Source organism: Coregonus clupeaformis, unplaced genomic scaffold (genome assembly GCF_020615455.1).
Source record: "Coregonus clupeaformis isolate EN_2021a unplaced genomic scaffold, ASM2061545v1 scaf0402, whole genome shotgun sequence".
Classification (NCBI taxonomy): Eukaryota; Metazoa; Chordata; class Actinopteri; order Salmoniformes; family Salmonidae; genus Coregonus; species Coregonus clupeaformis.
The window spans coordinates 299,055-357,870 of record NW_025533857.1 but is presented as its reverse complement, the minus strand read 5'-3'; the positions used below and the strand labels follow the sequence as shown (position 1 = coordinate 357,870).

The window sequence follows — 58,816 nt, the reverse complement described above, 5'->3', positions numbered from 1 at the left end:
TGGAACACCTCTTAAAACCCCCTGTAGATCTTCTGCGCTAAAATCTCTTGCACCCAAAAATGTCTCTGCATCTATTTTCTGGGATTCATGCTTCTTCAGTGCAGTACAATGAATAACCATAGCAATAAACGCAATACATCCTACCTTACTAAAACTCATCCTCTCTGGATCTCTCTTATTCACAGAGGGGCTCCCAGGCTAATCACTCACCTTGGGCTATCCTATACTCTCTTCACTGCCTCAGAATAGGACACTTTCTGCCCACTCGAACTCTGGCAATCTCAACCTGTCTCTCTCTCACAGGGCACTTCGGATCCCCAGCTGCATGGTGCCCCCCACAGTTGACACACAGTGCTTTCTCTATCCCAACTTTACACTACCTCTGACTATGCCCTCCAGTACATTTCCCACATCGTGGGATGTCCTTTCTACACACTGCTGCAACATGTCCGAATCCTTGGCACCTAGAGCACCGTAGCGGGTTCAGAACATAGGCCCTCACAGTTTAGCAAATATAACCTAACCTGACCTTATCAGGTAGAAACTCTGTGTCAAAGCTCAACAAGACAGACCGTATTCTCAGTCTCGCCATTGCCATCGGGTCTACGTCCCACCAAACGGTGGGCGTCACAAACACCAGGAATATAATTTTTCATTTGATCCACCTCTACACTCAAACCTACCCCACTGATCACTCCTCTGAGTGGCACCCTGCTCCGGAGAGCAAAGCACCACACGTCGATCCCAGAGGCACGTGACGCGGTTTTCCCGCTGCCTCTGGGCGGAGGATGCACAAAAAACCTAAACAATTACACTTCTCAAAACTTTGACAGATGTACAGTTCCCAGTTTGTCCTTTACTCAGCTTGAAACAACGTATGGGTCGGCCAAAAAGACAGAATCCACTTTTTTCAAAAATGTCTCTCCTCTCAGGGCAAACGTTGGAAGTCTGTCCACACCTGTCACCGCAGGTACTTCATCCTGGTCAGGCTCACTTCCAAACTCCATGTCACTCCCTCGATGGTCACTTGTTGTAACAGGAGACAGGATCTCACATTCAGTAGTTGATCTGTATTCGTTAACACCATTATTAGGTATATATTCAGAAGATGGAGGTTTGAGCCTGGCGCCTTTCTTCCCATTCTTCTGGGTCTGCGTCATGACTCAGAGAGAACTAGACAAATCATAGAGATAGATAGAGGACTCATCTTTGTATCTGTGCCATTATAGCTTCTGTGATAGCATGGGCAGCGCCATTGAGGCAATCTCCATTTTGAAGTAGTACATTTTCTTATTCACGATTGGCTGATCCCCCTGATGACCCGGTTGGACATGACTCAACAGGGTTGCCAGGAAATATCAGCTAATGAAGTTGGAAGTCCCAACCACATTCGTGGAAGCCCTCAATGGCGCTGCCTTGCTAATTTGGCCTTTAGGCCACTAGATGCCTCTATCATTCTCTATGCTATGAGCCAAATCAAGACACCCCACTTCCATATACACTGAAGAGAAAGGATCTTATTGGTTGGGGTCATAGCTCAAAGGGTGTGGTTAAATGAAAAAGGGATGCACGCTGTTCTTTGAAATACAGTACTGCTTATTACATTACACATCAAATCTCACTATCTTTCACCTCAGTAAGGTAAATATTAAACTGTCCTTGTTCTAGCCTAGATTTACTATCTCTCTAAAAGTAGCATATCATTCTAAAGCAGTCAAACGTAATATATCATACTAAACGTATCAAAGCAAGCTGGTGCGATCAAGATGTAAGATACTATATGTCCTACAATACGTATTATATTGTATGACCGCTATCACATTGGTAGGCCAATGTAATGTATCCTAACGTAAAGTAACATATAAAACTAAATGGAGTGGACGGATGTGAGTAAAATATAATACGTTTTGCTCTGAGACCAGGTTGACATAGCGGGGATGGGTGAACACTCCATGTTGATAGTGTGTTTATTATCTGTGTGTGCGTGTGTATGTCTGTGTAATATGTATCACTTGTCTCTTCCAGGAATAGGAGGTGATGCTGCTCGTGAAGGAGGAGGGGGTGTGAGGAGGGTCTGGGGAACCCTGAGGGGACCATGGTAATGGAGGACAACCAGACTACACCTCCTCCTGAACCCACAGAGGAACCAGCTGAGCAGCACAGGACCACACACAGTCTCACTGATCCTTGATCAGCACTTCTACTCTGAGACTCTTTGTGGATATGGCTCAGGTCTTGATTAATTGTGTCTTAAGTGTGGGACCATGCCTTTGAATTATCAAACCATAAAAAAAGTGTCAAGTAATCAAATCAACTAACACGTTTGCATAGCATCAAATCAACTTACATGTTTGCATAGTACTCAGCAATCCCTCATTGCCGAATCAGAAGGTGCTGAGAGGATGAAAGATGGGGGAGCAAGGTAAGGGGAGAAATACATATAACTTATGTTCACATACAAAAACACATTATAATGTATGAACTTGACCAGGTAATTGACAACAACAAAAAATCCATATGTATCCATATGTTTGTAAAGCCTATTTTCTAAACTCTTCCTGCAGGTGGTTGGCTGGAGGCTAACAGAGGAGACTGGGCGGCCATCTTGGATTCCCAGACCCAGACCGGTGCAGCCAAGGGCCCAGGGGACAATGTCACTGAGCAGGACAGGACCAGAGGCCACATAGTGGAGGTCAGTGGATGGGACAGCGTCCTCAACTCTGGGCTGGGGAACAACTCTGTTAGTCACAGCCAGAAACAGCCAGTGTGGCACAAAACAACATCCAAATTTGGGCGAGGTGTAGATTCGATCCGCGGGGACGGGGAGGCCAGTTTCGTATGCGGCGGGAGAGAACAGACACAGACGCGGCTAGCGAAGCTCTTTCCTAGTCCGCAAGTTGTGATTCAGAGAGACTGATGGTGCCTCAGGTTAACCCCCTAACAGGTGCTGCCTTCAGCCTGCCTTCTATAGGATCTATCAACTAGAACATGGACCCTGTGACAACACAGACACTCCTTGGCCTTCGTCCTCCCCACACTCTCCTAATGTTAAACCAGACCTCAGACAATGCCAGTGCCTCAACACTAAATAGCTACAGAAGCCCATTGACAAATGACAGTAGTAGTAACGCTATCAGCAGATCCGGTGTCAGTTGGCTTTTCATAGCTTAGCATTCAGAAGTTGAGAGAGGGGGGGAGAGAGAACGAACAGCACGTCTGGTGAACAGGCCAGGGTTCCATAGACAGAGGCAAAACAGCAGAAACTGGATCAGCAGCACGACCAGGTGGACTGGGGACAGCCAGGAGTCATCAGGCCAAGTAGTCCTGAGGCATGGTCCATCTCCGAGAGAGATGGGAGAATTACAGGGAGCATACTTAAGTTCACCAGAAAAGACAGGAGAATTTCACCAGATAAGACAGACTGCCCCTAGCCCCCCGGCACATAGACTATTGCAGCATACAGTGCATTCGGAAAGTATTCAGACCCCTTGACTTTTTCCACATTTTGTTACGTTACAGCCTTATTCTAAAATTGATTGAATTGTTTTTTTCCCCTCATCCATCTACACACAATACCCCATAAGGACAAAAAAAAACAGTTTTTTTTAAATTGTAGCAAATATATGAAAAATAAAAAAATGAAATATGACATTTTACAGACCCTTTTTACAGAAGTATTCAGACCCTTTACTCAGCACTTTGTTGAAGCACCTTTGGCAGCGATTACAGCCTTGAGTCTACAAGCTTGGCACAACTGTATTTGGGGAGTTTCTCCCATTTTTCTCTGCAGATCCTCTCAAGCTCTGTCAGGTTGGATGGGGAGTGTCGCTGCACAGCTATTTTCAGGTCTCTCCAGAGATGTTCGATCGGGTTCAATCCAGGCTCTGGCTAGGCCACTCAAGGACATTCAGAGACTCCGAAGTCACTCCTGCATTGTCTTGGCTGTGTGTTTAGGGTCGTTGTCCTGTTGGAAGATGAACCTTCGCCCCAGTCTGAGGTCCTGAGCGCTCTGGAGCAGGTTTTCACCAAGGATCTTGCTGTACCTTGCTCCGTTCATCTTTCCCTCGATCCTGACTAGTCTCCCAGTCCCTGCTGCTGAAAAACATCCCCACAGCATGATGTTGCCACCACCATGCTTCACTGTAGGGATGGTGCCAGGTTTCATCCAGACATGACGTTTGGCATTCAGGCCAAAGAGTTCAATCTTGGTTTCATCAGACCAGAGAATCTTGTTTCTCATGGTCTGAGAGTCCTTTAGGTGCCTTTTGAGAAACTCCAAGCGGGTTGTCATGTGCCTTTTACTGAGGAGTGGCTTCCGTTTGGCCACTCTACCATAAAGGCCTGATTGGTGGAGTGCTGAAGAGATGGTTGTCCTTCTGGAAGGTTCTCCCATCGCCACAGAGGAACTCTGGAGTACTGTCAGAGTGACCATTGGGTTCTTGGTCACCTCCCTGACCAAGGCCCTTCTCCCCAGATTGCTCAGTTTGGCGGGCGGCCAGCTCTAGGAAGTGTCTTGGTGGTTCCAAACTTCTTCCATTTAAGAATGATGGAGGCCACTGTGTTCTTGGGGACCTTCACTGCTGCAGACATTTTTTGGTACCCTTCCCCAGATCTGTGCCTCGACACAATCCTGTCTCGGAGCTCTACGGACAATTCCTTCGACCTCATGGCTTGGTTTTTGCTCTGACATGCACTGTCAACTGTGGGATCTTATATAGACAGGTATGTGCCTTTCCAAATCATGTCCAATCAATTGAATTTATCACAGGTGGACTCCAATCAAGTTGTAGATACATCTCAAGGATGATCAATGGAAACATAATGCATCTGAGCTCAATTTCGAATCCCATAGCAAAGGGTCTGAATACTTATGTAAATAAGGTATCTGTTTTCTATTTGTAATACATTTGCAAAAATGTCTAAACCTGTTTTCGCATTGTCATTATGGGGTATTGTGTGTAGATTGATGAGGGAAAAAAGTAATTCCATACATTTTTGAATATGGCTGTAACGTAACAAAATGTGGAAAAAAGGAAGGGGTCTGAATACTTTCCCGAATGGACTGTAGATACTGGAGCCTGGGGGGACAGGGTCAACCATGCAGGATATAACTCCACCCATGTTGCCAAAGAACAGCCCCCAAACCACTTGAGGGATATCAACAGACCACCAACTTACTACCCTGAGAGAAGGCTGAGTATAGTCCACGAAGATCTCCTCCACCTCACAAGCCCGAGGGGGGCGCAAGACCGGACAGGAAGATCACATCAGTGACTCAACCAGTACTATTATGGGGTCTAAAATCAGACGGGAGCATTTCGTATACATTATTTGTCTTCAGGAAGGCAGTGAGTTGACGTGCAAGAGCTATTTCTTTTTTGAGGAAGGGGAGATTCTATATAAGCAGATAGTTTTTTACATTTTCTGGGTAAGGGTTTGGCTTTTTCAGTTGAGGCTTTATTACTGCCACTTGTAGTGAGTTTGGTACACATCCGGAAGATAGGGAGCTGTTTATTATGATCAACATAGGAGGGCCAAGCACAGGAAGTAGCTCTTTCAGTAGTTTAGTTGGAATAGGGTCCAGTAGACAGCTGGAAGGTTTAGAAGCCATGACTATTTTCGTGAATGTGTCGAGAGATACAGGATTTAAAAAACTGGAGTGTCTACATTGATTATAGGGCCTGGCAGTTCTGTGCAGACTCAGGACAACAGAGTTTTGGAGAAATACGCAGATTCAAAGAGGAGTCATTTGCCTTTTAATGATCGTTGAAGAAGTTCATGAATTCATCACTGCTGAAGTGAAGGGCAAATTACATTTGGATTGTTTTTATTCTCAATTAGGTTGGAAAAGTAGGCTGATCGAGCAGCAGTGAGGGCTCTTCGATATTGCATGGTACTGTCTTAACAAGCTAGTCGGAAGACTTCCTGTTTGGTGGAGTGCCATTTCCGTTTCAATTTTCTGGAAGCTTGCTTCAGGGCTCAGGTATTTTCTGTATACCAGGGAGCTAATTTCTTTTGACAAATGTTTTTTGTTTGGTTGGGGTCTGAGCAGATTACTTGTTGCGATTGCAAACGTAATAAGATCGTGGTCCGATAGTCCAGGATTATGAGGAAAAACATTTAGATCCACCAGTGGACAGGTGGACTGAACAACCTCTGTACCTTTTTTAGGTTAGGTTTAGGGGAAGGGGTTAGCTAACATGCTAAGTAGTTGCAAAAGTAGCTAAAAAGTAATAAGCAGTTGCAAAGTTACTAATTAGCTAAAATGCTCAATTTGTCCATGAGATTCAAACATGCAACCATTGGGTTGCTAGACGTTTGCGTTACGCGCCCACCCATCCACCCTGACCAACCACCCTCCTTTCGTTTTTTGCCTTAAGTAACCTACTGTCATACCAAAAGTAGCATATACTAATTTGAGTGTCGCGGATTTACTTAGGCCAATGTAATGTAACCTAACGTAAAGTAACATATCATGCTAAATGGAGTGGCATGGATTTTAGTAAAACATAATACGTTTTGACCTGAGACCAGGCTGACTACATTTGAATCCTATACTGTAGTTACTGAATGACTTCATTGTTGTTAAATAATGAGGGTAAAAAGTCATCAGACAAACCTGAGTAAACTATTATGACGTGTTCAATAGGTGTTTGTTAGTTTGTTTAGGTATATTTAGTAAGTTTATATTAGTAATAAAGCTCTGTTGGGTGTGTATTCAGAATAGGGTGAGATCATATGTGATGTGTACTAAGGAGAGTCTCAATGAAAGTCTTAGAATGAAAAGTCCCATTTTGTGTTTATAAAACATAAACAAGTTTTTAATACACCATATGAAAACCACACATACGTCTCAACAAAATATCTGCATTAACTTGATAAACTTTCATTCTTACAGAGTGTCTTGGGAAAATAATTAAGTAGTGGAATGGAGGTAATGAAATAGGCATTTGTGAACATCATATAGCCTACACAGTACAAACACAATATGTAACAGACTTTTTAGACATATATGCATTATACTGTATATGTCACACAATGTCTGGATGCAATATTCTATTCAGGAATATTCAACACTGAAATCTGTCACTATCGTTATTCCAAATGCATCTGTGGATCTTTTCTGTTGACAACAATTAAAATGTATCTTTAATGTAGGGTTTGATCTAATCGTCAGAAGCTACTGAGTGGAATAGTTACGTTTTATGTTATGAAGTGTAATGGTTTTTCTGCTGGTGTATCCTGAGATAGTTCCTCTCTGAGAACCTCAGAGAAGGCGAAGGGCCTTTCTCACGTGTGGACATTCAGGTGTCTCTTCAGATGGTGCTGGTGTGAGAACCTCTTCTCACACTTGGGGCAGCTGTAGGGTTTCTCCCCTGTATGGACCCTCTGGTGCCTCTTCAGGGTGCCAGCCTCTGCGAAGCGCATGTGACATTTGGTACAGCTGAAGGGTTTCTCCCCTGTGTGGACCCTCTGGTGGATCTTCACATAATTCGCCTCAGCAAAGCACTTCCCACATGTGGGGCAGGCATACGGCTTGTCAGCGTCGGTCCTAATGTTTGGCCTGACACCAGAGTAGGAAGAAGCAGGAGCCACCACCCCCAGGTGGTTAGTCTTTGAGCTCCCTCCTTGACCTCTAGCCATTGTTTGTTTGTTGTTGGGATTGTGTGCGGTGTTATAGGCTAGGTACCTCTTGTGGTGAACGCCCATCCGGACCCTGTCTGTATTGGTGGGGCAACCATGAGGCAGCTGAGGAAGGCTAGACCCAGGCCCAGGCTTTCTATGAACCCAATCATCAGGCATTAGACGAGATCCTGAAGGAGAAAACCGACCTTCTGTTAGACTCCCACCAGGTGTGTCTCCCACCACTCTCTGTGAAGGCTGAAGCCCAGGATGACCTGCTCTGTTCATCATGGATACTGTGGTGTTTGTATCATAGGAACAGGAGGGTCTATCTCTATCAGCCCCAGGCCCTGCTTCATCCCTGCACTGAGACTGTGAAGAGAAGTGTCTGGGCTGCAGACTGGATCCCTGACTGGAGCCTCTGTCTCTCTGATGACAACCAGGACTGAGGTCATTCAGTCCACCTGTCCACTGGTTGTGTTCTGTGTGGTGGTTGTGGTGGAGTCTCTGTCCCTCGTGGTTCGGTCCCTGTTCTGAATCGGGAAGTAGAGCGAAGGCTCCTGATCCAGGGTTCTGATCCGGAGCCAGGGTTTGTGACCAGCCGCTTCAGAGGTCCAGTCTCTCCCACCAGCAACACCGGATATCAGCAGGTCCTCATGGACTGCAGACTGTAAACCCAAATTGAACAGAAAAGCATAAAGGTTTATATAATAAATTAGTTGCTGTACACACAGAAACATGAATATTTATAACCACAGTCAAGCTCATCTCTAACACTGTGATTCAAGTAACTAACAATATGGAGCCATTAGAGTTTATTATAAAAATGTCCATATGTGTTGATTCAAGAATTAAGTATATGGTTTTGGTTCGCCTGAGATAAGGAAACCTCAGTCCCTGCAATGATACAAAAATAACCAAGTAAGTCAGCACAGAGTCAATTTTGTATTTAATTTCAACAAAATGGTCACACCCCCTGTCTCAGCCTCCAGTATCTATGCTGCAATAGTCTGTGCCGTGGGGCTAGGGTCAGTCTGTCTGGTGAAATTCTCCTGTCTTATCTGGTGTCCTGTGTGAACTTAAGTATGCTCCCTCTAATTCTCCCATCTCTCCCGCTTTCCTCCCCTCGGACCTGAGCCCTAGGACCATGCCTCAGGACTACCTGGCCTGATGACCCTGGCTGTCCCCTTCTCCAGTCCACCTGGTCGTGCTGCTGATCCAGTTTCTGCTGTTTTGCCTGTGGCCATGGAACCCTGACCTGTTCACCCAATGTGCTACCTTGTCCCGGAACTGCTGTTTTCGACCCTCTCTCTCCCTCCCCCGCACCTGCTGTCTCAACCTCTGAATGCTCGGCTATGAAAAGCCAACTGACATTTAATCCTGAGGTGCTGACCTGTTGCACCCTCTACAACCACTGTGATTATTATTGACCCTGCTGGTCATCTATGAACGTTTGAACAACGGTCTGGCCTTAATGGCCATGTACTCTTATAAAATCCACCTGGCACAGCCAGAAGAGGACTGGCCACTCCTCAGACCCTGGTTCCTCTAGGTTTCTTCCTAGCTTCCTGCCTTTCTAGGTAGTTTTTCCTAGCCACCGTGCTTCTACATCTGCATTGCTTGCTGTTTGGGGGTTTAGGCTGAGTTTCTGTATAGCACTTTGTGACATCTGCTGATGTAAAAAGGGCTTTATAAATACATTTGATTTGATTCTCACACAGGTGGCAGCCGAACGGATTCTCCCCCGTGTGCATCCTCTGGTTGATATCCACTTGTTTGGGGAAACTGAAGGCTATCCCACAGAACAAACACGGGAAGCGCTTCTCTTTGGTGCCGCCACCTTTACTGATTCCATCTCAACTTCTCTCATTTGTCAATGGGCTTGTGTTGCCATTTAGTGTTGAGGCACTGGCATTGTTTGAGGTCTGGTTTAACATAAGGAGAGTGTGAGGAGGACAAAAGCCAGGGAGTGTGTGTTGTCACAGGATCCATGTTCCAGTTGATAGATCCTAAAGAAGGCAGGCTGAAGGCAGCACCTGTTATGGGGTTAACCTGAGGCACCATCAGTGTCTTTGAATAACAACTATAGGAGCAGGATAGAGCATCGCTAGCCAAGTCTGTGTCTGTTCTCTCCCGCCGCATACGGACACCTCCCGTACCTGCAAACCAAATCTACACCACGCCCTGGTCTCAGGCAGTCTGTTGTCATGGAGACTAAGTTTGGATGTTGTTTTGTGTTCCACTGTCTGTTTGTGGTTAACAGTGTTGTTCACTAGCCCAGAGGTGAAGATGCTGTCCCAGCCACTGACCTCCACCAAGTCGCCTCTGGTCCTGGCCTGCTCAGTGATGTTGTCCCCTGGGTCCTTGGCTGCGCCGGTCTGGGAATCCAAGATGGCCGCCCAGTCTCCTCTGTTAGCCTCCAGCCAACCACCTGCAGGAAGAGGTTAGAAAATAGAATTTACAAACATGGCAGAGAAAAGTTTACATATGGAGTTTATTTTGTCAATTACCTGGTCAATTTCATACATTATAATGTGTGTTTTTGTATGTAAACATGAGTTGCATTGATTTAATTTTATGAATGAAGAAAAATAAGAAGTATGTCTTATGTTCTGTATATGTATTTCTCCCTTACCTTGCTCCCCCATCTTTAGTCCACTCAGCAGGTCAATGCTCTCTGGTCCGTCTTCTATTGTCTCCTCTTTGACCAGCAGCAGATCAGGCTTCCCATCCTCCATGTCTACTGACTGTAAGAGATACAGAGTGAGAGGATGTTGGATCAAGACATCTGATCTGAGCACCCTGCTATGGAGCATCTTCTGAATGGGCAATGAGGGATTAATATGAGTACTATGTAAACATGTTAGTTAATTTGATTACTTGACACTCTTTAATAGTTGTATAATTCAAAGGCATGGTCAAAACCTTTGTGGATACGGGCCCTGACCTAATACCATTCAGACAGTAGTTCACAGTGGGCTTACCTCAGTGAGACTGTGTGTGGTCCTGTGCTGCTCAGCTGGTTCCTCTGATGGTTCAGGAGGAGGTGTAGTCTGGTTGTCCTCCATGACCATGGTCCCCTCAGGGTTCCCCAAACCCTCCTCACACCCCTCCTCCTTCACCAGCAGCACCTCTGGACCCTCCTCCTCCTGGAAGAGACAGGTGATACAGATTATACAGACATACACTCCCTCAGGTATGTACACACAGATAATAAACACACTTTAAACATGGAGTGTTTACCCATCCCCACTACATTTGAGTCCTATACTGTAGCTACAGAATGACTTAATTGTTGTTAAACCCATCATGGTGGACATAAATATGATGTTATGGGTAAAAACAAGTCAGCTATGACAAGTCAAGTAATCATCAGACAAACCTGACTAAACTATGACGCGTACAGTAAGTGTTTGTTAGTGTGTGGGTATTTGTAGGTATATTTGGTGAGTGTTCATTAGGAACACTTTCCTAATACAATTCATTGGGGCATGGACACTACAAGGTGTCGAAAGTGTTCCACAGGGATGCTGGCCCATGTTGACTCCAATGATTCCCACAGTTGTGTCAAGTTGGCTGGATGTCCTTTGGGTGGTGGACCATTCTTGATACACGTGGAAAACTATTGAGCGTGAAAAACCCAGCAGCGTTGCAGTTCTTGACACACTCAAACCAGGTGCACCTGGCATCTACTACCATACCCCGTTCAAAGTCACTTAAATATTTTGTCTTGCCCATTCACACATACACAATCCATGTCTCAATTGTCTCAATGCTTAAATATCCTTGTTTAACCTGTCTCCTCCCCTTTATTTACACTGATTGAAGTGGATTTAATAGGTGACATCAATAAGGGATCAAAGCTTTCAACCTGGATTCACCTGGTCAGTCTGTCATGGAAAGAGCAGGTGTTCTTAATGTTTTGTACACTGTGTATATTGGTTGTAAAGCGCTGTTGGGTGTATGCAGAGTAGGGTGAGATCAGACGTGATGAATATTAAAGAGATTCTCAATTAAAGTCTTAGAATGAAAAGTCCCACTTTGTGTTTATTAAACATAAACAAGTTTTAAATACACCATTTGAAAACCTCACATACATGTCATGTCTCAATCAAAAATCTGCATGAACTTAATAAACTGCATTCATTTTCTCATTAAAAGTGTCTTTAGAACATGTGTGAACATCAGATACATAGTACAAACACAATATGAAACAGACTTTTAGGCTTTACGGGCCTTTTACACTGAGTGTATACCAAACATTATGAACACCTGCTCTTTCCATGACATAAACTGACCAGGTGAATGCAGGTGAACGCCATGATCCCTTACTGATGTCACTTGTTAAATCCACTTCAATCAGTGTAGATGATGGGGAGGAGACAGGTTAAAGAAGGATCTTTGGTAACACTTTACTTGACACCCAGCGTCATAACACTTTATGACACGTCATAACCATGTCATAATATTTTATAACAGCTGATATAACTTGTCATTACCTGTAATAATATGGTCATAACACTGTCATGACATATATTGCGTAATCTTATGGCTGGTTATGACACCTACATAAGAGTGCCCTGCTAGAGCTGCACAGTCAACTATTAAGTGCTGTTATTGTGAAGTAGAAACCTCTAGAAGCAACAACGGCTCAGCCGCGAGTTGCAACACTCACTACTGAGTTCCAAACTGCCTCTAGAAGCAACATCAACACAAGAACTGTTCGTCTGGAGCTTCATGAAATGGGTTTCCATGGCCGAGCAGCCGCACACAAGCCTAAGATCCCCATGCGCAATGCCAAGTGTCGGCTGGAGTGGTGTAAAGCTCGCCGACATTGGACTCTGGAGCAGTGGGAACGCATTCTCTGGTGTGATGAATCGCGCTTCACCATCTAGAAGTCCGACGGACGAATCTGGGTTTGGCGGATGCCAGGAAAATGTTACCTGCCCGAATGCATAGTGCCACCTGTAAAGTTTGGTGGAGGAGGAATAATGGTCTGGGGCTGTTGTTCATGGTTCGGGCTATGTCCCCTAGTTCCAGTGAAGGGAAATTATAACGCTACAGCATACAATGACATTCTAGATGATTCTGTGCTTCCAACTCTGTGGCAATAGTTTGCGGAAGGCCCTTTCCTGTTTCAGCGTGACAATGCCCCCGTGCACAAAGCAGAAATGTACTGGTTCCAGTCCCCTCTAGACATATCAGTCTGTGTCTCTAAAGCCAATGATATGTTTCCATTGTAAGAACAAAACAGATCATCACCGCCAGTGTCTTACGCATCACCATCTCCACAGGAATTAACCATCCTCTGGCACTGGTGAAATACCGGTAAGAACTCCGAGCCAGGAGCAGGAGGACAGCCCAGTGGCCCTAGTCTCTCTGGGTCTGATCTGTGTTCAGATCATGAGTAAGAGCCTGTGTGTTACAGTTAAAAGTCTGTGTCTGACTTGAGGAGGAGGTTCGACTGACCTCCAAGATGCTGCGTCGGTTCCTGACCTGGAGCGCAGCGGTGGTGGATAGGTCCTCCGTGGCTACAGGAGGCGCCGTTCCAGACGCTGCACCAGTCTGGATGTTTCTGCTGTGCCGTGGGTCCTCCTCTCCTTCAGACCTCTCCTGCTTGACCCCAGGACCTGCAGCCTCTGCATCTGCAGACTGACACAAAGAAGAGAGGAGGTTATTACCGGTATATGAGTAGAATTGGATAACAATGTCGTAGGGAAAACTCACAATCTCCCCTATGGCAGATAAATGAGGATGTACATGTAAGCAAGTGAATAGCTGAGGGAAGCCTTTCTGAAATAAACAGGCCACATTTGATTTACAAAGTAACTGTAATTTTTAATTCAACACTATTACACTAACTTCTATCACGATAACGTGCTGGGTTGAGGTTCCACTCCATGTATTGTGTCCCGCTGGCTTCACAAAACTCCTGTGGCCTCCAGTGAGATGTCCTTCACCTGAGAGTGTGATTGGGGGAAAAGGGGTGGTTAGGTTAGGTACTGTAAATGCTCAACGCTATATTCTACACTATTGACAGTTTTGACACTGTCTAGAATTGGCAAGGATGTAAGGTAACACTTCTCATAACTTCCTGATATACTACTTATAGATTGATTATGTTCCATGCATTTTTCATTGAGTAAATAATAGGAAATGCATTAAATCAAGAGTCTGGTCAGAATATGATATTGTGTCGGTGCAAGATAGCTAAGTAATCAGGGGAATTATTGCATACAATCCCAAAACTGACCAAGACCCATTTGTGGTTAACGCATCTAAAGACACACATGCGCAGAGGGGAAGGGGGCGACAGGCACCTCCTGCAACATTTACCTCTTGCCATTCCTCTGTATCGGTCGAGGATCTTGACACTTCTGGGATGACTTGCGAGGATGCGCTCTTGCATTGTCCTCTCTGCGCGCTCCCGTGCCACCTTCAGTTCCAGTAGCTGTAGTTTCCTCCTCAATGCCCCGTTTTCTTTCTGGCTTTGAGTTATTTCCAAACGAAACACTGCATAGTCGTCGTCTAAGAGTTTACAGATATCTGCCACGGCTGCATTCGCTAGCACCTCCATGATGGAGGCTATTTGAGTGTGAAAAACCATACAGTTATCCATTGTTGCCTAACGTTAGCAGCTAACGTTAGCTAGCTAGCGTTACCGAGATAACATCTATCGACCAAGTCCTGTTTCCAACGCGAATTAAAGATTACCTGGGATATGCGATGCTGTGCAGTTAAATTAATCATATTTTGAGTTCCAGGGTGTTAGCTAATAAACGTAAAAATAAGAACAAAAGGCTGTTCAGTTCTGTCATAGCTAGAACAATGAGATTTACGTTTAGTTATAAAAATCTTTGGATCCGTTTTCTTTTTCTTCTTTAGGTTTTTTGGCAAATCGCAACCAACTGACAGGTGATACACTGCCACCTACTGTACTGGAGTGTGAGGCCAGTCACGACCCATCTATACCACTATATTCTCTTAACTAATCCTGAATTTCTAATAAAATAAAATAATTCCCTACAAACCTCACCACTTCCATCACCCCCACCCAAAATACCACCCACTCCCCATTCCCGTCCAACCTCTCTGACCCTGTCAAACAACCTCGCCCTTTCTACATCATACACAAAATAATGATACGTTCAACCGTTTCCTCTACCATACAGCCATTACACATTCCAGTACCATGTTTCCCTATCAATTTCAAAGATTAATTCAATCCTGTATGCCCTAACCTCATCCTAAACAACATAACCTCCTCCCTTCTGTTCCCATTATATATATATACAGTGAGGGAAAAAAGTATTTGATCCCCTGCTGATTTTGTACGTTTGCCCACTGACGAAGACATGATCAGTCTATGATTTTAATAGTAGGTTTATTTGAACAGTGAGAGACAGAATAACAACAACAAAAATCCAGAGAAACGCATGTCAAAAATGTTATAAATTGATTTGCATTTTAATTAGGGAAATAAGTATTTGACCCCTCTGCAAAACATGACTTAGTACTTGGTGGCAAAACCCTTGTTGGCAATCACAGAGGTCAGACGTTTCTTGTAGTTGGCCACCAGGTTTGCACACATCTCAGGAGGGATTTTGTCCCACTCCTCTTTGCAGATCTTCTCCAAGTCATTAAGGTTTCGAGGCTGACGTTTGGCAACTCGAACCTTCAGCTCCCTCCACAGATTTTCTATGGGATTAAGGTCTGGAGACTGGCTAGGCCACTCCAGGACCTTAATGTACTTCTTCTTGAGCCACTCCTTTGTTGCCTTGGGCGTGTCTTTTGGGTCATTGTCATGCTGGAATATCCACCACAACCCATTTTCAATGCCCTGGCTGAGGGAAGGAGGTTCTCACCCAAGATTTTACGGTACATGGCCCCGTCCATCGTCCCTTTGATGCAGTGAAGTTGTCCTGTCCCCTTAGCAGAAAAACACCCCCAAAGCATAATGTTTCCACCTCCATGTTTGACGGTGGGGATGGTGTTCTTGGGGTCATAGGCAGCATTCCTCCTCCTCCAAACACGGCGAGTTGAGTTGATGCCAAAGAGCTCAATTTTGGTCTCATCTGACCACAACACTTTCACCCAGTTCTCCTCTGAATCATTCAGATGTTCATTGGCAAACTTCAGACGGGCATGTATATGTGCTTTCTTGAGCAGGGGGACCTTGCGGGTGCTGCAGGATTTCAGTCCTTCACGGCGTAGTGTGTTACCAATTGTTTTCTTGGTGACTATGGTCCCAGCTGCCTTGAAATCATTGACAAGATCCTCCCGTGTAGTTCTGTGCTGATTCCTCACTGTTCTCATGATCATTGCAACTCCACGAGGTGAGATCTTGCATGGAGCCCCAGGCAGAGGGAGATTGACAGGTCTTTTGTGTTTCTTCCATTTGCGAATAATCGCACAAACTGTTGTCACCTTCTCACCAAGCTGCTTGGTGATGGTCTTGTAGCCCATTCCAGCCTTGTTTAGGTCTACAATCTTGTCCCTGACATCCTTGGAGAGCTCTTTGGTCTTGGCCATGGTGGAGAGTTTGGAATCTGATTGATTGATTGCTTCTGTGGACAGGTGTCTTTTATACAGGTAACAAACTGAGATTAGGAGCACTCCCTTTAAGAGTGTGCTCCTAATCTCAGCTCGTTACCTGTATAAAAGACACCTGGGAGCCAGAAATCTTTCTGATTGAGAGGGAGTCAAATACTTATTTCCCTCATTAAAATGCAAATCAATTTATAACATTTTTGACATGCGTTTTTCTGGATTTTTGTTGTTGTTATTCTGTCTCTCACTGTTCAAATAAACCTACCATTAAAATTATAGACTGATCATGTCTTTGTCAGTGGGCAAACGTACAAAATCAGCAGGGGATCAAATACTTTTTTCCCTCAGCATGGCTCTTGCAACGCCAGGGTTGTGGGTTCCATTCCCATGGGGGGCCAGTATGAAAATAAAATAATGTATGCACTCACTAACTGTAAGTCGCTCTGGATAAGAGCATCTGCTAAATGACTAAACTGTAAATGTAAATATAATATGACACTTCTTCTTCAGTGGGGTTTATCGGCGGTTGGCATCCAACGTTATGGTGCATTACCGCCACCTACTGTACTAGAATGTGGGCCAGAGATAGGGAGAAACTAAATCCTACCTGCCAACCCCGTTTCTCTTAAAAAAGATAACAAAATATTTGAGACTATATCTAATGACGTCTACTCAATATACTCTTTAAACTAATTTCCTGTATCCCCTTCTCCCTCATACTAGATCTCATCCTCTCTCTTTCCCTCTGATACTGCCCACACTGTAGCAATACATGCTCCACGGTCTCTTTTCCTGACAATAATCACACTTTCCTGATGGATGCGTTCCTATCACATTTAATGTAATGTATTCAACTGGCTGTGTCCCACCCTTAATTTTGTAAAAATAGCCTCCTCTCTTCTGTCCCTTCCTGCCGTCCTCCCCTCCTCGACTTTCCTCTGTCCTTGAAATAAATGCCTTCCCTTATTATCTCTATTCCACTGCTCCTGCCATCTCTGCACCATCACTGTATATATCAGTCTTTTTGCCTCTGCCTTGCTCATTGAAACTTCAATGTCAACATCCCCACTACTAAGTGCTTGTTTAGCCTGTTCATCTAACGCCTCGTTCCCCTCCACCCCCACATGGGCTGGAACCCAAGTAAATCTTATCTGAATACCCATCTGTTTAATCCTGCCATGGGTTTGTAGCACCTCATAAAGCAGGTCTTGTCTGCTACGTGAGCTAAAGGACTGGAGACTCATTAACACTGCACATGAATCAGAGCAAATAACTACTCTGTCTTGTTTGACTTCCTCCACCCACTGCAAGGCCAACAGTATGGCCATCAGCTCCGCCGTATATACAGCCAGGTGATCTGTAATACGTTTAAATATATGACACTATCTCCCATACAGATTTTCACTTCAGTTTACTTCTTCAAGGTTTTATCGGCGGACTACACTAAAAAGGTATATTGCTGCCACCTACTGTGTGGGGTGAAAACTGGGAGACTTTAAATGGATAACTGCACTGCAAGCCACAACTTTCTCAAAAAGACTTCAAACTAAGTTTGGTGGTGTATAAATTGACTTTATATTCAGCGAGATGATGTTGCCACAAGCAGCACCACAGATATAAGTTGACGAAAGTCGAGGAGTGAAGTCAGGGGAGGTGCCCCTGCGAACTAATGTGGTTTTCTAACAGCAAGGCTGAGATCAACATGACAGTGTTGCCATTGTTTATAAAAGGTTTTCTTTATAATGTCGAAATAAACATATCTAACCCCCATTTCACATACTCACAAGCTGAAATCATAATATGATGTGCGTACATCAGGGTTGAGCTCAATTTGAATTGAAGTCAGTCAATTCAGGTAGGGATTTGAATTTAAAATCTTTTTTTTGTTTTACTTTTGACATAAATAGCTTATCCTATTCAGTTTACTGAGAAGTCATGGAAAATAGATGCCGTTTTTTCAATCATTTAATAGAAATTTCAGTTTACTTCCTGAAATGACTGCATTCAACTCAAATTGAGCCCAACCCAGGTGTACATTGTACAATCACTTAGTGAGAGAGAGCCTCAAATATCACATTTATTTGTAAATATCCACTGCAAATTAATTTCTGTTTCAGTCATGGCTTTGGTCATGTTCGCGTGGGTCAAACAAAAACACCCTAATGATTGGTTGAACCAAAACAGCTGAGAAGTTTAGCCTCGCGCTTCAACGCTCCTGGTTGTTCTGGAAATTGACCAAATACTACTGTTTTCTGCATGGACTGCAGACCGCAAAGAAAGATTGTACAGAAAAGCATAAAGGTTTATATAAGAAACTCTTTGCTGTACACACAGAAACATGACATGATATTATAAAATGTTAACCACATTCAAGCCCATCTCTAACACGGTGATTCAAGAACCTAACAATATGGAGCCATTGGAATTTATTATAATTTTTTTAATTCATATGTGTTGATTCAAGAATTAAGTATAATGTTTTGGTTCAACTGAGATAAGGGAAACTCAGTCCCTGCAATGATACAAAATTAACCAAGTCCGTCAGCACAGAGTCAATTATGTATTTAATTTCAACAAAATGGCCATACACACATAATGTGAAGTACAGTACAGTGGGGAAAAAAAGTATTTAGTCAGCCACCAATTGTGCAAGTTCTCCCACTTAAAAAAATGAGAGAGGCCTTTAATTTTCATCATAGGTACATGTCAACTGACAGACAAAATGAGAAAAGAAATTCCAGAAAATCACATTGTAGGATTTTTAATGAATTTATTTGCAAATTATGGTGGAAAATAAGTATTTGGTCAATAACAAAAGTTTCTCAATACTTTGTTATATACCCTTTGTTGGCAATGACACAGATCAAACGTTTTCTGTAAGTCTTCACAAGGTTTTCACACACTGTTGCAGGTATTTTGGCCCATTCCTCCATGCAGATCTCCTCTAGAGCGGTGATGTTTTGGGGCTGTCGCTGGGCAACACGTACTTTCAACTCCCTCCAAAGATTTTCTATGGGGTTGAGATCTGGAGACTGGCTAGGCCACTCCAGGACCTTGAAATGCTTCTTACGAAGCCACTCCTTCGTTGCCCGGGGCGGTGTGTTTGGGATCATTGTCATGCTGAAAGACCCAGCCACGTTTCATCTTCAATGCCCTTGCTGATGGAAGGAGGTTTTCACTCAAAATCTCACGATACATGGCCCCATTCATTCTTTCCTTTACACGGATCAGTCGTCCTGGTCCCTTTGCAGAAAAACAGCCCCAAAGCATGATGTTTCCACCACCATGCTTCACAGTAGGTATGGTGTTCTTTGGATGCAACTCAGCATTCTTTGTCCTCCAAACACGACGAGTTGAGTTTATACCAAAAAGTTATATTTTGGTTTCATCTGACCATATGACATTCTCCCAATCCAAATGCACTCTAGCAACCTTCAGACGGGCCTGGACATGTACTGGCTTAAGCAGGGGGACACGTCTGGCACTGCAGGATTTGAGTCCCTGGCGGCGTAGTGTGTTACTGATGGTAGGCTTTCTTACTTTGGTCCCAGCTCTCTGCAGGTCATTCACTATGTCCCCCGTGTGGTTCTGGGATTTTTGCTCACCGTTCTTGTGATCATTTTGACCCCACGGGGTGAGATCTTGCGTGGAGCCCCAGATCGAGGGAGATTATCAGTGGTCTTGTATGTCTTCCATTTCCTAATAATTGCTCCCACAGTTGATTTCTTCAAACCAAGCTGCTTACCTATTGCAGATTCAGTCTTCCCAGCCTGGTGCAGGTCTACAATTTTGTTTCTGGTGTCCTTTGACAGCTCTTTGGTCTTGGCCATAGTGGAGTTTGGAGTGTGACTGTTTGAGGTTGTGGACAGGTGTCTTTTATACTGATAACAAGTTCAAACAGGTGCCATTAATACAGGTAACGAGTGGAGGACAGAGGAGCCTCTTAAAGAAGAAGTTACAGGTCTGTGAGAGCCAGAAATCTTGCTTGTTTGAAGGTGACCAAATACTTATTTTCCACCATCATTTGCAAATACATTCATTAAAAATCCTACAATGTGATTTTCTGGAAAAAAAAATCTCAATTTGTCTGTCATAGTTGACGTGTACCTATGATGAAAATTACAGGCCTCTCTCATCTTTTTAAGTGGGAGAACTTGCACAATTGGTGGCTGACTAAATAAATGTTTTCCCCATGTACTTTTATTGTGCAAAACAATACATGACATGTAGAATAACTTTTCTCACTATGGTAACACTTTTTTCTGTAAATATAAATACATTTTCTGTAAATCTAGTACCCTCAACTTGATCAAATTAATTTTAGAATACTTGGAAACGGTTAAACATTACACACAGCTTCACTACTTCATGTCAAGTAAACATGAATTAAGGTACTATCCTTACCTCACTATAAAAGCTAAAGGGACATAGTTATCACTTTTCATCAGTGAAGCATTTTTACAGACACCATCACACCAACCATCACCATATCATCAACTCTGCCTCATCATACTCATTCTTTCCTCAGTTCACCTCATCCAGTTCCATATACATCTAAAACCAACAGAATTCACTACAAATAACCTCACTAGTACTACGTATCACTATACACTGAGTGTCCAAAATATTAAGAACACCTGCTCTTTCCATGACAGACTGACCAGGTGAATCCCGGTGAAAGCTATGATCCCTTGTTGATGTCACTTGTTAAATCGATTTCAGTGTAGATTAAGGGGAGGAGAGGTAAAAATAATATTTTTAAGCCTTGAGACGATTGAGACATGGATTGTGTATGTGTGCCATTCAGAGGGTGAATGGGCAAGACAAAATATTTAAGTGCCTTTAAATGGGGTATGGTAGTAGGTGCCAGGCGCACAGGTTTGAGTGTGTCAAGAACTGCAACACTGCTGGGTTTTTCACACTCAATAGTTTCCTGTGTGTATCAAGAATGGTCCACCACTAAAAAAGGACATCCAGCCAACTTGACACAACTGTGAGCAGCATTGGAGTCACCTCCAATACATTCAAGATCTTGTAGAGTCAATGCCCCGACGAATTGAGGCTTTTCTGAGGGCAAAAGGGGGTGCCACTCAACATTAGGAAGGTGTTCCTAATGTTTTGTACACTCAGTGTACATGGGTAGTGTGCATTTTCTGCTGGAGTATCCTGAGGTAGCTTCTCTATGAGAACCTCTTCCGGCGTACAGGCGAACAACCTCTCTCCCGTGTGCATCTTCAGGTGCATTCTTCAATTGGTGCTGGTGGGAGAACCTCTTCTCACACTGGCGCCTCTTCAGCTTGGACGAGTGGGAGAAATTGGCCCGGCACACGTGACAGCCGAATTCTTTCTCCCCCGTGTGCATCCTCTGGTGGATCTCCACCTGTTCGGGGAAACTGAAGGCTTTCCCACAGAACGAACACAGGAAGCGCTTCTCTTTGCCACCGGATCTACTGATAGAATTACTACTACTGTCATTTGTCAATGGGCTTGTGTTGCCATTTAGTGTTGAGGCACTGGCATTGTCTGAGGTCTGGTTTAACATTAGGAGAGTGTGAGGAGGACGAAGGCCAGGGAGTGTCTGTGATGTTGCAGGCTCCATGTTCCAGTTGATAGATCCTATAGAAGGCATGCTGAAGGCAGCACCTGTTAGGGGGTTAACCTGAGGCGCCATCAGTCTCTCTGAATCACAACTATAGGAGCAGGACGGACTACCGCTAGCTGCGTCTGTTCTCTCCCACCGCATTCGAAACAGGCCTCTACGCCTCGCCCTGGTCTCAGCCAGCCTGTTGTCATGGAGACTAAGTTCGGTTCTTGTTATGTAGAACACTGTCTGTTTCTGGTTGTGGGTAACAGTGTTGTTCCCCAGCCCAGAGTTAAGGGCGCTGTCCCATCCACTGACCTCCACTATGTCATCTCTGGTCCTGGCCTGCTCAGTGATGTCGTCTCCTGAGCCCTTGGCTGCACCCGTCTGTGTCTGGGAATCCAAGATGGCCACCCAGTCTCCTCTGTTAGCCTCCAGCCAACCACCTGCAGGAAGAGGTTACAAAATAGACTTTACAAACATGGCAGAGGTAACTCTAGATATGGATATTTTTTGTCAATTACCTGGTCAAGTTCATACATTATAATGTGTGTTTTTGTATATTAACATACAGTAAATTGCTGTATGTTATATGTATGTCTCCCTTACCTTGCTCCCCCATATTTAGTCCACTCAGCAGATCAATGCTCTCTGGTCCGTCTTCTATCGTCTCCTCTTTGACCAGCAGCAGATCAGGCTTCCCATCCTCCATGTCTACTGACTGTAAGAGAGAGTGAGAGGATCAAGAAATCTGATCTGAGCACCCTGCTATGGAGCATCTTCTAATTGGGCAAAGAGGGATTGCTATGAGTACTATGCAAACATGTTAGTTGATTTGATTACTTGACACTCTTTAATTATTTGATCATTCAAAGGCATGGTCTCACACTTAAGACAAAATTAATCAAGACCTGGCCCCGTATCCACAAAGAGTCTCAGAGTAGAAGTGCTGATTGAGGATCAGGTCCCCACCTGTCTACATAGTCACTTGTCCCTACAAAACTGATCCTAGATCAGCACTCCTACTCTGAGAGGCTTTGTGGATCCGGGCCCTGACCTAATACCATTCAGACAGTAGTTCACAGTGGGCTCACCTCAGTGAGACTGTGTGTGGTCCTGTGCTGCTCAGCTGGTTCCTCTGTGGGTTCAGGAGGAGGTGTAGTCTGGTTGTCCTCCATGACCATGGTGGTCCCCTCAGGGTTCCCCAGACCCTCCTCACACCCCTCCACCTTCACCACACCAGCAGCACCTCTGGACCCTCCTCCTGGAAGAGACAGGTGATACAGACATACACTCCCTCAGGTACGTACACACACAGACAATAAACACACTTTCAACATGGAGTGTTTACCCATCCCCACTACATGAGTCCTATACTGTAGTTACAGAATGACTTCATTGTTGTTAAACCCATCATGGTGGACATACATATGATGTTGTGGGTAAAAATAAGTCAGCTATGATAAGTCAAAAGTCATCATCAGACGAACCTGACTAAACTATTTTTACATGTACAGTAGGTGTTTGCTAGTGTATGTATGTGTCAGTATATTTATTAAGTGTATATTGGTTATAACGCACTGTCATTTTTATGCAGAATAGGGTGAGATCAGATGTGATGTATACTAATAATAATAATAATAATAAATATAGCTGCGAGCAGCAATGAACAGGGTTCACAGGATGACAGATAGGACACCAGATCACTTGGATAAAAAAGCAAGCACTCTATCATGTAGGAACTATCTTCCTTTATGTGCAATCAGTGAAAGCATTACCATGTTTATCTCTCAATACCACAAGGATGACGCAAGTGAAGTTTAGTCTAGTGCTGTAAATTGGTTATCTTTGAATGCAGTGGTGGTTAATAGTTTCCTTGTTTTTTGAGATATCAATACCAAGTTCCGTGTGGTTCATCTTAGGGATGTCCATGATAGCAATGACAAGTCAAGTTGATAGGCCACTGTGGAGTGGATTTACAGTGGTTTAAATGGACACGTAAAATCTACCAATACCTTAGCTTTTCTCAAACTAAGTTAAGACATATACCATGGGCCTATATTCTGAATTTGGTGTCATTTGGACCTATGGTTCATGAGAAGAAGATAAAGCATTTTTTTGTGTGTTTATATTTTACCATGTTAGCATATGTGCCAATATGCATATACTGGTATAGTGTGGCCATCTTTGAATGTATCAATGTTATTTTCTCAAACTCTTTAGGGACCAAAGATCAAATTTGGAGTGAATCTGACTTTTAGTCCATGATAAGTACATTTTTTATGATTATTTTAAAGCTGCAATATGTAACTTTTTGGGCGACCCGTCCAAATTCACATAGAAATGTGAGTTATAGATCTGTCATTCTCATTGAAAGCAGGTCTAAGAAGCGGTAGATCTGTTCTATATGCGGTACTTCTATGCTTGCCGTTCATAAGTTTAGTTTTTGGGTAATTTACTTTTGGTTTTGTACAACAGCTTCAAACAGCTGAAATACAATATTTTTGGTTATTGAAAAGATGGTACAATGATTCTCTACATTGCTTGTTTTGTCACAAACTGAAATTAGGCAAACTATTAGAATTTTAGCAGCCAGGAAATGCCGGTGCGACCTCTGCATATTGCACCTTTACACATTTTTTATTTATCAATAACTCAGCCATCTCTTAACCAATCCCTTAGTTTTCCTTTAACTTAGTTTCATAAAAGCTATCTTATCGTATTTGTTTCATTAGTCCATGGTTGATATAGTTCCAAAATGTTTTGCATGTCAACAATCAAGTTTTCAAGATGTAACTTTCAAAATACAGAAAAACAGCTGGTATGACGCAGCTGGTATGACGCCTCCTTTAAGAGATGTACAATGGACCTACATAACGAATTCGGTGTAATTTGGATTTATGGTTCATTAGAACACTTTTTTCAAGGTTTTCGAACATTTCCAAGATGGAGGAAAATCTATCAAGGCAGACTTTATGGGTCCAAATTTGTTCAGCATGAGGATTTTTAAATAATCGTTTTTATTTAACTAGGCAAGTCAATTGGGAACAAATTATTATTTACAATGACGGCCTACCAAGAGGCAAAAGGCATCCTGTGGGGATGGGGTCTGGGATTAAAGACACCTACATACAAAGTTTCTAGGTCAAATGGGGTGATGGATATGAGGGTTTAAGTGAGACTGCTTATAACAGCTCCACCTATAAGCCAATCGGTGCCATTCTTTTTGACCAAGTTATTCATGGCCACTAGTTTCTGTGTGCCAAATTAGAAAAATTGGTAACTATCTATGCTTGAGTTATTTGACCATGTCAAGAAAATTAAAAAAAATTACTTTGCCGTGAACCCCCAATAATTTATTAAACATTTATAGCGCATTTCATTAGACAGAATATGTATACTAAAGAGAGAGACTCAATGAGAAAAAAAGTATTAGAATGAAAAGTACCATTTTGCATTTATTAAACAAACAAGTTTTAAATACACCATATGAAAACCACACATACACGTCTCAACTACAAATCTGCATGATCAGATGCATTCATATTCTCATTAAAAGCGTTTTGGGGAAAAAATTAGGGAGTTCTTGTAATGAAATAGGCATTTGAACATCATATAGCCTACAGTACAAACACAATATGTAACAGACTTTTTAGGCTTATATTTGCTTTATATACCACACAATAAATGGATGCAATATTCTACCCAGGAATATTCAACGCTGAAATCTGTTACTCTTGTTATTCCAAATGCATCTGGGGATGCTTTCTGCTGACAACAATAAAAATGTATCTTTGTCTTTAATGCAGGCTTTGATCTAAAAGTGAGAAGCTATCGAGTGGAATGGTTTTTCTGCTGGTGTATCCTGAGGTAGCTCCTCTCTGAGAACCTCTTCCCGCAGTGTATACAGGCAAACGGCCTCTCTCCCGTGTGGACCTTCAGGTGCATCTTAAGATGGTCCAGGCGGGAGAACCTCTTCTCACACTGGGGGCAGTTGTAGGGTTTCTCCCCTGTGTGGACCCTCTGGTGCCTCTTTAGGGTGCCAGCCTCAGTGAAGCGCATGTGACAATGGGTACAGCTGTAGGGTTTCTCCCCTGTGTGGACCCTCTGGTGGATCTCCACCTTCTGGGGGCAGCTGAAGCCTTTGTTACAGAACATGCAGAGGAACCGTTTCTCTTTACTACCGCCTGATGTGGCTCCCTCTCCCTGAGCCTGGGCTCTAGCCCTGTTGTTTGAGTTCAATACCTGATCGAAAAGGACGTGGCCGTGAGAATCGGAAGGCCCGATTGACGTGGGCACTGGGTCGTGATCCCTGAGTGCGTGTAAAGGGGAGTGGGTCGCGACATTTGGCTTTGTCTCCAAGCTTTCCCTGTAATCTAAGAAATCTCTGCCCTGTGAGTGTCTGTCTCCTAGGTGACTATCTGCATTCCATGTGGGAGGAGCGTCACCCTCCACTTTCACCTCATCTACAACCAGACCCTCCCCTTTCTTATCTAGGCACCCTTCAGAGTATACACTACTACTGTACCGGTTCCAGTCCCCTCTAGACAGATCAGTCTGTGTCTCTAAACCCATGAGCATGTTGCCATTGTCCATCTCTGTAGTGTAAGAACAAGACGGATCATTGCCAGTCTCTAACAGGTGACCTGAGTTCGGATGGGAATGAACCGTCCTTGAGCTCTGGTTACCATAAAGTAAATACTCTGAGACAGGAGCAGGAGGACAGCCCAGTCTCCCCAGCCCCAGTGTCTCTGCGTCTGATCTGTGGTCAGATCCTGTGTGTAAGAATCTGTGTGTTACAGTTAAAGTCTCTGTGTCGGTCTCTGACTTGAGTGCGGCGTTCTGCGTTCCACTGACCTCCGTGATTCTGCCTCGGGTCTTGGGCTGTGCTGGGGTGGTGGTGGGGTCCTCCATGGCTACAGGGGGCTCTCCAGCCTGGATGTCTCTGCTGTGCCGTGGGTCCTCCTCTCCTTCAGACCTCTCCTGCTTGACCCCAGGACCTGCAGCTTCTGCATCTGCAGGCTGACACAAGAGAGGAGGTTATTACTGGTACATTAGTTAAATTGGATAACAATGTTGTAGGGAAGTCTCACAAGCTCCCTTATGGCAGATAAATAAGGATGTACAGTGCATTGTTATCCATTCGTACTATCGCATTGCTGTCCCTCTCCCCTTCATAGCCAACTTTCCTTGTCAATTCATTATCTTATAGCCTACTTTCCGAAAGCCTAAGGTAGGCCTATGTTTTTTAATACGTTTTAATAAAAGGAGAAATATTTGCTTGTGTCTGACATACGCTGGTGGCTTTGATTGGCGGGTCCTTTTACAGGGGTGTGTGTGTTCACTGATTGTCTTTATAGGCCTATATGTCCATCAGAAAGTTTCCTAATGTAGCCTGTCTGGACTCCATTTATTTAATAAGAATCAAACGCAACTGTAATGATTTAATCTGTAAAAGGCTTATTTTCAGTAGCTTAGGCTACATCGTCTCTCTTTACGGCGTCCTATCTTTGAAGGACATATGCCAATGCCACTGCCATCGAATGACCGACCGCAGCAGCAGGGCTTGTGACGTTATGCGAATATTTTGGGAAAACTAGACTAATATTAGAGGTAATAACTTGAATTTAATGAAATGCTACTGATAATAACAAAGTGTAATGGTAATACCCCTCCGAATGCTTATGTTGGTGACCGTGTACAATGGCCTGGCTAATTACGTAACCTCAAATTCCAAGACCATCACAGCCCCTACCTCTATCACGATAACGTGCTGGGTTGAGGTTCCACTCCCCTCATCAACAGTGATTGGTTGGTCATCTCTCCATGTATTGTGTCCCGCTGGCTTCACAAAGCTCCTGTGGCCTCCAGTGAGATGTCCTTCACCTGAGAGAGTGATTGGGGGAAAAGAGGTGGTTAGGTTAGCTACTGTCAATGCTCAACGCTATATTCTACACTATTGACAGTTTTGACACTGTCTAGAATTGGCAAGGATGTAAGGTAACACTTATCATAACTTCTTGATATACTATTTATAGCTCGATGATTACATGCATCATATGTTTTCATTGGGTAAATAATAGTAAATGCAGTAAATCAATAATCTGGTTGGAATATGATATTGTGTCTTGCGCAAGATAGCTAAGTAATCAGGGGACTTACTGCATACTATCCAAAAACGGAACAAGACCCAATTCTGGGTAACACATCTTAACACATGTGTAGAAGGGAACGGGGCGACGGGTAATGAACAATATATGAACGGCGAAAGGCCGCGCAGACTCCAACAAAATGTACCTCTTGCCGTTCCTCTGTATCGGTCGATGATCTTGACACTACTTGGACGACTGGCGAGGACGCGCTCTCGCATTGTCCTCTCTGCGCGCTCCCGTGCCATCTTCAGTTCCAGTAGTTGTAGTTTCCTCCGCAATGCCCTGTTTTCTTTCTGGCTTTGAGTTATTTCCAAACGGAACACTGCATAGTCGTCGTCTACGAGTTTACAGATATCTGCCACGGCTGCATTCGATAGCACCTCAATGATGGAGGCTATTTGAGTGTGAAAACCCATACAGTTAGCCATTGTTAGCAGCTAGCTAGCGTTACCTAGATAACATATATCAACCAAGTCCCGTCTACAACGCAAATTAAAGACTTCCCGGGGTAAGTATGTGATGCTGTGCAATTAAACGAGTCATATTTTGAGTTCCAGCGTGTTGATAAACGTCTAAATAACAACAATAAAAACGCTAACTTGGAAATTGTTCTTGGTTACTGTTCATTTCCTTTTACACTGAAGAGTAAGGATGTTATTCTTCTTCTATGGTATTATGGCGGTCCGCAAATAAATATTAGAGGTGCGTGCATTCGAGATACTTGGAGTATTCCGCCAACCGACTGTACGGGGTCCAAATCACATACCTAAACATGCTCAGTAACCTGACACAGCAGGCGTAAAAACACGCCTGTGCCACAGATTATCCATTATATTGACCAGATACTCAAGTGGCCGCTCTAACAATGTAAATGAATGACTTAAAAAATGGAATGCAGTCTGGAGGAGGCAAGATCAGGTGGGACCATTCTAGCCCATGACTTGGCAGATACATGTGTGAACAACAGGCACAACTCCGACAGTGTTTTTTCTCAAAGTTGCCTTGATGTCACGTGTACTACTTATATCAGTACACTCGTAACAACCTAAGCATTACGAAACGTATATTCGATCAAATAAGCGTCACATAACAAATAAGCCATTCATTTTTTTTGTTGACCAAATTCGACACTCATTTATCTCCATACAAAACTCCTCGCTTGGTGAACGAAAAACCGTCACCTGCTAGAGAAGACAGATTTTTGGGTCAAGTTATCCCTCTCACTTCGCCTCGTCCTCTGCCTTTAGCGAAAGGAGGAGATAAGAATCTCATTGGTCAATGAATGGAGGAACGTATAACGCCCCGACCAGCAGACTGTCGACCAATCACGTTCACGTTGTCATGCTGCTTCATGTAGTTACTTAGCTAATCGTCACGCAATCCCTTCTCAAACTCAGGGTATGAATCGAGAAACCTGCCTATTTCCGTACGTAATGTCACGATTCCAAAGCTATACGATATTACAGAGAGCAAGTTAATTATCTCACATCTTGGAAAATATTTGTTGTACTTCTTGTTGACGAAATTCACGCCAATGTTGGGTTCTTCTTAAGATGCCTTACCGCCACCAACTGGACTGTTGTGTGGACCAAAGACAGGGAAGCTCTAAATCCTACCCAATATTATTGTCTCCTTAAGGAAACGAAATACATAATTAAATACTACATCCCCTGAAGATTTCCCCACCAGTTCACTTAATCTTGGCTCTTCAACCCCATTACTCCTCAAATCTAATAACAATTGCTCCCTTTCCCTCCCATATTTCTGGCACTGAAATAGAATGTGTTCCACTGTGTCCATCTACTCTGGAAAATGATCACACATCCCAGTCGGGTGTTTCCCCACCAATTTCAATGTACTATTGAGACTTGTGTGTCCCAGTCTCAGCCTTGTGATTAGACTTTCCTCCCTTCTCTCTCTCGGCCTGAGGACCTCCCAGCCCCCACCTTTTATTGGATCTTATACAGGGGTCTTCCCTTTCCCTCCCTGTTCCACAACTCTTGCCATTTATTTTTAACCACTGATTTTATCAACCCCTTGGCTTCTGCTTTACTGATTGACAATTCCATCTCAACATTAGGATGTTTATGAGCATGGTACCTAGAGGAACTTTACAAATACCCCCATCTGTCTAACCCTATACAAGCACTGCAAAACCGCATACAATGGGAGTCAATTGGGCGCTAGCTCAAAAACCCAACTTTAGTCCCAACCCATAATGTTGGGTTTTTGAGCTAGCGCCCAATTGACTCCCATTCACTCACCCAGAATGCAGCGTGCGGCCCATTGAGGATGCATGGGCAACGTACACAATGGGCACTAAAATGATTCCAATGTAGTTTCCCATCTCCTCAAAAATATATTTGGCGGAGTCCCTACATCGGTTTTTCAGGGGAAACAGAAGTTATGTTGAAAATACTGTATCTGAGGAGTGGCTCTGTGGAGATGGGAGAACCATCCAGAAGGACAACCATCTCTGCACCACTCCATCAATCAGGCCTTTATGGTGGAATGGCCAGACGGAAGCCACTCCTCAGTAAAAGTCACATGACAGCCCGCTTGGATTTTGCCAAGAGGCACCTAAAGGACTCTGACCATGAGAAACATGATTCTCTGGTCTGATGAAACCAAGATTGAACTCTTTGGCCTGAATGCCAAGTGTCACGTCTAGAGGAAACCTGGCACCATCCCTACGGTGAAGGATGGTGGCAGCATCATGCTGTGGGGATGTTTTTCAGCGGCAGGGAGACTAGTCAGGATCGAGGGAAAGATGAACGGAGCAAAGTACAGAGAGATCCTTGGTGAAAACCTGCTCCAGAGCGCTCAGGACCTCAGACTGGGGCAAAGGTTCATCTTCCAACAGGACAACAACCCTAAGCACACAGCCAAGACAACGCAGGAGTGGCTTCGGGACAATTCTCTGAATGTCCTTGAGTGGCCCAGCCAGAGCCCGGACTTGAACCCAATCGAACATCTCTGGAGAGACCTGAAAATAGCTGTGCAGCGACGCTCCCCATCCAACCTGACAGTACTTGAGAGGATCTGCAGAGAAAAATGGGAGAAACACCCCAAATACAGGTGTGCCAAGCTTGTAGTGTCATACCCAAGAAGACTCAAGGCTTTAATCGCTGCCAAAAGTGCTTCAACAAAGTACTGAATAAAGGGTCTGAATACTTATGTAAATGTGATATTTCAGTTTTACATTTTTTATAAATATGCAAACATTTCTAAAAACCTGTTTTTGCTTTGTCATTATGGGGTATTGTGTGTAGATTTATGAGGAGAAAAAAAAGATTTAATCCATTTTAGAATAAGGCTGTAATGTAACAAAATGGGGAAAAAGTCAAGGGGTCTGAATACTTTCCGAATACAGTCTACTACTCAATGGGGAGGGCATGAAAGGCAACAACACCGGGGTCATAGTGCCCTTCGCTCCCACTTGACAAGCACTACTGTCTGTGTGGGAAGTAGCTACCTAGTTGCCAATATCAGGGTGACAGTCACAGTAAGCACACGCATACAACGCATGAAGCAACAGTACACCCATCCTCAATACTTTTAAACAAAAACAAACAATCATCAGTTTTATAACTGAAAGTTTTACACAAACAATTGTACATTAACAGTGAAATACGACTCAAACTCTCACGGTATGGTAGCTCAATATTTGGTAGCTGCCTGGTAAGAAACGGAAGAAAAACAACATTGCTCAATCAAAACCATCTAACGTATAGCAGAGCACTTTCGACACACCCACTCCTTTCCACACGCCCACTACTTTACTTTCGACACACCCACTCGCCAACACTCCGGTCGCCATGTTGGGATGCAGCTACCCCCTTCTCTTTCGTAGACCACTGATGTATAAAAGAAACAACCCTGCGGAGAGTGCAGGTGTGACTACCCAATTATCGCGGGCTACCCAATTCGCACAGGGTACTTTGTTAGACTTTAAATAGCTTGTTAAAACATACTTTTAGATAGCAAGTCAGCCAGTTGAAATAAGATATAAACAACGTAAGTGCGTGGCTAGCTAGAAAAACAAGTGTTATATGTTAATAACATAAAGACTACTCCACCCACCACTAAGCACAGTGACACAATAATAATAATAATTATTATTCATTTAATTTGTAAAGCACTTTTCTCACACCCAAGGCACACATTTTTTTTAAATAATAAAAGCAATCCAAAACAGAATACAGAACACAGACAACAATCAAAGCTATATACAGGTGTCGTCGGATCTGGAGGAAATGAGAAAATAATTAACAGAGAAGCTTTTCTGAATAGCACGGTCTTGAGCTGTGCCTTAAAGGAGGACAGAGACTGTCTGGAAGTGTGTTCCACTGCCCCGGAGCCGCGCAACTAAAAGCCCTGTCACACATAGTTAAGTCTGCTGCGGGGCTGCTGAAGGAAGATGGACCTGGAGGAGTGAAGGGTGCGTGTGGGGCAGAATGGTAGAATGAGGTCATACAGGTACTTGGGTCCAGAGTTTTGGATAGCTTGGTAGGTGTGAACCAGGATTTTGTAGTCGATGCGTGAGCAAATTGGGAGCCAGTGGGGACTGAACAGCAGTGGAGTGATGTGCCCGCGGGTAAGGTGTGGGTGAGGATACGTGCAGCACAGTTCTGGACATAATGGAGTCTGTTTAGACACTTGGCAGATGCAATAAAGGTGTGGATGAGTGGCTCAGCTGCAGGTTGTGATAGCATAGGTCGCTACCTGGCAATGTTCCATAGATAGAACAATTAGACTTTGGTCATACTGTTCTGGGCCTCAAATGACAGCTGCCTGTCAAATATCACACCCATGTTGTGAACCTCACTGGAGGGGAGGACCATGACACCACCAATATTGAGGCTGTAGCTGCTGTTGTTTATGATGGTGCGAATGGCAATCAGTGCGACCTCTGTCTTTTTGCAGTTTAACTGCAGGAAACTCAACTGCACCCACACTTTGATATCCTGCAGGCAGCTGACCAGGAGTGCAGTGGCATTGGCAGTGTCAGTGTTTGTGGAGACATATAGCTGTGTCATCAGCATAAAAGTGAAAGCCCAGTCTGTGTTTACTTAAGATGTTTCCCAGTGGCAGCATGTAGATACAAAACAGTAGTGGCCCAAGGACCGAGCCTTGACATGGTGACGTACACTCACCTACATATTTATTTGGACAGTGAAGCTAAAACTTTTTATTTGGCTCTATACTCCAGCATTTAGGATTTGAGATTAAATGTTTAAAATGAGGCGACAGAAAGATTTACGTCGTGCCCAATAGAAATTAATGGTAAATGTATTGTGTCATTATGGAGTCACTTTTATTGTAAATAAGAATATAATATGTTTCTGAACACTGCTACATTAAGGTGGATGCTACCATGATTACGGATAATCATAATTGAATCATGAATAATTATGAGTGAGGAAGTTAGAGGCACAAAGAACATACCCCCAAGACATGCTAACCTCTCACCATTACAATAACAACCTCTCACCATTACTTCATGTCAAGTAAACATGAATTAAGGCACTATCATTATCTCACTATAAAACACCAGTATCAATCTAAAAGGGACATAGTTGTCACTCTTCATCAGTGAAGCATTTTTACAGAAACCGTCGCACCAACCATCACCATATCGTCTACTCTGCCTCATCATACTCATTCTTTCCTCAGTTCACCTCATCCAGTTCCCTACTACATCCAAAACCACCAGAATGAACTACAAATAAACTAACTAGTACTACATATCACTCTATACATGGGCCGTGTGGATTTTCTTCTGGTGTGTCCTGAGGTAGCTCCTCTCTGAGAACCTCATGTTAGTTAATTTGATACTATGCAAACGTGTTAGTTGATTTGATTACTTGACACTTAAATAGTTTGATAATTCAATGGCGTGGTCCCACACTTAAAATGATTGAAGACCTCGGCCTGTATCCACAAAGAGTCTGAGTAGGAGTGCTGATCAAGGATCAGGTCTCCTCCTGTCCAAATAGTCTTATTCATTATGATCTAAAAGACAAAACCGATCCTAGATCAGCACTCACAGGGGGATGTCCAAGACACAAAGAGTTGGTCACTCTTATACCATGCTCTCGTTCCATCCAAGTAGATGCACAAAGCACGTACTGGACATAAACAGTGGAGACACTCTTCTTCCATAGAAGTGAAGGGCGGCGGGTGGAACGCCATAAACTCTAGGGCGAGACAATTGTAATTGCCGCTGACCTTCGGCATAAAGGCGGTGTTGGGTAACAATATTACCTTGGATAACCCCGGGGCAAACTGTAGGCACGAATGGTGGACTGACAGCGTGTGCAGCTCACTCACTCGCTTTGCGGATGTAAGGGCAATCAGCAAAGCCTTCTTGAAGGAGAGATATTTCAACTCCACGTTCTCAAGTGGCTCAAACGGTTGCTGTAAAATCAGCTCAAGCACAATAGACAGACCCCGAGACAGGGCTAAAGGCTTGGAGGCATAAGAGACGTGCTCCCTTCATGAAACAACATAACAGAGGGTGTTCACTACCGTTGTTGTTGTTGAAGCCTATATGACAGGCCGAAATAGCAGCTAGGTAGACCTTAACAGTGGAGAATGCCTTCCCCATGTCCAAAAGGTCCTGCGAGAAGCATAAAACCTCGGATACAGAGCATTGGTAAGGAATAATCTGTTTTTGGACAATACACAAAATACAAATATAGATCAATCAAAACTATCCCCTTCTTCAGTCACTCACAGTCCAATCCAAATCAAATCCATATACAAGTTCAGGGGCCTGTGAGGGCGGTACCTTCATGTACAGAATTCCTTGTACTGCGTTATCTACAGATTGTTACACCAGATGTGATTTATCCAAAGACTTTTGGTATCCATTAATGGGTGTTACAGGATAGGTACTGTTTGGTGTAGCACAGATAATTTTCGACCAACTTATGTTTGGTGATATTGTCTTCGTCCTCGATTCGTGGAAACAGGAATCCCATAAAATGTCTGTGTCCAGTTGCAAGGGGTCCGTTTGAATTTGAAGCAATCCAACAATGTGTACGCCGCCATCTTGTTTATTTCAAGTCTTCTCTCATTGACACATAAAAAAAAATCAAAATAAGCCCACTTGTTACTCTCACTGATGCCACTTCACCCAATGCATTCATGACATTTATCGAGACTTCAAAAGGATCTCCCAGGTTACATTGGTCCAAAACCCTCACTCCGACTAAAAACGAGTCTAGGGGTTTCCTATTTTCCACCACAACTTTACTTCTTGTTTCCTTCCTTTTTCGCCAGTGTAACCCACTCATCTTCAGTCGCCAGCAGTTTCAAACTAAACGTCAGAGTCATCTCTTCCAGTTTCCACCTACCTCCGTTTACTCTGAAGAGAAAGGATCTTATTGGTTGGCGTCATAGCTCAAAGGCTGTGGTTAAATGAAAAAGGTATGATCGCTGTTCTTTGAAATACGGTACTGATTATTACATTACACATCATATCTCCTATGATCAGTATTTTTCAAGCTGAGAGCAGACTTGTTTAGAAAGAACAGTGTGTTAGCAACAATAGAGTAGAAAATAATATGACTTAATTCCATCTACATCACCTCAGTAAGGTAAATATTGAACTGTTCTTGTTCTAGCCTAGATTTACTGTCCATCTAAAAACACGTATTTACACAAGCCTATCTCAAATGACAAGTCAACAAAGGGTTAATGAATGGTATGTGGTTAATTACCCTCTTACCCCAAGACACTTCACATGATAACTATAATATGTCAGCTAAAGAATGGTTCCCAGATATCCACACATGCTACGATTTCTCCCCCATTGTGTACACTCCTATGTCTGATAAGGTTACTCAGGAAGGAGAAGCTTTTGTAACATAGTTTGCACTTGAAGGGCCTCTCCTTGGTGTGAACGGTCTGGTGCATCTTCACATAGTACGCTTCAGCGAAGCACTTCCCACACGTGGGGCAGGCGTACGGCTTGTTGGCGTCCGTCCTAACGCTCGGCCTCCCACGCTGTGACCCAATGACACCAGAGAAGGTAGAAGTAGGAGTATTTGAGCTCCCGCCTTGACCTCTAGCCATTGTTTGGGTGTTGTTGGGATTGTGTGCTGGGTTAAAGGATAGGTACCTTTCGTGGTGACCGCCCATCCTGACCCTGTCTGTATTCATGAGGTAACCATGAGGTAGCTGAGGAAGTCTAGACCCAGGTCCAGGCTTTTCATGAACCCAGTCACCAGGCATTAGACGAGACCCTGAAGGAGAAGACAGACTTGCTGATAGACTACCACCAGGGGGGTCTCCCACCACTCTCTGTGAAGGCTGAAGCCCAGGGTGACCTGCTCTGTTCATCATGGATACTGTGGTGTTTGTATCATAGGAACAGGAGGGTCTATCTCTATCAGCCCCAGGCCCTGCTTCATCCCTGCACTGAGACTGTGAAGAGAAGGGTCTGGGCTGCAGACTGGATCCCTGACAGGAGCCTCTGTCTCTCTGATGTTGGTTGTGTTCTGTGTGGTGGTTGTGGTGGAGTCTCTGTCCCTCGTGGTTCGGTCTCAGTTCCGACTTGGGAAGTAAGAGCGAAGGCTCCTGATCCAGGGTTCTGATCCGGTGCCAGGGTTTGTGAACAGCCGCCTCAGAAGTCCAGTCTGTCCCGCCAGCAACACCGGATATCAGCAGGTCCTCATGGACTGCAGACTGTAAACACAAAATGTACAGAAGAGCATATAAAGGTTTATATAAGAAACTCTTTACTGTACACACAGAAACATGACATTATAAAATGCAAACCACAGTCAAGCCCATCTCTAACACTGTGATTTAAGTACTGTACATGACCAAAGGGATGTGGACACCTGCTCGTCGAACATCTCATTTCAAAATCATGAGCATGAATATGGAGTTGGTCCGCCCTTTGCTGCTATAACAGCCTCCTCTCTTCTGGGAAGTCTTTCTACTAGATGTTGGAACATTGCTGCGGGGACTTGCTTCCATTCAGCCACAAGAGCATTAGTGAGATTGAGCACTGATGTTGTGTGATTAGGCCTGGCTCGCAGTCTGCGTTCCAATTCATCACAAAGGTGTTCGATGGGGTTGAGGTCAGGGATCTTTGCAGGCCAGTCAAGTTCTTCTACACCGATCTCAACAAATAATTTCTGTATGGACCTCACTTTGTGCACGGGGCATTGTCATGCTGAAACAGGAAAGGGCCTTCCCCAAACTGTTGCCACAAAGTTGGAAGCACAGAATCGTCTAGAATGTCATTGTATGCTGTAGCGTTAAGATTTTCCATTACTGGAACCAAGGGGCCTAGCCCAAACCATGAAAAACAGCCCCAGACCTTTATTCCTCATCCACAAAACTTTACAGTTGGCACAATTCATTTGGGCATGTAGCATTCTCCTGGCATCCACCAAACCTAGACTCATCTGTCGGACTGCCAGATGGTGAAGCGTGAATCATCACTCCAGAGAACACGTTTCCACTGCTCCAGAGTCCAATGGTGGAGAGCTTTACACCACTCCAGCCAACGCTTGGCATTGCGCATTGTGATCTTAGGCTTGTGTGCGGCTGCTTGGCCATGGAAACCCATTTCATGAAGCTCCCGACTAACAGTTCTTGCGCTGACGTTGCTTCCAGAGGAAGTTTGGAATTCGGAAGTGAGTGTTGCAACCGATGACAGACTATTTTTACACGCTACGCGCTTCAGCACTTGGCGGTCCCATTCTGGACATAGTGTGGCCTACCACGTGGCGGCTGAGCCGTTGTTGCTCCTAGACGTTTCCACTTCACAATAAGTGATTGGGGAAACTGAAGGCTTTCCCACAGAACAAACACGGGAAGTGCTTCTCTTTGGAGCTGCCAGCTTTACTGATTCCATCTCTACTACTGTAATTTGTTAATGGACTTGTGTAGCTACTCAGTGTTGAGGCACTGGCATTATCTGAGGTCTGGTTTAACATTAAGAGAGTGTGAGGAGGATGAAGGCCAGGGAGTGTCTGTATTGTCGAAGGTTCCATGTTCCAGTTGATAGATCCTATAGAAGGCAGGCTGAAGGCAGCACCTGTTAGGGGGTTAACCTGAGGCGCCATCAGTCTCTATGAATCACAACTATACAGTTGACCGGGGCAGCTCTAGCAGGGCAGACATTTTACGAACTGACTTGTTGGAAAGGTGGCATCCTATGACAGTGCCACGTTGAAAGTCACTGAGCACTTCAGTAAGGGCCATTCTACTGCCAATGTTTGTCTAAGGAGATTGCATGGCTGTGTGCTCGATTTTATACACCTGTCAGCAACGGGTGTGGCTAAAATAGCCAAATCCACTAATTTGATGGGGTGTCCACATACGTTTGTATATATAGTGTACTTAACAATATGGAGCCATTGGAGTTCATTATAATATTTTTTGTTGATTTAAGAATTAAGTATCATGTTTTGGTTCGCTGAGATAAGGGAAACGCAAGAGTCCCCGCAATGATACAAAAATAACCAAGTCAGTCAGCACAGAGTCAATTTTGTATTTCATTTCAACAAAACGGTGAAACACTCACATAACGTGAAGTACAGTACTTTTATTGCACAAATCGATACGTGGCAAGTAGAATATCTTTTTTCACTATGGTAACACTTTACCTTTTCTGTCAATCTGGTACCTTCACTTTGATCAAGTTAATTTTACAAGACTTTGGAAAAGGTTCAACATCACATTACAGAAATCTTCACTACATCATGTCAAGTAAACATGAATTAAGGCACCATCCTTATCTCACTATAAAACACCTGTATCAACCTAAAGGGACATAGTTGTCACTTTCCATCAGTGAACATTTTTTACAGACACCATGCCACCAACCACCACCATATCATCTACTCTGCCTCATCATACTCATTCTTTCCTCAGTTCACCTCATCCAGTTCCCTACTACATTCAAAACCAACAGAATTAACTACAAACAAACTAACTAGTACTATATTACATGTCACTATACTCTATACATGGGCCATGTGCATTTTCTGCTGGTGTATCCTGAGGAAGCTCCTCTCTGAGAACCTCTTCCTGCAGTGTGTACAGGTGAACGGCCCATCTCCCTTGTGGATCTTCAGGTGTATCTTCAAGCGGTGCTGGTGGGAGAAACTCTTCTCACACTGGGGGCAGCTGTATGGTTTCTCCCCTGTGTGGACTCTCTGGTGCCGCTTCAGGCTGGACAAATGGGAGAAGCTGTCCCGGCACAAGTGGCAGCCGAACGGTTTCTCCCCCGTGTGCATCCTCTGGTGGATCTTCACCTGATTGGGGAAACTGAAGGCTTTCCCACAGAACGAACACGGAAAGCGCTTCTCTTTGGCGCCGCCACCTTTACTGATTCCATCTCTACTACTGTCATTTGTTAATGGGCTTGTGTAGCCACTCAGTGTTGAGGCACTGGCATTGTCTGAGGTCTGGTTTAACATTAGGAGAGTGTGAGGAGGATGAAGGCCAGGGAGTGTCTGTGTTGTCGCAGGGTCCATGTTCCAGTTGATAGATCCTATAGAAGGCAGGCTGAAGGCAGCACCTGTTAGGGGGTTAACCTGAGGCACCATCAGTCTCTCTGAATCACAACTATAGGAGCAGGACGGAGCATCGCTAGCCAAGTCTGTGTCTGTTCTCTCCCGCCACATATGGACACCTCCCCCATCCATGCAGACCAACTCTACGCCTCGCCCTGGTCTCAGACAGTCTGTTGTCATGGAGACTAAGTTCGGATGTTGTTTTGTGTTCGACTGTCTGTTTCTGGTTGTGGTTAACAGTGTTGTTCACCAGCCCAGAGTTGAGGACGATGTCCCATCCACTGACCTCCACTATGTCGCCTCTGGTCCTGGCCTGCTCAGTGATGTTGTCCCCTGGGCTCTTGGCTGCACCCGTCTGGGTCTGGGAATCCAAGATGGCCACCCAGTCTCCTCTGTTAGCCTCCAGCCAACCACCTGCAGGAAGAGGTTTGAAAATAGACTTTACAAATATGTCAGAGAAAACTATATATATTTTTTGTCAATTATCTGGTCAAGTTCATAAATTATAACGTGTGTTTTTTGTATGTAAACATAAGTTGCATTGATTTAATTTTATGAATGAAGAAAAATAGGATAAAAAATATATCCAGGAACATCACTATTCCCATTGAAAATCTATTATTGTATGTAGCAGTGACGTTCAGGGTAGGCAGTGCCTTGTCATCTTCATTTGGGAAGATGCCAAATGTGTAGTGATCTGGTACAAAATGGAGGCCAGGGGAAAGGCTGTGTCCCTTTTTCCCGCCCTTCAAACTCCAAATTCAATGCAACGCATTGACATGACTTGCACATGGGTGTTTCTACCTTATACTGTCAGCTAACGGACGCCAAAAGGCAGGCAGAGAGCTTCGCTGCCTTTCATGTGTCAATCTCTAAATCTAAGAGCATTGTATTGGGTACAAATCATTCCCTAAGTTCTAGACCTCAGCTGAATCTGGTAATGAATTGTGTGGCTGTTGAGAATGTTGAGAAGATTAAATTACTTGGTTTTTCCTTAGATTGTAAACTGTTATGGTCAAAGCATATTGATTCAATGGTTGTAAAGATGTGGAGAGGTCTGTCCGTGATAGAGAATTTCTGCTTTTTTGACACCACACTCCACAAAGCAAGTTCTGCAGGCTCAAGTTTTATCTTATCTTGATTATTGGTATTATTATTTGGTCAAACACACATTTTTTCAACAGTTTGCTAAGAGCTGGCAGCAAGCTGATAGGTCCGCTATTAGAACCAGTAAAGTCCGCTTTACCAGACTTGGGTAGCGGAATGACTTTGGCTTCCCTCCATTTCAGATAAAATTCTGGCCTGAGGTCAAAGACTTTCCTCTAGGCTCAGATTAAAGATATGGACAGATAGGAGTGGCTATAGAGTCAGCTACCATCCTCAGTAGCTTTCCATCTACGTTGTCAATGCCAGGAGGTTTGTCATTATTGATTGATAACAATAAATGTTCCACTTCTGATAGCACTGGACGGCAGCTACAAGACTTTGATCGTTTCTATGAGCAATTCGAGCAGAAATGCAATGAACTGGACCTGGCAGAAAGCGAAACTCGTAGTAAACAGACTATCAGAATAGAGAGGGGGGCAAATCTACTAGAATATACTGGACAATATCAATGTTCAGATGAGAGCCAGGTTTGACCACTTTGGTGAACTTAATTTCCTTGGCTTAGTGGACAGATTGTTGTTTTTTAACAATGTCACAAAGGTTCGACACCAGCATACGAAGCCTGTCAAAATATGCCAAGTACTTGGATTTCGTTAGACTTAAGGCTGATCTTGTCGGATTGTACAGTTCAAAAATGGTACGAGACAAATCCCCTGGACAGCTCCTCAGCTTTTTGTTCCAGCATGACCTGATACAGACTGAGGGCCAACAGGGAGGGTTTTTACAGTTCAGTCACTGATGTCTTTACCCAGAAGGATAGAAGGCTGGACTATTTTTTAGGAGGCTAAAACCATGATTTGGTACAACAGTAAAGTACATTATCCTCATGATTCCTGTAATGAAAGTGTCTGTCTGCCTGCCTGTCCCTGTTTCTCTGGGGCCTGCTGCTGTGTTGAGAGAGGCACTCTCTCGCTCCTTTCCCAGAGGAAAAAATTCTCCTGGAGAAAGAAAAGTGTTCTGATTGTATAACATTTTAAAATCCAATTGCTGGGAAAACACAGCTATCCTGTTGTCACAGATGGTGAGAGGATGTTCTCATCATTCTGTAGGTATACTTTGTTATTTCTCAACTCTCAATTAAGAGCTCAATTGCAACTATTTTACAAATATATTTTATATTGCTTTGGGATACAGAGCGAGCGAAATGGGCATTGGCCGTTGGGAGTGCATAAGCCTCGTTGGACGGTAGGCTACAACTGCAATGTTTTTTGGGACATTAAATGTACTGTTAGATTAATACATGGCTACTGCAATTTTTCAGTCCACTAAGCCAAGTGGGCATTATGTTTAGAGTTAGTGATCTAGCGAATGTGTTGAGTTTCCACTTACTCAGGTGGTGAATTAGCCCCAAATAAATTTGCCTGATATTAGAGCACATAAAGAAGCAGGCAAATTCACCTCTATTGAAAAAAAATCGGAACATTCTGGAGCCCTATTTTAACTGGAAAATATAACAACAATAGCAGAAGTGGCTACCCAAAATGCATGACAATCACTGGATTAGATTGTACATAAAAATATTTTGAATCACAACATCACAAGATGATGAAACAAGTTATTTCTTCAATACCATCTCAGTAGTCTATTACACTTTTTAATAAAGCACTGTGAAGGACTTTCTAAGATGATAGACCTACAACATTTTGTGGATTGCGTGATGCCGCAATTTCTTTTTGGTGCAACCAAATCATGGCCTGGTGTAATCACCATCCAAAGTGTAATTAATAACTTCACCATGCTCAAAGGGATATTCAATTTTAATTTGTACCCATCTACCAATAGGTGCCCTTCTTTGCGAGGCATTGAAAAACCTCCCTGGTCTTTGTGTTTGAATATGTGTTTGAAATTCACTGCTCGACTGAGGGACCTTACAGATAATTGTATGTGTGGGGTACAGAGATGAGGTAGTCATTCAAAAATCATGTTAAACCCAATTATTGCACACAGAGTGAGTCCATGCAACTGATTATGCGACTTGTTAAGCACATTTTTACTCTTGAACGTATTTAGGCTTGCCACAACAAAGGGTTGAATACTTATTGACTCATCTTTTCATTTTTTATTAATTTGTAAACATTTCTAAAAACATAATTCCACTTTGACATTATGGGGTAGTGTGTAGACCAGTTACACAAAATATCAATTTAATCCATTTTCAATTCAGGCTGTAACACAACAAAATGTGGAATAAGTCAAGGGGTATGAATACTTTCTGAAGGTACTATAGGTAGGCTATATGTATTTCTCCCTTACCCTGCTCCCCCATCTTTAGTCCACTCAGCAGGTCAATGCTCTCTGGTCCGTCTTCTATTGTCTCCTCTTTGACCAGCAGCAGATCAGGCTTCCCATCCTCCATGTCTACTGACTGTAAGAGATACAGAGTGAGAGGATGTTGGATCAAGAAATCTGATATGAGCACCCTGCTATGGGGCATCTTCTGATTAGGCAATGAGGGATTGCTATGTGTACTATGCAAACATGTTAGTTGACTTGATACTATGCAAATATGTTAGTTGATTTGATTAGTTGACACTTTTTAATGGTTTGATCATTCAAATGCATGGTCCCACACAAGACAACATTTATCAAGACCTGAGCCCGTATCTACATAGATTCTCAGAGTAGGAGTGCTTTCCATATAATCTTATTCATTATGATCTAAAAGGCAAAACTGATCCTAGATCAGCACTCCTACTCTGAGAGGCTTTGTGGATACGGGCCCTGACCTAATACCATTCAGACAGTAGTTCACAGTGGGCTCACCTCAGTGAGACTGTGTGTGGTCCTGTGCTGCTCAGCTGGTTCCTCTGTGGGTTCAGGAGGAGGTGTAGTCTGGTTGTCCTCTATGACCATGGTCCCCTCAGGGTTCCCCAGACCCTCCTCACACCCCTCCTCCTTCACCAGCAGCACCTCTGGACCCTCCTCCTCCTGGAAGAGACCGGTGATACAGATTACACAGACACACTCCCTCAGGTATGTACACACACAGATAATAGACTTGGGCTGGGAATTGCCAGGGATGTCACAATACGATATTATCACAATACTTAGGTGCTGATATTTGTATTGCGATTCTCACGATTCTATATGTATTGCGATTCGATACTGTGATTTTATTGCAAAGTTCCAAACACATTACTCACCAAAAGAGATAGCCATGAGAAAAAACAAATTGGCTCCCTATTTAAAAAAGAAGAATGGAGAACAAGCTATGAAGAAAAATACTGGAGTTTTGGTGCAGGTACAGCCAACCAGCGCAAAAATAATATTGCGATAGTTAACTGTATTGATTTTTTCCCCCATCACTATAATAAACGCACTTTCAACATGGAATGTTTACCCATCCCCAATACGTTTGAGTCCTATACCATTTCACCAAGTCAAATTCCTGTACATGCAAATGTACAGTCACCTCAAATTATTGGCACCCTTAATAAATATGAGCAAAAAATACTGTATAAAATAAATAATTAAAATCCTGAGCTATATTATATGCTCCCAAAATTGGGAAAATTATATTATTTTATACTAACAGAATTGCTCAAAGAGATATTTAACAATGATTTTTTTATTTTTTTTTTAGATACAGTTGAAGTCGGAAGTTTACTTACACCTTCATGTAAGTCGCTCTGGATAAGAGCATCTGCTAAATGACTAAAATGTAATGTAATGTTAGCCAAATACATGTAAAACATTCCCTGTCTTAGGTCAGTTAGGATCAACACTTTATTTTAAGAATGTGAAATGTCAAAATAATACACTCAATTAGTATTTGGTAGCATTGCCTTTAAATTGTTTAACTCGGGTCAAACGTTTGGGTAGCCTTCCACAAGCTTCCCACAAGAAATTGGGTGATTTTTGGCCCATTCCTCCTGACAGAGCTGGTGTAACTGGAGTCAGGTTTGTAGGCCTCCTTGCTCGCACACGCTTTTTCAGTTCTGCCCACAAATGTTCTATAGGATTGAGTTCAGGGCTTTGTGATGGCCACTCCAATACCTTGACTTTGTTGTCCTTAAGCCATTTTGCCACAACATTGGAAGTATGCTAGTCCATTTGGAAGACCCATTTGCGACCAAGCTTTAACTTCCTGACTGATGTCTTGAGATGTTGCTTCAATATATCCACATAATTTTCCTTCCTCATGATGCCATCTATTTTGTGAAGTGCACCAATCCCTCCTGCAGCAAAGCACCCCACAGCATGATGCTCCCACCCCCGTGCTTCACGGTTGGGATGGTGTTCTACGGCTTGCAAGCCGCCCCATTTTTCCTCCAAACATAACAATGGTCGTTATGGCCAAACAGTTCTATTTTTCATTCATCAGACCAGAGGACATTTCTCCAAAAAGTACGGTTTTTGTCCCCATGTGCAGTGGCAAACTGTAGTCTGGCTTTTTTATGGCGGTTTTGGAGCAGTGGCTTCTTCCTTGCTGAGCAGCCTTTCAGGTTATGTCGATATAGGATATATGGATACTTTTGTACCTGTTTCCTCCAGCATCTTCACAAGGTCCTTTGCTGTTGTTCTGGGATTGATTTGCAACATCTCTAGGAGACAGAGCGTGTCTCCTTCCTGAGTGGTATGACGGCTGCGTGGTCCCATGGTGTTTATACTTGCGTACTATTGATGTACAGATGAACATGGTACCTTCAGGCGTTTGGAAATTGCTCCCAAGGATGAACCAGACTTGTGGAGGTCTACAATTTTTTTCTGAGGTCTTGGCTGATTTCTTTTGATTATCCCATGATGTCAAGCAAAGAGGCACTGAGTTTGAAGGTAGGCCTTGAAATACATCCACAGGTACACCTCCAATTGACTCAAATGATGTCAATTAGCCTATCAGAAGCTTTTAAAGCCATGACATCATGTACTGGAATTTTCCAAGCTGTTTAAAGGCACAGTCAACTTAGTGTATGTAAACTTCTGACCCACTGGAATTGTGATACAGTGAATTATAAGTGCAATAATCTGTCTGTAAACAATTGTTGGAAAAATTACTTGTGTCATGCACAAAGTTGATGTCCTATCCGACTTGCCAAAACTACAGTTTGTTAACAAGAAATTTGTGGAGTGGTTGAAAAACAAGTTTTAATGACTCCAACCTAAGTGTATGTAAACTTCTGACTTCAACTGTATGTTTCAAAATTATTTAAATACTCCAGCACCCTCCCCTTTGCGAGGATGATGACACAGAGCCTTTTTCTAAAATATTTTATGAGATTAGAGAACACATTGGGAGGGATCTTAGATCATTCCTCCATGCATAATATTTCCAGGTCCTTGATATCCTTTGTCTGTGCTTATGGACTGCACTCTTCAATTCAAAGGACAGGTTTTCAATGAGGTTCAAGTCCGGAGACTGAGATGGCCATTGCAAAATGTAGATTTTGTGATCAATTAACCATTTCTTTGTGGATTTTGATATGTGCTTGGGGTTATTGTCTTGCTGAAAGATCCACTTGCGGCCAAGTTTCAGTCTCCTGGCGAGGCAACCAGGTTTTGGCTAAAATGTCCTGGTACTTGGTAAAGTTCATGATGCCGTTGACCTTAAGAGCCTCAGGACCAGTGGAAGCAAAATAGCCCCATAACATTAAAGATCTTTCTTGGCAGGCTTAAGCACAACCTTCCCAGGGAGGTACCACTATCAATCACTATGGAAAGATACCTAATAAGATACCACTCTCGGGCGAGAGCGGGGGGAGGATGATCGGCGTTCAGGACAGTGTTCAGGACAGACCACGGTTATGACCACTCATGACGGACAACCGACAACAGAACAGCTAAACAATTTATCTAGGGTCTACAGATGTGTGAAGATTTGCAAAAACAAGAGAGGTCTGAAGATACATCAGGCAGAGATATAGTGTACACTACCCAATTGGAATGTCCAAAGCATAGGGCAACCTAGTGAGACGGAGGAGAGGCCGGGGCAGGAGCCGAACTAAAGTCCCCAGAATCGCAATGCGCATGACAAAAGGGTGGCGATCGTAACATCCCTGATGCACCAGGGGAGACAGAGGACCAACAGGAGAGGGAAGGCACACAACATACAAGACAATCTGTACAGAACAACACAGGAGAGACCAGGAAGGAGCCTGTGAAATCAATCAATCAATAACATTTATTTTATAAAGCCCTTTTTACAGCAGCAGTTGTCACAAAGTGCTACACAGATAAAACCTGAAAGAGCAATACAGATGTAGAAGCACATTGGCTAGGAAAAACTCCCTAGGAAGGCTGGAACCTAGGAAGAAACCTAGAGAGGAACTAGGCTCTGAGGTGTGGCCAGTCCTCTTCTGGCTCTGCCGGGTGGAGATTATAAGAGTACATGATCGTTAAGGCCCGATCGTTCTTAAGATGGCCTGCTGCGTCAGCAAAGAAGGAATGGGATATGTTCAACCGAGACGTGGATCAAGTGCTGGAGGTAACACTCACAGGAGATGTAGGGAAGAAAATCCGAGCCATGTCAACTATCATCTGGAGCATAGGGGTTGACCGCTTTGGAAAGAAAGAGAGGAATTCCAAGACAAACATCAAGCCAAGAGAAAACCGATGTCTGAAGTACATAACAACCTAAGACGCGACCTACGGAGGCTGAAGAAGGCTTTTCACCAAGCAAGGGGAGGGAGAGAAACCAGCATTGAAGGACATCTGAGACAATCAGAGAGGTGTATTAAGACCTTGTGCCGAGCTGAATACCATCGCAGGGACAGAAGGAGGTGGATGAAGGAGAGGACGGACTTTACCCTTCCAGTATCTATCAAAATCCCTGGGGGTCAAAAGATCAGGAGAGCTCAAAGCAACGAAGGAAGAGGTGGAGGAGCACCTTCGTGGAGTCCACAGCGACCCCAGGCATGAAGAGGAGCTGGAGGAGATGGCAAAACTCATCAAACCAGATGAAGCCACCATCCCCTTCGAGGTGTCGGAACCCAGCTGGTGGGAGATGAATTACTTTCTCAAAAAGGCCAGGGGAAGATCAGCACCAGAGCCTAATGGTATTTCGTACAAAGTGTACAAATACTGCGAGAGGCCCAGGAGGCTGCTGAAAGTGGCATCTTGCAGAAAGCAGGCTAGTTGCTGAGGGCTGTTTCATTCCAAAAGAAGAAAACTCCATAAACATCAAGCAATTCCGAACCATCTCACTCCTCAATGTGGAAGATAAAATCTTCTTTGGAATCCCTGGCGAAGAGGCTGACAACATTCATGTTGGACAACTACATCGACACATCCATACAAAAGGGCAGATTTCCAGCTGTCCGGCTGCCTTGAACACACAAGCTTCATCTAAAAGATAATCGAGGATGCAAAGCGGAATCAAGGAGACCTGGCAGTCCTGTAGCTAGGCCTAACCAATGCTTACAGAACCATACCTCACAAGCTGGTGGAAACCACACTCAAGACCTACCATGTACCTGCAAGATTCCAGAAGCTCCTGCAGTGCTACTTCGACAACTTCAAGATTCACAAGTGGAAAGGCTGGAGGTAGGTATTTTGGCCGATGAACCTCCTCGTAGAAATCAGCAGAGAAGCTTAGACATGGTGCAGCACTGGCAAGCGGCGTCCAGCAGGCTCCAATCAGAGCATTCATGGACAATCTGAAAATCAAGTCAGTTCCAGAAGGCTGTGGAGTTTAGAGGATCTGGAAGAGCTCACCAAATGGGCCAGAATGTTAAAGCCTGCAAAGTCAAGAAACCTAGTCCTGAAAAAGGGACATGTCCAGGAACGGTACCAATTCAAGATTGGAGAGGAGAACATCCCCACCATCAGAGAGAAGCCTGTGAAAAGCCTGGGCAAGTGGTACAGGGCCAATCTCAATGACAAAGATTGTGTGAAAGAGACGCTCTTTCAAGCTGACACTTGGATGACATCTCTGGAGAAGAGTGGCCTAACAGGCAAGTTTAAGGCATAGGGCTACCAACACGGGGTACTTCCCAGACTCCTCTGGCCACTGCTTGTCTATGAAGTACCTATTTCAACAGTGGAGGCACTAGAGAGGAAAATTAACCACTTCCTCAGAAGATGGCTGGTTGTCCCAAGAATCTTCTGCTCCATCGGGCCTGTACAGCCCAGGCAGCAAGCTGCAGCTGCCAATTACACCTGTGGTAGAGGAGTACTAGGAAAAAAAGCACGTCAGGCTATAATGCTGTGGGACAGCTAGGATGAGAGAAAAAGAGGAATGGCGCTGGAATGTATAGCGGACGTGTTTTTTGCACTGATCTTAATGTTTTCCGCCAAGAGAAAGAGACGCCAATATACTGTAGAGGCCGACGCAGGCACCCTGATGAATCTACAGAGGACAGTAAATAAACTGCCTCTACCCCCTGTTCTATTGGTGAATGTACAATCACTATCAACGGGACCTGAAGAACTGCAATATCCTATGTCTCTCGGAAACGTGGCTGAACAAGGACATGGATAATATACATCTAGCTGGTGAGGATACAACACATCCGCCACGCTGACCCTCAACACAGGGGCCCCTCAGGGGTGCGTGCTTAGTCCCCTCCTGTGCGCCGTTCACCTACGACTTCGTGGCCGCGCACGACTCCAACACCATCAAGTTTACAGATGACAAGACGTGGTAGGCCTGATCACCGACAACGATGAGACAGCCCTTAGGGGGTTCAGAGACCTGGCATTGTGGTGCCAGGACAACAACCTCTCCCTCAACATCAGCAAGACAAAGGAGCTGACAACGGAGGGCCGAGCACGCCCCCATTCACATCGACAGGGCTGTAGTGGAGCGGGTCAAAAAGCTGCAAGTTCCTCTGTGTCCACATCACTAAGGATCTATCATGGTCCAAACACACCAACACAGTGGCTGAAAAGATTTGGCAATTGTCCTCAGATCCTCAGAAATGTATACAGCTGCACCATTGAGAGCATCTTGGCTGGCTGCATCACCGCTTGTTATGGCAACTGCTTGGCCACTGATTGCAAGGCACTACAGAGGGTAGTGAGTACGGCCCAGTAAATCACTGGGGCCGAGCTCCCTGCCATCCAGGACCTCTATACCAGGCTGTCAGAGGAAGGCTCTAAACATTTTAAAGGATTCAAGCCACCCAAGTCATAGACTGTTCTCTCTGCTACCGCATGGCAAACAGTACCAATGCACCGTCTAGAACCAACAGGACCCTGACCAGCAATAAGACTACTAAATAGTTAGTTAAATAGTTAACCAAATAGCTACCCGTACTATCTGCATTGACCCTTTTTGCACAAACTTTTTTTACTCATTACATTCGCTGCTGCTACTCCTTACTATCTGTCACTTTAGTTCCTAGTTATACCTCAATTACCTTGTGCCCCTGCACATTGGCTCGGTACTGGTACCCCTTGTATATAACCAAGTTATCGTTACTCATTGTGTATCTATTATTACGTGTTTTATTTTTCTATTATTTCTCGATTTTCTTTCTCTCTGCATTGTTTGGAAGGGCCCGTATGTAAACATTTCACTGTTAGTCCACACCTGTTGTTTACGAAGCATGTAAAAAATAACATTTGATTTGATTTGAGAGGTCAGAACAGAGGTGACAGATCGAGGTCAGAACGGGTCACAAGTGGTCAGCCAGCAGAGCGCTCATTGAGGCGGTGGAACGGCTGCAACAAGCTGAAATTGTTGGGTCGGTAAATCAAGGCAGGCTGGGTCTGGGATGCAGAACCAGGTCAAGCTGGAAGAAAGAAGAGTGCTGTGGCATGGTGCAGAGGGAGGTCTGAAAGGCTGATGAAGATAACAGGCAGCTGGACACGCCGAGAGAGCGTGCGAGACAGGGCACTCACCTGGCAACACATCTGAAACATGGAAGGGCAGTAGATTAAGTTTCTGCCTTACTCTGTGGGTTGGCAAAGAACCCAGCTGTACATTATGTGAACCACCAGCCAATCTGGAGCATGTGCTCTCCTCCTGCCAAGCAGGTCTGACCGATGAATATCATTCTCTGGTCTAGAGGCACCAAGCAGGTGGTCCTCATCGAGCTCACAGTGCCCTGGGAGGAGAAGATGGAGTTGGCACATGAGTGGAAGCTCAAATACCAGTCCATCATCCTTGAGAGTCAGCAGAATGGATGGAGAACCAGGAATCTACCAGTTGAGGTCGGACTGCAGAGGCTTCGCAAGCCAATCACTCTGGAGAGCCCTGGGGCTACTTGGCATTGAAGGAGTGGCAAGGAAGAAGCTAGTGACTGAAGTCAGCAAGCAGGCAGAAGTGGCCATCCCATTGGGTCTGCCTGAAGAGGAATGAGAGGTGTCAGAGCCAAATAGGCAGTAGGGAGGCAGGGCTGAGTTGAGTGGTGGATCGAGGGGATAGTTCCAGGATGCTGGTTCTGCCGTCGAGCCCCACTGAGGTGTCGTGGCATATAGTGTAGTCTGTAGTTTAGACCGATGTTTATAGTGTAGTCTCTAGTTTTTTTGCCTGGTATGTATGTGGATTGTGTAAATTCTGTGTCTTTAGAAAGTATTCACACTCCTTGACCTTTTTCATATTTTGTTGCGTTACAGCCTGAATTTAAAATTGATTAAATGTAGATTTTATTACACTGGCCTACACACAATACCCCATAATGTCAAAGTGGAATTATGTTTTTCAAAATTTTGACAAATTAATTACAAATGAAAAGCTGAAATGTCTTGAGTCAATAATTATTCAACCCCTTTGTTATGGCAAGCCTAAATAAATTCAAGATTTGCTTAACAAGTCACATAAGTGTTTAACATTATTTTTTATGACAACCTCACCTCTGTACCCCACACATACAATTATCTGTAAGGTCCCTGAGTCGAGCAGTGAATTTCAAACACAGATTCAACCACAAAGACCAGGGAGGATTTCAAATGCCTCGCAAAGAAGGGCACCTATTGGTAGATGGGTAAAAAATAAAAAAGCAGACATTGACTATCCCTTTGAGCATGTTGAAGTTATTAATTACACTTTGGATGGTGTATCAATACACCCAGTCACTACAAAGATACAGGGGTCCTTCCTAACTTAGTTGCCGGAGAGGAAGGAAACCGGTCAGAGATTTCAACATGAGACCAATGGTGACTTTAAAACAGTTACAGAGTTTAATTGCTGTGATAGGAGAAAACTGAGGATGGATCCACAACATTGTAGGTACTCCACAATACTAACCTAATTGACAGGGTGAAAAGAAGGAAGCCTGTACCGAATAAAAATATTCCAAAACATGCATCCTGTTTGAAACAAGTAATACTGCAAAAAAAAAAGTGGCAAAGCAATTTACTTTTGTCCAAAATAGAAAGTGTTATGTTTGGGACAAATCCAATACAACACATTACTGAGTACCACTCTGACCTGAAAATGATGAACAACCAATTTGACAGCTTGAAGAATTTTGAAAAGAATAATTGGCAAATGTTGCACACTACAGGTGTGGAAAGCTCGTAGAGACTGCCAAAAGTGCTGCTAACATTTATTGACTCAGGGCAGTGAATACTTATGTAAATGAGAGATTTCTGTATTTATTTTTCAATACATTTGCTAAAATTTCTACAAACATGTTTTCACTTTGGCATTATGGGGTATTGGGTGTAGATGGTTAAAAAATAAATAATTTGAATTCTGCCAATAGCACAACAAAGTGTGGAATATGTCAAGGGGTATGAATACTTTCTGAAGGCACTGTCTATCCTTTCCATATATTCCGTTTGTTTATTGTCTGTCTGTATATTCTGTTTATTGTGGCATTACCATTTCCTGCCATATGGAAGCCCTGAAGCCCAAGGCAAAAAAAAAAGTACTATTGGAATTATCTTGTTTGAACGACTTAATATTGTGTTTGAAATGTATTTTAATTTTTATTGGAATAGAAACACCATAATATAAATACATTTAATTAAGCTAAAATATCATAAATAAATCATAAATAATAAAGGCCAGTATCGGCTACTTTTCATAAATAAAAGGGAATAAATAAGCTCAAACTGCAGCCGTGAAATGACTTGCAAACAGAAGTAAGCCCCAACAACCATCACATGTGCATTGAGCGTGGGAAATGCGCTCTACAAATTAAACATGATTATTATAATAAAGACATAGAAATGCACATGTAAAAGCTGAATTACATGAAGGAATATTAGTGGGAATATAGCCATAATATAAACACGAGAAAGGAGAATGGTATATATACTGAACAAAAATATAAAACGCAACATGCAACAATTTAAACAATTTTACTGAGTTACAGTTCATATACAGTGGCTTGCAAAGTATTCACCCCCCCTTGGCATTTTTTCTTATTTTGTTGCCTTACAACCTGGAATTAAAATGGATTTTTGGGGGGTTTGTATCATTTGATTTACACAACATGCCTACCACTTTGAAGATGCACATTTTTTTTGTTGGGTGAAACAAAGAGACAAGAAAACAGAAAACTTCAGCGTGCATAACTATTCATCCCCCCAAAGTCAATACTTTGTACAGCCACCTTTTGCAGCAGTTACAGCTGCAAGTCTCTTGGGGTATGTCTCTATAAGCTTGGCACATCTAGCCACTGGGATTTTTGCCCATTCTTCAAGGCAAAACTGCTCCAGCTCCTTCAAGTTGGATGGGTTCCGCTGGTGTACAGCAATCTTTAAGTAATATGCCATTTAGCAGACGCTTTTATCCAAAGCGACTTACAGTCATGTGAGCATACATTTTTACGTATGGATGGTCCCGGGGATCGAACCCACTACCCTGGCGTTACAAGCGCCATGCTCTACCAATTGAGCTACAGAGGACCACGGTAAGTCATACCACAGATTCTCAATTGGATTGAGGTCTGGGCTTTGACTAGGCCATTCCAAGACATTTAAATGTCAATTTCCCTGTATTTAGCGCCATCCATCATTCCTTCAATTCTGACCAGTTTCCCAGTCCCTGCCGATGAAAAACATCCCCACAGCATGATGCCGCCACCACCATGCTTCACTGTGGGGATGGTGTTCTCGAGGGTGATGAGGTGTTGGGTTTGCGCCAGACATAGCGTTTTCCTTGATGGCCAAAAAGCTCAATTTTAGTCTCATCTGACCAGAGTACCTTCTTCCATATGTTTGGGGAGTCTCCCACATGCCTTTTGGCGAACACCAAACTTGTTTGCTTATTTTTACTTTAAGCAATGGCTTTTTTATGGCCACTCTTCCGTAAAGCCCAGCTCTGTGGAGTGTACGGCTAAAGTGGTCCTATGGACAGATACTCCAATCTCCGCTGTGGAGCTTTGCAGCTCCTTCAGGGTTATCTTTGGTCTCTTTGTTGCCTCTCTGATTAATGCCCTCCTTGCCTGGTCCATGAGCTTTGGTGGGCGGCCCTCTCTTGGCAGGTTTGTTGTGGTGCCATATTCTTTCCATTTTTTAATAATGGATTTAATGGTGCTCCGTGGGATGTTCAAAGTTACGGATATTTTTTTATAACCCAACCCTGATCTGTATTTCTCCACAACTTTGTCCCTGACCTGCTTCACCAATTTTGACTATTTTGTGTATGTCCATTACATGAAATCCAAATAAAAATCCATTTAAATTACAGGTTGTAATGCAACAAAATAGGAAAAACGCCAAGGGGGATGAATACTTTTGCAAGGCACTGTAAGGAAATCAGTCAATTGAAATAAATAAATTAGGCCCTTATCTATGGATTTCACGCCAGGCCCATCCTATCAGAATGAGTTTTCCCCCACAAAAGGCCTTTATTACAGACAGAAATGCTCCTCAGTTTCATCAGCTGTCCGGGTGGCTGGTCTCAAACAATCCCCAGTGTAGAAGCCGGTGTGGAGGTCCTGGGCTGGCGTGGCTACCCGTGGTCTGCGGTTGTGAGGCCGGTTGGACGTACTGCCAAATTCTCTAAAAGCGGCGTTGGAGGCGGCTTATGGTTAAAGAAATTAACATTACATTCTCTGGCAACAGCTCTGGTGGACATTCCTGCAGTCAGCATGCCAATTGCACACTCCCTAAAAATCTTGAACATCTGTGGCATTGTGTTGTGTGACAAAACTGCACATTTTAGAGTGGCCTTTTTTTCCTCACACAAGGTGCATCTGTGTAATATCATGCTGTTTAAGCAGCTTCCTGATATGCCACACCTGTCAATGGACGGATTATCTTGGCAAAGGAGAAATGCCCACTAACAGGATGTAAACAAATTTGTGCACAAAATGTGAGAGAAATAAGCTTTTTTGTGCATATGGAAAATTTCTGGCCCCTTTTATTTCAGCTCATGAAATATGGGACCAACACTTTACATGTTGCGTTTATACTTTGGTTCAGTGAAAAGCCTAAAATTTAAAAATACATTGAGATGAAGCCGCCCCCCATGTCAACAAAACAAATAGATGATTGTGGACTTCAGGAAACAGCGAGGTGCACCCCACTATCCACATCGACGGGACCGCAGTGGAGAAGGTGGAAAGCTTCAAGTTCCTTGGCGTACACATCATCGACAAACTGAAATGGTCCACCCATGTAGACAGTGTGGTGAAGAAGGGCGCAACAGAGCCTCTTCAACCTCAGGAGGCTGAAAGAAGTTCGGCTTGGCACCTAAAACCCTCTCAACTTTTACAGGCGCACAATTGAGAGCATCCTGTCGGGCTGTATCACCACCTGGTATGGCAACTGCACCGCCCGCAGCTGCAGGGCTCTCCAGAGGGTGGTGCGGTCTGCCGAGCGCGCTTATCGGAGGCAAACTACCCGCCCTCCAAGACACATACAGCACCCTATGTCACAGGAAGGCCAAAAAATAATCAAACATCAACCACCCGAGCCACTCCTGTTCACCCCTCTATCATCCGGCAGGTCGTACAGGTGCATCAAAGCTGGGACAGAGAGAATAAAAGCTTCTATCTCAAGGCCATCAGACTGTTAAATAGCCATCACTAGCACATTAGAGGCTGCTGCTGTCTATTGAAATCACTGCCACTTTAAGAAATGGAACACTAGTCACTTTAATAATGTTTACATATCTTGCACTACTCATATGTATATACTGCATTCTATTCTATAATATTCTACTGTATCTTAGTCCATGCCGCTCTGTCCATATATTTTTTTTGTTTTTTGTTTTTTTGTTTTGTTTTTTGTCATTTGTAGCGCTCTTATCCAGAGCGACTTACAGTTAGTGCAAAAATTATTTTTTTATTAGTTTTTGTTTTTCATACTGGCCCCCGTGGGAATCGAACCCACAACCCTGGCGTTGCCAAGCGCCATGCTGTACCAACTGAGCTACATCCCTGCCGGCCATTCCCTCCCATACCCTGGGCGATGCTGGGCCAATTGTGCCACAATACATAGTGCCATATTTATGTGGTCCTCTGTAGCTCAATTGGTAGAGCATGGCGCTTATCTTCCAGGTGTGGGATTCGATCCCGGGACCACCCATATGTAAAAAATGTATGCACACATGACTGTAAGTCGCTTTGGATAAAATATCTGCTAAATGGCATATTATATTATATTATTATTATATTTATCAATCAGGGAATTTGAAGCTGAGCAGAGATCATCATGCCTTCTGCCAAACCAGGGCTGATTTCGCAAAGAAGATTTGTCCTGTCCCTTTGGGGATTTAGATAATTAAACAGTAGTTTAGGGACTGCATTTACCGGCGTGGAGCTGTTTTTACGCACCAATAATCTGTGTTCTCTTTTGGCGATATCACCATTGTGCATACCCTTGGTGACAGTCTGTTCAATTACAGCCAAAATCTGTTTTGTGGGTTTGTAGTGAGTCTCTAAGGCTATCAAATAACTGTCAATCATATCAATGGATGAAATCAGTGAATGAAAGGTTGCAGCAACCAATACATGGTCTGACAAGCTGCATAACAAATTGGGCCTAATTAGACAAAATAACAATTCTTTAGTTCGAGCGACTTAGTATCTCACTTAAACTACTTTTTTTAATTAATCATTTTAAACGCGATACTAAGTCGTTCAAACAAGATAATTCCAAGAGTATAATTTAGAATGTTTTTTTTCTTGGGCTAAAGGGCTTCTGTACCGTCACATTCCTATACATGCAAATGTATTTGCCGAATAAAGATGATACTGATTCGGAGTGCCTTGAAGGAGGAAGAATGAGTGGCGATTGCAGTGCCATCCAGCTCACGAAGGCGGGGGATGGCGAGTACCTGTAAGGTGAGCCGGCAGCAATGATCCCATCGTATTTTAATAGAGATTTACTTAATTGTTGTTAAACCCATCATGGTGGACATAAATATGATGTTGTGTGTATATGTCGTCAGCTATGATAAGCAAAGTCATCATCAACAAACCTGACTAAACTATTTTGATGTGTACTAGGTGTTTGTTGGTGTGTGGGTATGTGTATGTACAGTGCATTCACAAAATATTCAGACCCCTTGACATTTTCCACATTTTGTTACGTTACAGCCTTATTCCAAAGCGGATTAAATGTCCCCCCCCATCAATCAATCTACACACAATACCCCATAATGACAAAGCAAAAACAGGTTTTTAGAAATTTGTGCAAATTTATTACAAAATTAAACTGAAATATTAAATTTTGTTAGTATTCAACCTTTACTCAGTACTTTGTTGAAGCACCTTTGTCAGGGATTACAGCCTTGAGTCTTCTTGGGTATGACACTACAAGCTTGGCACACCTGTATTTGGGGAGTTTCTCCCATTCTTCCCTGCAGATCCTCTCAAGTTCTGTCAGGATGGATGGGGAGCGTCTCCAGAGATGTTTGATCGGGTTCAAGTCTGGGCCACTCAAACATTCAGAGACTTGTCCCGAAGCCACTCCTGCGTTATCTTGGCTGTGTGCTTAGGTTCGTTGTCCTGTGGGGTAAACCTTCGCCCCAGTTTGAGGTCCTCACCTCTGGAGCAGGTTTTCATTAAGGATCTCTCTGTACTTTGCTCCGTTCATCTTTCCCTCGATCCTGACTAGTCTCCCAGTCCCTGCCGCTGAAAAACATCCCCACAGCATGCTGCTGCCACCACCATGCTTCACCGTAGGGATGGTGCCAGGTTTCCTCCAGATGTGATGCTTGGCATTCAGGCCAAATAGTTCAATCTTGGTTTCATCAGACCAGAGAATCTTGTTTCTCATGGTCTGAGATACTTTCGGCAAACTCTAAGTGTGCTGTCATGTGCCTTTTACTGAGAAGTGGCTTCCGTCTGGCCACTCTACCATAAAGGCCTGATTGGTGGAGTGCTGCAGAGATGGTTGTCCTTCTGGAAGGTTCTCCCATCTCCACAGAGGAACTCTGCTCTGTCAGAGTGACCATCAGGTTCTTTGTCACCTCCTGACCAGGCCCGTCCTCTGTAGCTCAGCTGGTAGAGCCGGCGCTTGTACGCAAGGTAGTGGGTTCGATCCCGGGACCACCCATACACAAAAATTATGCCCGCACGACTGTAAGTCGCTTTGGATAAAAGCGTCTGCTAAATGGCATATTATTATTATTTTATTATAAATGCACTTATATTTAGTAGGCCCTAATGTATGCAGAATGTAAGATCGATTAATATATACTAAAGAGAGTCTCAATGAAATTCTTAGAATGAAAGTCCCATTTTGTGTTTATTATTTAAACAAACAAGTTTTAAACACACCATATAAAACCACACATACGTCTCTAATCGGCATGAAGTTGATAAACTGCATTCATTTTCTCATTAAGTGTCTTGGGGAAAAAAAAGTAGTAGTTAAATGGAAGTAATGAAATAGGCCTTTGTGAACATCATATAGCCTACACAGTACAAACACAATACATAAACCTTTTAGGCTTATATATGCCTTATAAATCACACAATGCCTGGGTGCAATATTCTCGCAGGAATATTCAACACTGAAATCTGTTACGCTCGTTATTCCAAATGCATCTGTGGATCTCTTTATGCTGACAACAATGAGAATTCATATTTCTCTTTAATGCAGGGTTTGATCTAAACATCAAAACTATAGAGTGGAATGATTAATTTATATGTTATAAGTGAATGGTTTTTCTGCTGGTGTATCCTAAAATAGTTAATCTCTGCAGCCTCTCTCCCGTGTGGACCTTTAGGTGCATCTTCAGATGGTGCTGGTGGGAGAACCTCTTCTCACACTGGGGGCAGCTGTAGGGTTTCTCCCCTGTGTGGACCCTCTGGTGCCTCTTCAGGTGACCAGCCTGGGCAAAGCGCATCTGACACTGGGTACAGCTGAAGGGTTTCTCCCCTGTATGGACCCTCTGGTGCCTCTTCAGGTTG

General features: G+C 43.6%; 3 protein-coding genes and 1 pseudogene across 3 annotated transcripts; 1 reads left to right on the top strand and 3 right to left on the bottom strand.

Moving 5' to 3' along the window:
- Window positions 1-21,172: 21,172 nt before the first annotated feature.
- Window positions 21,173-22,388, bottom strand: LOC121556682 (zinc finger protein 184-like). Its single transcript, XM_041870573.2, has 2 exons — window positions 22,364-22,388; window positions 21,173-22,200 (listed from the first exon to the last, which is right to left on the bottom strand). The coding sequence occupies exons 1-2, from the start codon at window positions 22,374-22,376 to the stop codon at window positions 21,284-21,286; spliced, it is 930 nt and encodes a 309-aa protein (XP_041726507.2). The 5' UTR covers window positions 22,377-22,388; the 3' UTR covers window positions 21,173-21,283.
- A 2,822-nt stretch (window positions 22,389-25,210) lies between these two features.
- Window positions 25,211-27,602, bottom strand: LOC123480961 (zinc finger protein 92 homolog). The gene is made up of 2 exons (XM_041870571.2): window positions 27,510-27,602; window positions 25,211-26,776 (listed from the first exon to the last, which is right to left on the bottom strand). Exon 2 carries the CDS (start codon window positions 26,666-26,668, stop codon window positions 25,586-25,588), a length of 1,083 nt encoding a protein of 360 aa, XP_041726505.1. The 5' UTR covers window positions 26,669-26,776; window positions 27,510-27,602; the 3' UTR covers window positions 25,211-25,585.
- A 10,858-nt stretch (window positions 27,603-38,460) lies between these two features.
- On the bottom strand, window positions 38,461-39,560 carry LOC123484669 (endothelial zinc finger protein induced by tumor necrosis factor alpha-like). The gene has a single exon (XM_045215237.1). The coding sequence runs from the start codon at window positions 39,558-39,560 to the stop codon at window positions 38,895-38,897; it is 666 nt and encodes a 221-aa protein (XP_045071172.1). The 3' UTR covers window positions 38,461-38,894.
- A 7,444-nt stretch (window positions 39,561-47,004) lies between these two features.
- On the top strand, window positions 47,005-48,730 carry LOC123484680 (annotated as a pseudogene).
- The last annotated feature ends 10,086 nt before the right edge of the window (window positions 48,731-58,816 follow it).

What these genes read in the sequence shown, in the direction of transcription:
- LOC123480961 (XM_041870571.2), bottom strand. Translation starts at nt 26,668, where the DNA reads ATGGAGGACCCCACCACCACCCCAGCACAGCCCAAGACCCGAGGCAGA.
- LOC123484669 (XM_045215237.1), bottom strand. Translation starts at nt 39,560, where the DNA reads ATGTGGCGGGAGAGAACAGACACAGACTTGGCTAGCGATGCTCCGTCC.